Genomic DNA, 68,453 nt, shown 5'->3' on the forward strand with positions numbered 1-68,453 from the left:
TATCAGACATATTTTAAAATAAATTCTCACATAATCTAGTCTACTTACACTAATTTTGAGTCGTGCTTGTGGCGTGCAGGAGACGAAATTCTCGTTCCTTAAATTTTACTGAGGAGAGAAGAGCAGGAAATTTGAGATTAACAGAGAAATTGGAGAGAAGAAGAGAGGGAGGGAGAGACACCGCAGAGCAAGAGTTTTTTCCTGTTTTAACTTTTTTAAAAAAATATATATTAAATAATACCTCATTCTGGAAAGTATTTTCCAGAATTACCCTGACGTAATCTCGCTACTCCAAGTAGCGATATTTAACCAAATCTCGCTACTTGGAGAATTATTTGTCTACAAACAAATCTCGTTACTTGGAGTAGCAATATTTTACTCAATCTCGCTACTCCAAGTAGCGAGATTTTCCACGTGTCAATTTAAGAATTAGTTTTGTAAAAAAATATTATTTAATATCTATATTTTAATAAATGATAAATAAGGAAAAAACTCGGTTCCTTGTACTATGGTGTTTTTTGGTTCGTTGGATGGATCGTCTCGGGTGGACAGCCCCAAAATGTGCAGAGTTGGATGGCCCATGTCAGCCCAGATTTATCAGTATCTGATTGGACAATATCAAATAGTTGACAGAGAGCTTAGTCTCTTTGGACGGCAGCAAATCCCAAGATGGGATTTAAAATTTTTTATAGAAATAATTACTAAATATGTTTATATACATTATATTATTTTTATTGCTTATTAGTATTCGTAGTTGATGGATGCTAGCAAAAATAGGATGGTAGGAAATAATGGCTATATGCAGGCTACTGTGTATGCTCTGCAACAACTGTTCAGAATTCCGACATGTAGATCACATCCATTATACTGACATGCACAATAAAAATGTAATTCACCTTTTTAGTAATTCATTTCTTAAAATAAAAAAAAAAGTTTCTTTAATAGGGAGGCCTAAGGGTGGTTATCGCTTGAGAATAATTAAGAAAGAGGAAGAGGAGGTCATCTGTAACACAATTCCTTAGTCCTAATTTTAAGTTTTAGTTACTTTTAAAAATAAAAATAAAAAAATTAAATCTAATTTTGTTGATTTTAGCCTATTTTTTAAAAATATCTTTACTCCTATTAATATTTAAATTAGAAGGATCCGACAGTTTCATTTATTAAGTCAAATGACAAAAATACTTATCATAGATAGTGTTGGATCTTGGGGATAATAATAATAATAATAATAATAATAATAATAATAATAATAATAATAATAATTTTACAAAAAATTCATTAATATTGTATTGCTGCCCCCTTATGTTTTTGGATCCATTTAAATGTTTATTAAGATCAGGCAAGACAACAAAATTAAGAAGTGTATCCTCATTTCAAAATTGTTTCATATTCTATTCAAAATTTTGAATTTAATATTTTTCATATCAAATTTGTATGATATCCCCCCCATAGTACAAGCATCAAGTTATCTTTTACTTTACAAGCATGAAGTTAGACTTGAGTTCATGGACATATTAAACTATATAGAATGTTGAATTCAAGACCATTCAGTGTCAACCTGAAATCTTTAAGAGTTCAGACTTTAGACTAGACCAATGACATAATAAAAAGGATAAATGGCATGAAGTCTTGCATGCATGCCTTTCAGAGATAGCCCCATCACATATCATTATAAAATCAAGAATAAGCCTGCAACCTATAATCCCCAAGACTTCCAGCTTCTAAGCACCAGTCCCATGCATGATGATTAATGGCGCTAAATTATTGAGATTGATCTGCTCTTACCTTCCACATTTAAATTTACCAACAAATGTTCTAAACTTCAATTATAATTTCAGAATGGAGGAAATTTCCCCAACAAATGAGAACCAAGAAGCTCCTCAAACCCCCAGTGAAAAGATAATATATCCATTGTTAGATTACCACTTATAGGAAATACAATAGTTTTAAAAACCACACAATAAATGCAAGCAACAAGACTAGACCCCAAGACCTCCTGGTAACCAGCTTCAATACCATGTTACATTATCACTTTACCTAAAAGTTTAAGCTATTATGTTTTGGGACAACAATGTATATCAAGCTTTAACATCCATATCCCTCAATATAAAGGAGACATAAATGAATATAACATTCCATATGTAACTTATGGTTGTATGCCTGTAAATATTTGTGGATGACTAATTGAGAGGCTTCAAAATACCATGAGATGAAAACACGAAGAGAAGTTGTAAAATAAAACATGAATGATCTAAAAGCAAGAGGTGAGTGGGGAAAAGGATGTCTCTAAGGCACCATGTATTTTACAAGAACTTGGCTCTTACTCGGTTTAAGATAGTACTTATACATTCCTCAAAAAGCTGAAACAATGCATCCAGGTGGTTCGCACATCTTCACATAATCAGATTCTTAATTCTATTGAGCTTTTTGTATAGTGAGAATTCATCATTTGATATCCTGGCCTCCTACAGACTTGAACCTTTCAGGTAGATTTGATTGACGCATTTGGAGCAGACAAAGCCTTTTTAGAGTGGATATTGCAGAGTGTTTTTGTGAGCAAGGAAAGATACCAAGCTTTCACATCCAGCACACCCAGACCACCTATCATTTCACATTCCCTCTCCTTTCCCATCTATAATTTCACAGTCCCTCTCCTTTCATTTAGTAGTAGTTGCAGGTCACCATCTGAGGGAATGTCGTGCAGTTTTTGTTGGGAGAAGTGGGATGCATTAAGAGCCTTGACAGGTTTTTTTAGGCCCTCAGATCCCCCAGAATTCATCTCTGAATAGCAATCGCCCTGGCCAATTTGCTCCAAACCGTACCATTTGTCCAACTAGGGGAACACCGTAATTACTCCTCCAATGACTACTACAATTATACTTATGGAGTCTTTTGCTCATTTCAAAACTTATTGTTCTTGATATTGGGAATTAACATGAAATTCCCTAAGTGTCTGCGTGGAAGAAAGTATCAAAGGCTGCAGCACAGAAAAATCGTTAACTGTTACAGAGATATCTGATGGGGAAGATGAAAACGATGATTTCAGCGATAAAGATTTTAAGGTGGATGTGGTAGCTGGTCGCCCAGAATATGGAAAGAAAGGGGGTAGATGAAAACAAGTAGCAACAAATGCTAAATCGACAGCAACAGCTGCATGAAAGAAAAGAGGACAAGATAATAAGCAACAGCCTCAGCTAGTAGGCCAGAAGCTGCTGACAGACGTTTTGATGCCTGCAGAGAATCCATGTATTTCACCAGAGAAGAAGAGAAGTTCATTGTCCTGCAGGGTAGGTGGTAATGAAGAGAAGGCAGCGAGGAGCTGAGAGAAGGTGAATTCTAATTCTGCTTCTCCTTCAGACGACAATCCCCCTTCGGATTGTCTTCACATTTCCGAATGTTAAACGGTTTCACCCTTCAAGAATCATACAAAATGAGCTAAAATTTGTAAATTATTTCCTTCTTCTATGTTATTAACATGTTTTAGCATATGGAGTTGGGACAACACTGTCCTACATTTAATGTTTTTTAACTTTTACTTCTTCATCATATATGTATCCATTATCGATAGGAGTTAATAGAACTTCCTCCTTTACAGATCATAGGTTATTATTTTCGTCTGGCTTATGTTTAACTTTCTACATTTTGGATTGTCATTACATTTCTGATTTAATGATTGGTTCTATTGTGCCTTTGCTTAGCATTTAGTTTGTGCATTCAATGATTCCAAAGTATTCCAATGTTTTCCCTCGTTTAGTTCGAATTCCATTTCATCGAAGCTGTTCATTCATATCTAAATTCGCAACTTGGTATTAATTAACAAAAAATCTTACTTTATATGTAAAATAAGAAGACATACCCTCCTTTCCATATCAATCTTATTATGAACAAAAGATTAATGCTCCATGTGAAGGAATCTATTAGCAATATGTTTGTGGTCAAAACATTAAAATTCTTATGTTCATGAAAATTTTGTATCTTTAGTAACACAATTCTGAAGCATCTGAAAGTCGAAGGATACAATGATGCCACGAACCAACTGTTGTAGAAATACAAATGGCTCGATATACACTTTTTAGGATTATATTTTTTTTGGTAGTTCTAAAGATAAATCATCATATCATACAGCTCTTTTACTGAGTATACATTTCAACCCTATTCAAGTTGAATTGCACCTAATTGAATTCTTTCCTTTTTCCTCGGGGGCCCGTTTGGTGTTACTTTTAATATTGTGAAATTAAAAGTAGAAATAAAACCTAAGAAACATACATAGAGAGACTAAATTATATTTCACAACGTTACATTCACGAGATTTGTATACATTGAACCTATCAAAATACTATACTAATTTCGGCAGAGTCCTGTTTAAAAATTGAGCATATCCATCCATGCACCTGTGCAAATAAAACATTATTCAAATACAGTTGATACCAGTATGTTCACAACGTTACATTCACGAGAATCGTATACATTGAACCTATCAAAATAGTATACTACTTTCGGCAGAGTCCTTTTAAAAATTGAGCATATCCATCCACGCACCTGTGCAAATAAAACATTCTTCAAATACAGTTGATACCAGTATGTTCACAACGTTACATTCACGAGAATCGTATACATTCAACCTATCAAAATACTATACTAATTTCGGCAGAGTCCTGTTTAAAAATTGAGCATATCCATCCACACACCTGTGTAAATAAAACATTATTCAAATACAGTTGATACCAGTATGTTCACAACGTTACATTCACGAGAATCGTATACATTCAACCTATCAAAATACTATACTAATTTCGGCAGAGTCCTGTTTAAAAATTGAGCATATCCATCCACGCACCTGTGCAAATAAAACATTATTCAAATACAGTTGATACCAGTATGTTCATAACGTTACATTCACGAGAATCGTATACATTCAACCTATCAAAATACTATACTAATTTCGACAGAGTCCTATTTAAAAATTGAGCATATCCATCCACGCACCTGTGCAAATAAAACATTATTCAAATACAGTTGATACCAGTATGTTCACAACGTTACATTCACGAGAATCGTATACATTGAACCTATCAAAATACTATACTAATTTCGGCAGAGTCCTATTTACAAATTGAGCATATCCATCCACGCACCTGTGCAAAGAAAACATTCTTCAAATACAGTTGATACCAGTATGTTCACAACGTTACATTCATCATATTCGTATACATTCAACATATCAAATTAGTACACTAAATGATACCTGCTTGTCACTTTACCTATTACTGCTCTATAAATTCAGAATTAAGAAAATTACATTATGTACAAATGATACTCCAAATAATTACATTATGTACAAATGATACTCCAAATAAGTAGAAATAGAGGACAAAAGATATATTCTATACAAATAGATGCTATACAAATGAAGTCATTAATAAATACATTATGCTCAAATGAATAATGAATAAATACATTATGTACAAATGAAGCTGTAAACATATATCTGATGTACAAATGAAAGTATGAACTAATTAACAAATACATATATCTACTACTCGGTACCACATGGAGGTCATCTCCGGTGTCGGGGTGGCTGCCGTCTGGTCTGCCCTCACCTGGCTGCTCCTCTGCGTCTGGCGTCTAGTCACGTCGAGGGGCTACATGTCTGTCATCTCCGCCCATACGTACTGGATAATCCCACTCTAGGTGAAGCGAACGGGGAGCTATGTCGTATATAGTCTCTAGACGAGTCCGAGCTAGCAAGCCAGGTGCATCCACCTCCTCCACATCGAGAGGGTCGTCTAGGAAGTACGACATCGACGGCGTCGTGGTAGAGTTAGATCGATAATTCGCCGGTCTACTGGAGGGTCCCGCAAAATCAGCGGCTGTCGATGGGGCATACGATGCGGACGGCCCAAACACATACTCCTCATGTACAATGGGCGATAAGAAGGCCGGACTCGATGGACGGCTGGAGGTAGCTGCTCGATCCCCTCGTACTGGAGCTGCTCGACCACCTCGTGGGGCCGGGGTCCGGCGTGGGGTAAGGATCTGTCGCCCATCCTCATACACAATGTCCAAACCAACTCTCGCTAAATCGCTCACAGCGGGGTCTAATGATAGCGAGTCGACCTGGTGTAATACGTCAACCTACAATATACGAAAATAGTGGTTAAAACATTGAACTACTAATGTAAATGGTAAAAAATTAGGTATACGTTTGAGTAAGCGTACGAGGCTCATGTAGACCGCCGCAGTCCTATCTACGAAGCGACGTGTGATCGACCTATACCATGCGTAATACGGATCCTCCGGACTCATCAGGCCATCTGCCCGCACTCCCTCGACAATGTAGTCGCGCCTATGAACCCACATACTCACGTACATGGCGTGCTCCGCAGCCCAATCTGTGTTCCCCCGACCGCGACCATCAATCTCGTGCAAGTCCTCCGTACGTACATCGACCCCCGAAGTACAGAAGCGACCGGGAATGCCCTGTTGAAAGCCAAACTGGCACATCACTCAGTCTGGGAGATGCCACTCGACAATATGAAAACATATGAGTGGCACTCGGGTAACCCAGAGGTCCGACCCAACTGCATAACCAGGTGGTAGGTTGGCAACAATGTCATCAGTGTAGGGCGCCCATACGAACTGCGCGTAGACATATAGTAAATGTCAGAGGTGGGACGGGAATATATGCAAATGTTGAAAAATACTATCAATACACATAACCGACACTACCTCGTGCTCCCGGTGCATGTTCAGCTCGAATCTGTACCAGGGCAGCGTGTGTTGCGCAACATTAGGCACCAACAACTAATCCCTCCACCTGTACACAATAAAACGTAAGTTAGCAAGGTGTAACCACTACAACGTACTACAACTGAAGGAAATGATTTTCAGTTGAGTTACTAACCTTCACGCGAGTGGAGCTGGGTCAATCGGTCGTCCGTCCTCATCCCTCTGAATAAGACGTCGGACACCGCGGCGCGTAGGAGCTAACGACATGAATCTCTCCCACGCCCAAACCTGCAATAAGTGTAGTGCTCCTCCGATCTGTGAGTGCGACACGTCAGTGGCGCGGCACATCTCCCGGTACAGCTAGGCTAACGTCGCAACACCCCAACTATAATGGCGTATCTCTCCTCGTTCCGCGAGCAGTGAAAGGAACATCAAGTTTGCGTAACTCCCCGATAGGTCGCAGAACAGCGTCCCACATATCAATCGCAGCATGTGGGCACGTGTGTGACACGCTATAGTCTGATCATCAACATCATCCAGAAGCTAGCAAAACATCTCCCCCTCTAGAAACCGCATGCGAATGCGGGCACCAACAAGCTCACCATCTGGAGGCACCACTCCTAACAATCTCTCGCACATGCGGCGAAGTCCTCCCCCCTGACCGACGCCTCTATCCTGTACTGGTCCAGCTGTACAACCAGTGAAGGGCAACCCATCAATCGGTAGCCTGAACAACACCGCAACATCCTGTAATGTGATAGTCGCCTCCCTGTGCGGCAAGTGGAAGTGTGTGTCTCTGGCCTCCATCGCTCGACCAACGCAGTCACAAGATGCCAATCCAACTGGATATGGCCAATCTGATATATCCCATAAAAACCCGCGTCACATATCCAATCAATAATGCGAGAGTCTACACCTATCCTATCTTGTACGCTCTGACTGCCCCCTCGGCAATATAACACGTCAGCATGCGAATCGGTCCACGCCCGACTGGACCGGTGCCGATCGCCCATACTCAATACACTAGTATCGGACGGCCCTGGATCGATCCTACAAACAAGCCAGAATATTGAAAGCATTAACATAGAAATCATAAGAATTGAGTATTTGTCCCCGGTGCTTTGTATGGTGGAACCAAACAAAAATCTCAAGGTTTATCCTATATGTGTACAAATGAATATGTCTCACCAAGTTTTCATCTGAACATACACTATTCTCGATTGATGGACACAGTGACTCAATTGCTCAGAGACAAATTGAGCATGGAGCATTCGCGTGTTCACCGAAAAATGAAAACGGTCTAGGGATTTAACATTTCGAAACAAATTTTTCCAAAGGAATGAGTAGAATGGCAGCTGAAAACTTGTCGTGACGTGAGGAGTAAGAGTACGCAAATCCTGGATAACCTATAAGTTATAGATCAGTGCGAAGGTCCAGCTGCATCCCTAGGTTGGGTCCTTCTTGGACATCTTGTGCGGTTATGTCCTTCTTGACGGCATATGCTACACGTGATATGTTTCCGACCTTCTCGAGCATCCATCTCGTTATGTATACGTGAGCTCCTAGGCCGACCTTTATGTCGAGCGTATGCAGGATTTGCCTGCAAGTTTGGCAACGAGCAAGTTGGCCAATATGCCTCATGCATGATTGGATAAAATTCTGCAGCATATGTTGCATAGTGCTCGGCAGTGCTCCAATATGGCTCAACAAACTGGCTCGCATTTAGCCGTGTCTCGGCACAGGCTGCAATAAGGTGCGAGCAGGGATAGTGTAAAGATTGCCACTTCCCGTAGGAGCATTCGCGCCTCTGGATGCTCAAAGTTTGGACATTGTTTCCTTTATGGGGTCCCCGCTGCGCGGTCATGATGCTAAAAGTACCCCTAGACCAGTTGAACGTCGTGACTCGTTGTCTGGTCGCCTTCAGCTTCCTTCTTTCCATCGCTAGCAATATATGCGGAGTTAACGTATTTCCTCTAGATATTGCGTTATGAGTAGACTCCCGTCGGCTATTAAAGTAATGTGCAACGCGATAAAATGTTAGTTGCACGAAAGCCGTTATGGGAAGGCTACGTGCACCTTTTAGGACAACGTTGAAACATTCGACCAGGTTGGTGGTCATGTTTCCATACCTCTTTCCACCGTTGTGGCACTGAGTCCACGTATGAGGAGGGATCTGATCGAAGAACGACTTGGCTGGCTCTCCACCCTCGTCGAATATCCTCTCCATCCAGGTATCAAATTTTCTCACCTGATGCTCCCTTCTGGCTCGTTCAGCCATTCGCTTCATATTGACACTCCGCACTTTCGTATTAAAGTTGCTGACGACATGTCGAAGGCAAAATCGGTGGTGTGCACGTGGTGGTTGCCAATCAGGATTGTGCTGCACCGCAGCGATAATCCCTAGATGTCGATCTGATATGAGGCAAATGTCGTCCCTGTCGGTAATCAAACGCAGAGAACACAGAAACCAATTCCATGTGTCAAGGCTTTCCTTTTGCATAATAGCGAATGCAAGGGGAAATATTTACCTATTTGCATCGGGGCACATCGCAATAAGGAGTTTGCCCTTACCGTACAAGTGTGTCCCATCCACATATATAACGGGAGGGCAGTGACGAAAACCCTGAATAGATGCTGCAAATGACCAAAATACAGATACGAAGGTTCGCTGTTAGTGCTCCCTGGAACCGGAGTTGACCTCCACCTGACTGTAGTCCCAGGATTGTACGCGCGCATCACTTCCATCCACTTCGGCAACGTTTCATACGATTTCTCCCAATCACCGAAGACTTGGGCTATTGCCTTCTGTTTGCCCAACCAAACCTTCTTATAAGATATTGAATACCCGAATCAACGATCAATGAACTCCTTCAATGTAGCGATCAACATCGACGCATATCCCCTGATCATATTCACTATCTCCCCAGCAATGAGGGACGACGTGATTTGGTTATGGTCCTGCGATATAAGTTCATTCAAACATGTATGCGGACCACTATATTGGGTGATTTCAAAAAAATGGTGTATCATCCGATACATGGCACGCAATCTCCACGCGTAATCGTGGTCCTTACACCTAGCAACCCACAACTCAGGAGTAGATTGCACCACATGGAAGTCATGGTGGGTGCAAGCGTGATATATTCGCACTGCAGCGATCAGCTGATCCTTCGAACCGAAGAGCATCCCCTTACTCAACTCAGAGGATTCTTCCCAACGAGTGACGCGTATGGGAAGCTCATTGACCGCAGTTAAATCTGCAGCAGCTAGGTCAATATGACCGTACATCGGAAGCTTACCGATGAATTGCGCGTCAAACGTTGCATCGTCCATGTCATGGTGAGGTAAGTTCACATCATCGGGGACATCATTTAACCCTTCACCCATTTCCTGCTCGTGCATGTGTTCGTCTTCAATATGAACATCATTCATAATGTTCATGCCCTCGTCCAATGCGTCGTTCGCAATGGCAAACAACGATGTTGGTACCACACTCAGGACGTCTTCACAACCTCCCTGCGGAAACTTGTAAGGAACAGGTGCTTCGTACTCCGACGGCTGGAATGACGATCCCGAATATTCGTTAAAATCGACCGTGGACATAGCACGAACCTCCCCACCAACATCGACCTAATGTGTTTGTTCGGTGTCTTCACCGACTTCACCCAATTGCTCCGCGGGCTCATCTGGTTGCCTAACTGCAATTACACCCACTTGAGGAATAGTCTCGACATACAATTGCATCGTTAAATATGTCTCACCGACACAGTGTGCGTCCAATACAATGCACAACCCATAATCATCTGATATCGGAACAGCCTCGTAGAACGCTGTATTATTTAACTCTCGCGCAGGGTATCTTGCGGTCACCTGCAATGCATATTGATCTGGATCAATATGCAAATATTTATATATCTTCGTATATAATTTACTTAATTTACACCTACGGCCAATTCGAATAAGTCGAACTAGCCGACTACTATACCTAACACCATCTAATGCGGTTATAATGTTCCCCCTATATATAAAAATACTGTGACTGGATCACTGCTTAAGCTTCCTGCCATTTAGATCGGCGATCGGGAAATAAAACAAACCTACGCAAGACAAAATTGTATATATAAGTGATGTGTAAATGAGATGAAATAACTAATAACTATAAACTAAATAGATGTATACAAATTCTAATGAATGAATGAACTTAGAGTTTGGACCTAACTTTCCCACCAAAAAAATAAATAGATGAATTCAGCGTCTATGAATAAACAACATGAATATGTATTGATTTTCCCCATATGACATATACTTCGGATTTTCCCAAAATTGTAATTCAACTCTTAAGAGTAATTTTTCCAAAATGGTACTTCGTACTCTGCCTCATTATGGGTTGGGTTGCCACTTAATTTGAAGTTCAATTTTGTTAAGTAGCCTTTTGAGGATTCATTGCTAATCCAAACAGCCATACTCAAAGGAGTTGAAGGGATATTTTGGAAAAATGTTACTTAGGACGCATAACATCCCGATTCATGAAATGAGAATGGGATTGTCTTATGGCAAGTGCTTTAAAATGTGAACACTACATTTATATCGATATATTGGTGAAAAATACATAAATTCGGGGAGGAAAAAACTCATTACTACTCTCCTCTAATAATGTGACCTTTTAGCTATCATCTCTACAGTGTTCCCAGTCAGCGTCATCAACAGTGACTAGTCGAGGCCGGCTTCGCCCTCGTACCGTTGGATCTTTAATGGTGCTCTGTCGACTGTGGCTTCCTCAGGCACCCCCCACCCTAGGATCTTATACATATGGGGCTTGTCTCATGATGAATTCCCCACCTTATCTGCTCTTACTTCCTTTGGATATTATTATTTATTTATTTTTATTTTAAATATAATTTTTGCAAGTTTCAGTTTTTTAGTGTGATTGGTGAACTAAATTATTAGGTAATTTTAATAAAGTATATTAACTTAGACAAAGACACTAATCTTCCCAAAAATTTGATAAAAAGACAATCACATATCCTAAGGTTTCAAGAATTTTAAATATTATACCAAGAGTTTTAAGAATTTGTACAACGTTTGCTGACATTTCAAGAATTTCAATGATCTCTCTTGAGATTTGTTAAAAATGCACAAATCTCACTTTACAATTTGCAAACAGACAAGTTTTTTTTTTAAGATAAATTTTATTTTCTTTTGACAAACATCAAATGAGGTTTTTAACATTTTTGATACTTTAGGAGATGTTCGTGACATTTTTGAAATTTTAGCAAAGATATTTGTCTTTTAAGCAAACTTAAAAAAAATGAATATCTTTTATCCTATTAATTATTGTATTCTAGTAATCATAAGAGAGGGAGAGGGGACTTAATTCCGTCACTAGGACCTCTTATCTGACAATAAAAAATTCACAAATGATACTCCTTATATTATAATTATAAAGTTCTATTCTAATCTATTCCAAATGTTTCAAACATGCGGCTCAACTTGAACTTTATTATGTGGTTGGTTCAAAGTATGAGTTTGATTCATTAGGAATTCAAACTAAATTTCAAGGAAAACTAAAGCTTGAAATTAAATATAAGAAACATCAAAGGCATGTGTATATATATACTCTATGCGTTATCTATGAAATATATCATAGGCATTACATTCTTAAATGAGCTAAAATTATTAAAGTTTGTGTAGGAAATAAAATAAGTCAAAATTTAAATTCTAAATTTCGTTAACTCATAGAAAAGTATATGCACTTAATACGATAAATGACAATACAATTTATAATTACAATGTGCACTCACATTAACTCAAAGCATCAATTAAAACCATACAATTTACATGTTATTGAAAAATTTTAGTGGATGTGCCCAATTATATTAAAAACAATACAAGAAAATTCAAGAATTGAATAACAAAATTTCCCATTTTGAAAGTAAACCATATGATCTAATTATAATTGCACAATTATATTCAAAAGAGTAGAAGGAAATTCAACAAATTTAGTGAGTGGAGGAAACTTCAACAAATTCTAAGGTAGGAAAGATAATGCATTTTACAATGAAACAACAATCCAAAAAAAATAAATAAATATTGAACAACAGTTTGAATGGAAAAAATAAAATATTATCAGCAAAAAATTAAATTCAAATACCCAAACAATGAAATACAAATAAAATATTATCAGCAAAAAATTAAATTTAAATACCAAAACAATGAAATACAAACCTTAAGAGTAATGTTTGTCTACGAATCTTTTAACACAAATCACAAACTCTCTCTCGGATTATCAAAGCTTTGGATGAAATAAAAATAATGTAAAAATCTAAGCACTGAACATGGAAAACATAACTTACCCCATCTCCTTATATAACTTTCGATTTGATGAAGCCTGCAACGGTCACCTGCTCCAGAGTCTTCCTTCAACGATAACCTACTCGGCTCTGCAACAGGTACTCTGTTCGCGCAAGAAAGGAGGAAGAACGGGCGAGGTTATTCTGAAGCAAATCTCGCTACTCCAAGTAGCGAGATTTGCCACGCCTCAAAAGCCGGGTGGAGGTAATTCAAAAGGCGGTTGGCAGAGCATTAATTATCCCAATTAAATCTCGTTACTTGGAGTAGCGAGATTTGCCATGCGTTAGCGCGAGCCCTTCAGCAAAGGTAAATCTCGCTACTCCAAGTAGCGAGATTTGCTTAAATATCGCTACTTGGAGTAGCGAGATTACGTCAGAGTCATTCTGGGAAATATTTCCCATAATGAGGTATTATTTAATATATTCTTTTAAATAAAAGTTAAAACGGGAAAAAACTCGTAGAGCAACCTCTATATTATTATTTTTTTTTTTTTTTTTTTTTCAATTACTACATGCTCCGTTCATAATAAATAATAGTAAAATAATGTGTAATGTGAGTTCAACATTTTATACATTTAAGAAAGATTTACTAATATTTTAGATTTAGTTAAGATGATCAAAATAATTGCATGAAATTAATAACTACAAATCTTTAGTTGTACTAATTAAAAGTAGGAAAGACTAAAATAAATTTCCCTTTAATAGTATACCAGCCAACTTGTGATTCTACACATTCAAATAAATAATTATCACGTGAAAGTTGTCCAAAATCAAGGACTCGATGCAGTCCTAACCCAATAATTTTATTCATTGTAACGACTGCCGCCCTGCATAGCCAAGAGCTAACTGATTCTCGCGCGCAATTCAGAGGTCCATTCCTCTTTCTTTCACCGAAGCGGAGAGAAACAGAATCTCTCAAATGCCAATGGCGGATCTCTGCAAATCCTCCTCGTTTTTCTCAGATCAGCATCTCTGCTACGCCGATATTCTCCTGCCTTTAGAGGTACTCTTCATCTTCATTTGCAAGTCCACGCTGAAAAGCGCTCCAAGCATGCTTAATTTCGTCGTCTTCGCTCACGAAATGAATGTTTCTTGTGTGTGTTACTTGATCAGGTACGAGCGAGGATTGAAGTAGCAGTTCTTAATTTTCTCAAGATCTTGAACTCTGCTTCTCCAGCAATCTCTGATCTTCCTCTGGTAGGACAAACTCGCTATTTCATTTAGTTCCCTCTAGTTGCAGTCGCGACAAAGTGGATTTGCAAGTAGTTGCTCGAGATTTATGTGCTTCATTTTTTTTAATTTCGAGAATTGTTTTGAGTTTTCGAATGAACAGATCGCTAGGAGGTCGAGTAACAGCCGAGTCGGTCAGGGACTTTTGAGCGACGTTTCTTGGATTTTTCTATCTCATTCGTTTTGCACTAGGTCGTTGATGAGACCAAATGCTGCTAAAGCCTTTATTCGAGGTCTCACAAACCTAATTGTTATGCTTAATCTTTCGCAAATTTCCTTCATCGATTATTTGGTTTGATCTTGCCTAATTTCATAATGAAAACCGGCATCTTTATTTTATTTTAAACCTGCATCTTTATTTTATTATCTTACTTGAATTTAAATTACAGTGTGGAAGGTAATGGAAATGTGCCTACGAATTCTGGTTCAGGAAAAGCGGGTGACGCAGAGAGAGCTCTTCTACAAGCTGCTTTGTGGCTCACCAGAATATTTCACTTCTCAACTGCAAGTCAATAGGACAATCCAAGGTCTGTCTCTTCTCCAATAAGCTGAAATTTCCTCTTCCCCAAGGCTTACAAGTTACAACTATATTTTTAATCTATGCACAAAGCATGACTAACAAATTTTATGCCAAACTAAACAGATGTAGTGGCCTTGCTTCGGTGCAGCAGATACAGTCTTGGAATCATAGCCTCCAGCAGAGGAGCTGTTGCTGGCCGCCTGTGGCTGCAAGTATATATCTTATCTCTCAACCTCTGATGCGACAATTGCGATTTTTTTTTTCGAAAAAAAAATATATATATTACAGAATGGTGGCCGAGTCAAATGCAAAGCTAGTTTTTAAAATTTCTCGTGTGGGTGCAGTTTAAGTACAACTCTGGTGTGATTATTCTATTGAAATTGCATCATTTTAATATGCACATTAATCATATGTGTAACACATTCGAATGTAGAGTTTCTACATTATCAAAAAAAAAAAAAAAAAGATCCTACTGTGATCGAGCAATATAAAATATTTTTTGAAATTTAAGCTTGCGGATTAATGAGGGTTTGTGCTTCATTACCACTTTAGAGACAATGCTAATGGCTTGGACAAGCAATGGTGTTCAAATTTCAAGTTTGATTCTGAATTTTTGTAGGTGGAGAGAGGATACTACGTTTTTCATTCAAAAGCTGCATCTATCACCATGTTTTGTTTCTTACTAGGCACTGTTTAGTGTTATTGGTTTTATTTTTCAACCAAATAATGCAAACCTTGGTTTATTTCTACTCTTCATCTTGTTGGAACATGGAAAAGGAGCCAAACCAAGAGGTTGTGGACTGTTCTACATGTGGCTCTTCCGGGCACGCTATTTCTGGCGATTTGAACTTGTTAGAGAAGATGGCCATGAGAACAGATGCACGGTATATCATCGTGGTGGAAAAGGTATGTTTTGCTCATTTAGTTTCTGTATGAGCTTAAAAAAGCTTTTCAATTTGCTCTGCAACAATACTTTCTGACTCTGGGTTTGTTTAGCATGCGATATTCCACAGGCTGGCTGAGGATTGTATATTCAATACAATTCCAAGCATTCTTATCACTGCCAGAGGCTATCCTGATATTGCCACAAGGTCACACATCAAAGCACTGGATGACTATCTGATTAGAAAAAAAGAAAAAATTAAGCCCTGTGGGAGGACCAAGGTGATCTTTCAGATTATCTCATCAAATGAAAATACACCAAATAATAAAAATACGTGGATCATATCATGTGATATTCACTATTTGATGTGTTTTTGTTGGATGAGGGAGTGTGATGGGAGGACCGCCTTGATCACCCGGAGGACCTAATTTTTTTTTCCTATTTGATACCTTAATGCTTCAAAACACAAACTTCCCATCTTCCATTCACATTTTTCAGCCCTGCTAGTTGTTGTAAACAGGTTTCTTCTTCACCGAATGAGCCGAGCTTTTCCAGACCTGCCAATTTTAGCACTGGTTGACTGGTACAGCTAAATTTCCTAATTGCATGTTCAGTAAATGGGAATGAAGATCGAGAGGAATGAAATTGAATTTACCATTTGATTTTTTTCATTCATTCTCTCTATTCAAATTTTCATGTCATTCCATTTCTACCCCGTTCCACTTCTCAAACCAAACGTGATTTAATTGCAATGATGAAAAAAAATTTATACTTCAGCAGTACTCAGATTCGTTCAACTGAGGGTGACCTCTGTCTGCAAATTGCTTCAGATGTAATTTTTGTACACATTCTAACTTTTGGAAGACTAAATATTTTTAAGGAATCCAGCAGGATTGGCCATCCTATGCACCTTCAAGTTTGGAAGCATTGGCATGGGGCTAGAGGCATACAGATATGGTGCTTTATTGCATCCTTGAAATATCATTTCAAATCAAACCGAACCTAACCCATGAAAACCAATTGATTTAGTTTCAGTCTTTTTCAGCTTGCAATGTCAAATGGCTGGGACTGCGAGCTGATGATCTGCAGCTTATACCTGATGAATCATTGGTTCCATTGAAGCCACGAGACCTGCAAATAGCCAAAAGCTTGATGCGCTCAGAGACTTTGCAGGTAAAATTAACGAGGCAGAAAAGGAGGTTGGCTCAGTTTTCAATTGAGAAAGGCCAAGTATTGTTTACTTCATGTTTAGTCAATCAGAATGTATCTTGAACACAAGTGCTCTTCGACAGGAAAATTACAGAGAAGAGTTGGAAGTAATGGTTCAGAGCGGTCGTAGGGCAGAAATTGAAGCTCTGTATTTCCATGGGTATGATTTCTTAAGGAAATACATATCAAAGAAAATAGTACAAGTCAGTTACATCTAAAAAGATTGACTGTCTTTTTTCAAGTGTCCCAACCAAACTGCTTTCTATTCTTGGACATTTACTTTGGCCTCGCGACTCCAGGGGAATGAGAGGATGTAACAGAAAAAACAGTTAAGACTGCCACCAGGCAAATCTTAGACTTTGACAGCTGATCAAAATGAGATTGTTCAACCCTGTCTTGGTTTTTTTGAGAATTCTACCACATCATCAATCTTATTCCATGCATTGCAGGACTTAAAAACGCATACAAACAGTACTGTCTTTAACAATACAAGCCTCGACTTAGAAGGAAAATAAATTTCCTAACTCTGTTTTCAGTCAAAACAAATGAATCTTACGGTAAATACTCCCAATAATACATTGAACAATACAATGAATGGATATCAAAATTTTGTTAAGAAGAAGAAGAATAAGAAGACGGGATTCAATCCCAGCTCAGCTGCAATGTACATGCCGCTAGCAAGTGCAAATGCCTAACAAACAATTTCAGACCCTCTTCAATGGGAGTGCAACTCTCTTTCCCTCAACAGAGAACTTCCGACTGCCTTGAAGCTGCAACCAGGAAAAAAAATTGCTGCATTTTCCTTCATATGGACAAAACATCTCCTTTAAAAAAGCAAAAAATGCAAAAATACATAACTTCAAAATGCATCCCCATGTTGCAATGGGCGAGATAGAAAGATCCACTAAATTGGCAGTGGTGCAGTGCAAGACCTTGGTTCACAGGTATGGAGGGCCAAGTGCCCCCACAGAAAAAATAATATTATGCCCCAACACTAAGACGACCAAAATAAAGCAAATGAAGGATTTTATGTACATGCTTATAAACTAATGATGAATCTTTTATCGCATCCCAAAGTCCAAAGCCTTCAAATATTATTCCCAATATCCCCAACTTTTATTTTCATTTTTTTTTTAATAAGCATCAATCATAAATTTGCAAGTATGTATCTTGCCCTCAATAAATTTCTGGATATCCCACTGCTAATTCATAGTAACTCGTCAGAATAAGGATACATCCTTCAATCACCAATTGATTTGTCCACAAATCACACCCTTAAATTCACCTATCTGAAACTACAGTTAAACAGCATACGAAAAAATTTTCAATAGAGCAGCAGAAAGAGATGCCCTCTCTCTCAGTTATCAAAATTAATTTACTACAAAGCACAGACTGAGTAAATAGGTCTACAGTAGGTAGGCACTTGTACCTTTTGTTTCAAGTAAGCAAGAGCATCTCTCTTTGAAGAGAAGTTGGAAAAAAAGGAAGACGAGTGTTCATCTATGTGTACTTTAAGCTCTTTCAACTTTAGTGAACCTCCAGGCACCTGCAATAATCTGGTGGTGAGAGAAAAAGTGAAATTTTTAAAAAGGTTGCAATTTTGTCAGCCTCACCTGACGAAGAATCCGCTTACACAGCCTTTTCAAGTTCACCTTTGGCTCATCATCATTTTCCACCTCATCACGTTTTCTTTTTGCTGAGGAACCAAAATCAGCAGAATCTTCATCATCACTATCATTGAATGATGTCTTTTTTCCCTGAAAGTGGCAACCAGCAATTTTTCGCGGTCTATCCTTCATGCCAAGTCCCTGTTTTCCGGTGGTGGATTTATCCTGCAGATAAAAGCCTCACTTCAAAATTCCAAACCATATATGAACAGTACCTTTTGCAAATAGGAAAAGAACCACTCTTACTGAACAATCTAAAATTCATTAGACAACAGCTTTTTAGAAAAAGAGCCACTGTTCTTATTTATCAATATTGATAAACCCTCAATTTGAATGCATACATAAACTAAAGACTTGCAATATTCCCATTCCCACTCCATGGATTTTATCATAGGAACTAAACTATCTACGATTTAAAGCAGCCCTCCCTGCATCAATGAATTTTGGCATAGTTTTCTTTCAACATAAATGAGTGGGCAAATGCATGCATTCCGAGAAAGAGAGAGAGAGAGAATCATACAAGCAAAAACCATGAAACTTGGTCAAGGAGAGAGAGAGTATCATATAAGAATTAACAATAATCATAAAACATGGGCAAGTTTGTAGAGACTAAAGAGTAGGTTTGAACAAGAATGCATACTTGAACAAGTTTGTAAAGATTCTCTTGATCTTCTTCATAAAATGCAGTCCTCTTTTTATTATTTTCAGCATTTTCACTTAGGACTGATTTCTTTCTAGTAGATTTTTCTCCAAGAAGCCCTCCTGAGACAAATCCATATTTGTAGCCCCACCATTGTGGTGGTGGTGAAAAATACTTGTTTCCTGCACAAAATGCAAGAGTTCCTTTCAAGATAAAATAAAAAGGGAGGAGAAAAAATGCCACCACAATTCCCTCCACCCAGCAGCTGAAAGAAAAAAAGTATTGTGAAACATAGTTACCAAAAAAAAATTAGAAACATCTACAAGGAACAACAGTAGCAGACTATTTATGTGCTTGTGGTTGGAGAGATCATCGATGCCCTCAGGCATATAGGCACAGAATATTGAAATGTGCATTGTGAATTCCTGTGATAGCTCCACGTGGAGAATGCTTTTAGATTCATAGAACATGGGGAAGTAAATGAAAGTGGGAGGAGAGGGGAAAACCTAGAATAATGTAGAATGAGAGCAAGTAGAAATCTGAAGCCCTCCAATTATCAGGGAATATTGCCCTAGACCAAGCAGAATGGTGGAAGAGGATTCATGTAGCTATGACCTCAACAACTAGAACTTAAGGATTGGTGGTGGTGGCAGTCATTTTTATTCCTAGAGCAACAATGTTACTACCTAGGAACATGAACAGTGACCTTTCAAGATGGGCATCCAAATTCCCAAAAAATTGGCTTTAATTGGAACGTGGATTCCAATGGAAATTTGATTTATACCATGTACAAAAATATGAACTTTTTAAGCGTTAACACATAAAACACCATACACCAACACAATAACAAGAAGCCTCAAGTCCCACTAAGTGGGGTCGGCAATATAAATCATTTTCCATCAATTCACACGATAGCACATAAAACTCTATGCCTGGCTAAAATATCCTTTCCTTCCGAGTAGTTTATGCAAAAATTACCCTTTTACAGCCTGCATTAAGTACAATGCTGTATTTGAGAAAAATATCCTCATATAGTATACTCTTAGTATACCAATATATTAAATATAACAGGAGCATTAACTTTTAAGTTTGTGTATACTTTATACATAAATATTCTTGTATGGTCTTCCTTGTAGCCAAAGACATTACTATTATATATTTCAATCTCTACAAGAAAATCAGAAATCATCAAACCTAAAGGCCTCAATTCCACTCATAAAACTTTTGATAAAAATGTGAGTAAAAACACTCGATACGAAATTTTGGTAATTTCGTCAAATTCCAGTAGAAATGTCAAATTTTGGGAGGGTGAAACAAAAATGCTAGTATTTTTTTTTTTTTAACAAATTACCAATACATCAGCCAAAATCTCAGTGTCAGATATTTAAATGAAAAATTGAACAATAACAAACAAAATTTGGGGCTTATCATTGTTGGTTCTAAGTTATTCAAAATCACCTATTTTAATATTTACTAAAGTTTCATGTATAGTATCCACAATTTAATAAAAGTTTGTTGTTTATTTAATTTTAAATTGAAATTGAAATTTCTATCGAATTAAAACTTTTGTACAAATTTCCATATATTGAGACCCTAAAATTTTCCATTGAAATTGAAATTTCTTCCTAGAAAGCACATCAAATAGTCTATCAAAGGATTTTATGCTAAAATTTCTGTGATTCAAAACCATCAATTCAAATAGAAAAAATTGAAAAATCTCAATTCTACTTATAAGTTCAACTAACTTGTGGGCAAATAATTTGAGGGCAAAACTAGGCAAAAATAAATAAATTCTTAAATATCTCTCTAAAGAATTTAGTACCACATGAAAAAAAAAAATGCAAATACAAAAAGATGAATATTGTTCCGATAAGAAATTAAAATTCTACAAAAAACAGTTGAACTTAATCTGACCCATATAAAATTAGTTACAAAACTTCATTTAACCAATTCCCATCACTCCAACCTATAAAATAATAAGAGTAATTCTATTCAAAGAACCTTTTTTTTTATAAACAAACAAGGTATCCTCAATAACTGAAGGATAAAATTACAAGACAACTCTTATCATCTTATAATCTTGTAACCTCACAACAAATCTTTAATTTTTTTCAGTCTTTCACGATCATAAGTAGAACCAGACCCATAATCATCTCCTCCATGGTGGTCCATAGATGCCCAGGGCCAAAAAACCCTGTATGCTAATTTGAAGCAGCTAATTTAATCACCGAAATGAATTAAAGGCTGTCCTTTGCATCAATATCAATTTAAACCACTTAGACTTTTATACAAAAAAAAATTCCTCTCCTGGGATTTTTACTTCACAAAACAACTGCAGAATCAAATGCAGGGTAATACAACATCACGAATTTCACTTTTTTTTCCCATTATCAATGATTGAGCTAAGGCAGCGTGTAACAAAGATAAACTCATGAGAGGACTGACGAAAGCTCCATCATTTCTCCCCAAGAAAAAAGACACCCACACATTATTAGTAGACCATTCTCACAACCCCATGCATGCACGCACTCAAAAGAACGCCCAAACAAAAGTGTGCTACATGCACAATGTCTCGGGCTTAGAGTTTCACTTCGGATTCCTTCAATCGCAAATATCCCCCACACCTAAGACATAAATTTTCTGATTTCATACGACTTGCACTGCCTCCACCTAATTTCCCTTCCAGTACCACCTTACTCCACAATATAGGATCTGAAGAGCTTGCTGCACCTGTTTCTTCAAGATCAAGACGAAACTCCTTCACAAACTCACAAAACTCATTTGCAAATCTTTGCCATCCATTACCATTTACACCTCCATTATATTTTCTCCCTTTACGTTCTACCACCTAGTTCTCTTAAATTGATATGTTGCATAGTTAAACTTTCATGTAGAATAACTATATAATTTTTACATGATAAACGATCTACCCTCCTACTTTGAAAAAATCTATTTGACTTTTATTTTCTCCGCTCTTGAAGGTTGTTAAGTGTCCTCATTTCTTAAAGCACATATTCTTTGTTTTAAAATCATGTCACATAGAAGGATAGAATTCTAAGACCGTATTACCGAACTCATTCTATGTCCACATCCATGCTCTCAATGTATTCTCTCATAACCTTTATTGTCCTTCAAATCCACTCCTACAAACAATTTTTCAATCTTAGATATCCCTCATATAATATTATCCATATCTTCCCAAAATAGCCACTCACCCTATGTTTGGAAGTTCGGATTTTAGGCCTTGGATTTGTATGTGTGGAATTGGACAAAACGCATCATAAAATTGTATTGAGTTTCATCCACACAAATCGAAATCCAAGGCCAGAAATTCATGTTTCCAAACACTACCATAAGGTTTTCCATTAAGCATATTTGAGGATCATAAGCACTAGTGGCATTTATTATCTCGTCCTAAGATCATATTGATTTTTATGACTATCTCATATTCTTTTGGCATCTATAATACTATCTTTCATGTATTATAATGTACCTAGAATGCAAAATGTTATGCTTGTGGAACAGGAATGGGATAGCGATATGAAACATGCTCTAAAATGTAGAACATTAGATATACTGGCAAAAGATATTTAGTGACACCTGTATATTTCAGAGAGGATGCTGAGGTGTTTCTAAATCTAAATGAAATTTCCTTTTCTAAAATAGATAATAAATGGGCTGAAATAGAATTAAAATTTTCCCCACTTAAAATTATTAATATATATATATATATATGCTATGAGAAATACATTAAGTTAAAAACTTTGGATTGCTGGATTTAGCATTAGGAACAAAAATGTACCATGTTTCAGGACATTGGTACAATTCATGGTTCAATAGAGTGGTGGCATTTCTAGTAATTATGGTATTTATCTACAATGATGCCTATCATTCTTAATTTTTTTTCTTTCCTAGTGCACCAAACTTTAAATGATTGTTCAACTTCTCTACCTTTTTCCGCTAACCACTTAGTTTGCTGAAGGCAAATTTGTTAATTTCTCTTCTAATCATTGTGCAAACCACCTTCATGCTTCTACTAATAAGTTCCTTAATCCCTATGTTCCAAGTTGCTAATCTAACCCTAGTCCCCTGAACTAGCTTCTTACTTGCATGTGTCCAAAATGATGCGGGAACCTTAATATATTTGGCATCATATTCGGACAAGAAGACAACATGTAGCTTTATAGTGTGTGATAAAGTATATTGCAAGATAAAGTGCAATACTACACCATTTGTCAATATAACTGAAAGTATATTCATTATAATATAATATTTTATAATATACTTAATATTGTATTATCATTAACAATACTGTTGCTGCCAAAAAATTTTCGAGAGAATTTGGATCAATCACAACTTCGATCACCTGCTAAGAATGAAAGAAAAAACAGCTTGGAGGACCAAAGAGATACTCTGGGGGACCACTTCAATGCCTGAATTGAGGTTGGAAGGATTATATAAATGCATGAGTAAAAAGGTGAGTGAGAATGAGATAAGATGTCTCACCTTCCATAGACGGTCCTTTTTATAGGCATTCAAGATAACTCCCTATTGATTTCCCTACTAATGGATTGCACGATTTACATTTCGGATATGTTACTTGGAAGTAAAATTGGTGTGCTAACCCCTTGCTTTAATTAATGGATATTACCTCCTTCCAATGATCCATCGATATTTTTTTCATTTTTTGGTCTTATGTAAGTTAATGTCGAGCTTAATATCAGGGTCTCTTTTAGGTTATGTCAATTGTCCCCCTACTCTCGAGTCTCAGAGTTACCTTTTTGGCTCAAGAGTATATTGCATTTACTATACGTCCTTTTATTATCACGAGATTCGAATTAAGTCATTAGATAGGCATCTTTGGGCCTCATGGGATAGAGATTGGGAAGCTCGGACCCAATCAAATGCTCGTGTATTCAGGACGGTGCTCATCAGATGGGTCAATATTTTGCCAAGCAATGCCCGTTTCTTGTTGCTCATGAGCAGTGCTCATCAAATGGGAATTTTTGGGCCTTATGGGTGGTACTTATCAGGTGGGTCAATACTTTGTCGAACAATGCCCCTTTCTTGTTACCTCATGAGCGATACTCACCGAATGGGATTTTTTGTCGAGTAGTACCCGTCTATTGTTGCCTCATGAGCAGTGCTCATTGGATGGGCATTTTAGGATCCATTGAGCAATACTCATCAAATGGTCTAATTTTTTGTCGAGTAGTTGCCCGCCTTTTGTTGCCTCATAAGTGGTGGACATCAAATGGGCATTTCTAGCTTCATGAGCTACATAGTAGTCAAAAGCGCAAGGCGCACCGAGGCACAAAGGGTACTTGAGCCAAGGTGAAGGCGCGCACCTCATGAAGGTGAGGCGCACAATTATAAAATTGGTGTACAATGCCTATTTGGTGGGTAATTGTCATATGAACACATCAATATTAATATTAGAATTTAAAATGCCAAAATATTCAATACCAAAATTGGAAATTTAATGAAATTGCCAGGCTAAAGGCCTAAAAGCATCAACATAGTTCAACATCAAAAGAAAAGAGTACAACAAAAGATTTCAAAGTCTAAAATATAAAAATCCTCCTCAATCATTAGTCATCACTCATCATCAACTAAGTCTGCCAAGATATCATCATCTTCATCTTCATCATCAAAATTTTCTTCTCCAACATTTTTTCCTCTTCTATCTCCTCTGCACTATCTACTTGGATCTCATCCTCATCTACAAGTTCCAACACTGCAGTCCAACCCCTAGCACTACTAGATGAAGCTCTTCCTCTAGAAGATGATGACATATTTGCACTTATTCTTGATATATTGCGATGCAGGGGGTTATTTACTCCACCAACTCTAGCAACAAAACCCCAAGTCAAAGGATCATCATTAAATACAAGTTCATTATCATCATCAGAATCACCATCCAACCTACCAATCAACCACTCATTACTATCATCAATGTCCTTTAGAAGGATGGGATCAATGGTGTCACGCTTGTTGTATCAAGGCCTCAAAATTCGATTATATTTCACCAAATCATTCAAGCATTACTAGGCTAGCATATTTCTCCCTTTTTCTATGAAGCTGCAAGAAGTTTAAAGTAATATAGTAAATAATGATTCTAAAGAGAAATAGAATGGTAGTTCATGTTCTTTAATCCACACTATCCTAATGGCTCACATGTTGGAATATGCTCCAATTTCTTTCACAGCCAATAGCACTACATGTGAGACTAAGGATTTTCACAACAAACTTTTGCAAGTTTGGAGCTGATGATCCAAATGATATCCACCATTGCACTGTTATAAAATAAATTTTAAATGAATATCTACTAGCTAAATAGAAAAAATAATTTTAGATAGAAAGAGGTAGTAAAAATGCCACTTTACCTAGTGCTTTTATCTTCCTTTATCTCACTGCTAAAATCAATTCCAAAGAGGCCATTAGCGCTAGTGTAATTTTCCAACTCATGTATAAATTTATCTTGCACTTCAAGGGTTGACACCAACCTTGCAATACATTTGTTCAAACCCGCCATGATTTCTTCATCTTGCAAATGTGGGGGTCTAAATAGAAATATTCCAAATTCAAGGAGTATGCAACTGCATGCAAAGGTTGATGGAGTTGGCATCCCCACCTCGTATCAATAATTTCAAATGTCTCCTTGACTTTATCCTCTCTCTCACCGGAATCCTTAACTATGGCTTCCTTAGCCCTATCTATTGCTTCATAAATATATCCCATTGCAAGCTTCTTTTCCCCATCAACCAAACAGAGTACAGGGACAAGTGGGTCTGTCAATTTAAGAGCATAGACAATGGTACTCCAAAGGGTAGACATCAAAACAATACTAGCTACTCTTTTGCAAGCTACCTCCTTCGCCCATTTAGTAGTATTCCAATCTTCAAAAGTAAATATCTTCCTCAAGTTGTTCTTTCGAAGGTGGATCAAACGAAGAGTGATAGAGGCAGTTGCAAATCTTGTAACTGCGGGCCTTAGTAACTCCTTTCCTTCAGTGAACTGTCTCATTCAGTTCAACACACCAATACAGTTATAAATATAACCATTCAAAAATATTGCCATTTCCAAAGTTGCATGAATCGAAGGCATCTTCCCAATGTCCTCCAATATTAAATCGAGGCAATGGGCAGCACATGGTGTCCAATATAAATGTGGCCTCTTTGCTTCCAACAATTTCCTTACTCAAAAATCAAGCAGTGAAACCATTAAAATATTAAAATAAACACTATATACACTATAGAATGCAGTTCTAGAAATAATTTCTTACCTACTACAACATAGTTTGAAGCATTATCAGTTATTCCTTGAATCACGTTTGATTCTCCAATTTCCTCCACCATCTCATCAAGTAATTTGTACATTCTATCTGCATTCTTGACAATATTAGAAGCATCAATAAACTTGATGAACACTGATCCCCATGGAGAGTTCACTAAGAAGTTTATTATGTCCTTATTAGCAACTGAATCTCTCAAACCGTTAGACATAATCGATCATCCATATTTTTCCCATTCCTCTTTATGGACCTTCATCAACTCTTTCGTTCAACTAACTTCCTGCTTTAGGAAAGGAACTCTCACTTCATGATAGTTAAGCGGTTTTATTCCAAGACCATATTTCCCAATCGATTCAAGTGTCACTACAAAAATGTCCAAACATACAACATTAAATGGGATTCCAGCATCATACATCCACTTAGCAAAATCTGTCATTGCCTTTTGTCTTAATTCTTTCTTACACGCCTCATTTATTGATGTTTGATTCATCTTCTCTTCTTTCCTAACTTGAACCGCTTTCTTTGAATCGGGGGTAAAAAACAAGTCTATAGGCCCTTTCTATTTTGGTTTCTAAGGTGAATTGGTATAAACTTTGACTTCCACTTCCACTACTAAGCACTCTCTTGCCATGAGAGTCAATTTCCTGAACTTCAACCTCTTCATCTTCACCATAACGATCTATGTCCTCAAAGTCGGACAATAACTCATTTTCATCCTCTATATCTTTCTTCAACATATACACCCTAATCTCCTCAAGTACATAAGCAGGGCACTTACAGCATTCTTTTACATTTCGAAATCCTCTGACAATATATTGTTTTGCCCGAAATATTCCTCCCTTTGTGACTTTGCCACAAAATTTGCAAGTCAAATTATTTCTATTTTTTTGATTATCCAAATATGCATGCTCCATGCAAGATCTTTCTTAATAGAGCTAGAGTTTCCACTTCCAGAAATCCATTTAAGATTTAAGACTGGTTATCCTAAATGCAAAAGTAATGTATATACAATATGTAAACTGCATTTCCAAACAAATTAAAAAACAGCAGTTAAATTCAGTAAAAATGTTATATATTACTTATAAATTTGCATTAAACTACATAATTAATTACATATAATAATATAAGAAGATCTCCTTCAAGTTTCCACAAATGCTTAGCACACAATGGCATCAAGTGCACCTTACAATTGCATCAATATTTTGAAGGTGTCAAGGTGGTCTAAGAGATCTGATGACACATCATATCCTTCTACCTTGGGCATCTTGAATTTATTAGAGAAAGGGATCTCCATTATTTTCTTGGTAAAGGGGAGATCAGAAGATCTAGCTGAGGTCTACCCTTTTAAGAGTTAGCTGCGAACTTATTTTACTAGTTTTTCCAGTTGATAATTTTTCTTGAGTTTTTCTTCAAATTCCTGGGACTGTTGCTCATTAATCTAAACATTGTTGGCTCCTTTTAATTTCTTTGTCGAATCTAAAATTTTCAAGGCAACTTTATATGGTATCATCGCCTTAACTTTAGGTGTCGTTTTTGCTTGAACATTCCCTAGGTCATGTTCTATAGGATTTTTTCCTAGTGTAAGATCATGTTAAACATGATTTCCACCCTCCTTTGGAAGGCTAAAAATTGATCTAAAGGCACAATTTGCGGTGAATTGTCTAGTGGTGGGGAGTGAATTGACTGGGGCAATTGATCCCAGCAACGAGTTCGGACTTGGAATTGTGTGATGCATCCATGATTAAGTTTTAGAAAGAAAACCTTCCAATTTTTCCACAGACGACGTCAATTGTTGATGTCAAAATTTGTCTAGGAGATTTTGGATCAATTATGACTTCAATCACCTACCAAGATTGAAAGAGAAAATGGCTTGGAGGACCCGAGCTGTACTCCGGGGGACCACTCTAATGCTTAAGTCAAGGAATTTGGAAGAATTATATGATTGTAACAATAAAAGAGTGAATGAGAATGAGATGAGATGTCTTACCTTCCTTAGAGGTCCTTTTTATAGGCATTTGGAATACTTCCCTATTGTTTTCCCTACTAATGGATTGCAAAGGTTACATTTTGGATATGTTATTGGGGAGTAAAGATTGGTGTGCTCTTTAATTAATGGACGTTACCTCCTTTCCATTGATCCCTTGATGTCTTTTCATTTTTTGGTCTAACGTAAGTTAATACCGAGTTTAATGTCATGGTCTCTTTTAGGTTATGTCAAATACTATTTTGAATTATTATGACTTTCTAATATAATATTATAATATTTTAAGACAAAAGGCACCAATTTCCTCAAAAATTTGGCAAAAAGACAAGAACCTCTCCTGAAATTTGGCAAAAAACACAGACCTCCCTTAAGGTCTTAAAAAATCCACAAACCTCCCTAGGGTTTTAAAAATCCCACATACCACCCCTACCATTTGATTTTTAGGACACTTATACCCTTCCCTAGGCTTGTCTTTTTGCCACATATAAGGGGGATTCTACGTCTTTTAGGTAAGCCTCTAGGGAGGTTTGTGGAATTTTCGAAACCCCAACGGAGGTCCATGAGAGTTTTGAAACCCCAAGGAGGTCCAAGTCTTTTTGCCAAACCATAGGGAAGGTCAGTATCTTTTACCCAATAATTTGTTATCATAAATAAGAGCAAGTGATAATATAATATAGGATAGAAAGACTAAAATAATAGGGGCAATTTAGTCCTAACAAATAAGACGCTCATGGAAATGTTAGATATAGATAGGTGAATATAAGAATAGGATTCTCATTTCTATAGGAAACTTTTATTCCTTGGGAATGTGAGACTTGCCACGTCACTTTCCCACCCCAAAACTAATGTGGGAATAGGCATCACATTCTTGGAAACCTTAAAAGATAAAGCAAACCAAACGATCCCTAAAGGGAAGAAGTCAAAAAAAAAAAAGGCATGCCCAATATAAGACGATATTATCAAGTGGTGAGGTTGCCACCCTGCCTACACGCCCAAGGGGGTATGTACTAAAGCTCAAGACATATAATGTGCAAGAAGTACTCAAGACATGAATAGCTTCTTGTGGAGTTTAGAGCAATACTTCGACATGATGGACATTTTGAATTACGCCACCATAGTACGTACAACCTCTATTTACCTTAAGCATAAAGCACTATTATGATGGCAACATAGGTAAGAGGACATCAAACGAGCTACACAGCCAAGAGTATTGGTTTACATTATGCCCAGAAAGCAAAGTTCATGAAGGTGGTGAACTCCAAGGAGTTGTCTATCCATGTATACCATAGACAATGCAATTGCTCAATACCTCTTCATGAAGGATAGCAACCCGTGTTTAAAAAGGGGAAAAGGTGTTGCCAAGACCTCAACCATAATGTAATTGTCCAAAGGGTTACGATGCAAGGAACCAACATTTCCTAGCCACTTTGAAGATGGATGAGGGATCCAAGCCTAGCATGGAAGAGGTACCTATGGCAATACAAGGTGTTTTAGAGGAGCTCCAAGATGCAAAGCTACCCAAACTATTACCATACGGGAGGGAGATGGTTCATAACATCAAGTTGAAGCCCAATAGTAATCCCCTAACTTTTGCTCCTTGCCATAGGCACCACCAAAATTAAAAGGGGTAAGGAGGAAATTGACGGGGTTGCTTGATGCTGGCCACGTCCAATCATCCAAGTCTACTTATTGTGCACCAACACTATTTCAAAAGAAGCATGATGTGATGCTTCTACTTTGCATCAACTACAAGCCACTCAATAAGATCGTGGAAAAGAACAAATACCAAGTTCCTTTTATTGCTAACTTGTTTGATCAATTTTGAGGTTCTCATAACTTTACCCACTTGAGGTTGGGGTATTGTCATGTTCACATAGCCAATGAATATAAAGGCAAGATGGCATATATGACAAAGTATGTTTCCTACAAGTTTTTAGTCATGTTGTTTGGCCTTAGTGGGAAGCACAGACACACCAAGAACACACAAGCATCAATATCCAACACGTCTTAGACATTGACACTAGTCCAACACATACTAGACACTAACACTTGTCCCACACAGCCCAACCTTTGTAAGACCGCTGTAAAAATTTAAATTAATTAATCTAATTTCTCATCACAGCCTTGCAACATCTCTTTTGGAAAAGAGAAAATTTCATTAGAAGACCAAAATAAGGAAGAATAATAAGGACAAGGTGTCCATCAAGAAACAAAGAGCGACAACCAAATAAATTACAGAAGAGTTGCCTTCTGACACTGCCCCTAAATTTCTCCTTTCTTCAGATGCTCTTTAATATGACCATCTTTTGAGTTGCTCTAGGTCCTCCTAGCTTTGAGCCCAAATCTAACTGGGTTTAACTAAGTTGGGCAGAACTGGAAACAAAATTAAAAATTTTGAATTATATCCCAAATCAAAAGCAAATCTCCCTTTTCAATCCCCTATGAAAATCCTGGTCATACTTTCCATTTGAAGGACTTCGCCTTTCTTAGTGAGCTGTCATATGTCCTCCATTGCTGGAAAAAATGGAGCTTTGATTCTTAAAAACACCGCTATTTATCAAGCTTGAAGTCTTTGCCTACATTTGAGGAACAGTAATCGAGGCACGGCAGCTCCTAGTGATTCTTTATTACGTTAGTCTCGCTCTCCCCTTTGAAGCTTCCCAAAATTTCTTCCAACCCAATGCCTCCTCTCTATCTAGTACGGCACGCAAGCCAAATGAATAGCCCTCTTATGTGGCATCTTCTCCATCGAAATGAATCATCGAAAGGTATTTGCTCTCAATCAAAGCATAACAAAGTGACTGGGGTGGCCCCAAAATTCTTCACCCAAGGATTCAATGTTTTCAAGAAGAGGAAAAGATTTAGTCTTTTTTTTCCCCTGATATCCTTGAAAACCAGGGTGGTCGGGGCCCTTCAATATCAAACTTGAGACCTTTCAGCCTTTGTCCACCCTTAACACCGAGCCTAGCTTGGTAGGGTTCAGCTGATAGTCATCACCGTTTCTCCTTTGAGAAGGAAATGAAAATGCGACATTAGCTGGTTCTTTGTGTAACACACCATGACCTTCCTTTCTCATCGAAGGAAAACTATTTCTTGATTATCAAGATAGTAATTTCCCACTTGACACCCACGGGTTGCTCAAAATTCAGAAGAAGGTGAAAAGATATCAGGTTTTCAAGGAAAACTGCAAAAAATGGAGGTAGCTAGAAGAGATAAAGGGCGAAGAAATTAAGTACAATAGAGAGGTATAATGAAGGAAAATAAAGGGAAAAAAACTCAGTCAAAAGGTGGGAATATATAACTAGGAAAAGAAGGGTAATGGTTTTGGAAGTTGAGAATTACGAGCGGGTTGAAGGTGTCGAAGGGGGTTTACCAAAGTTCATAGAATAGCTAAGAAAGCTGCTCAACACCTTTTTGGACATGGTCCTAAAACTTCCCAGATGATCCAATACGCCTTATGTTTTTCTAATACATTTTTGCTAGATTACTACTTGTTCTTGGATCAATGTTTTCCATGCTTCTTATTACCGGTTGCTTTTTGTCTTTGGGTGATTTTCACTATTGATGATGCTTCTATGATTACATACCAACGACATTTTGCACCCTCAAGAACAAGTTGCTTGCATGGTTGCACCATGGATTAGGTGCAACCAACACCTCCAAGCATTAAGTCCCACTAGGTGGGGTTGATTACATGAATCCTCTTCCACCACTTTGGACGATATAGGACAATATCCTCAAAAAAGTTAGACAATGTAATCAACTCACTACATTCGAGTAGTGAAAGTGCAACATCTTGCTCATATTGGACATTCCAACAAATCATTGGTAAGAATTCACTTGTTGAGGATGATTACCATTGACCAAGCAAGCAAGATAATGCAAAGGCCCATGTCACAAAATGTTTTATGTGCCAACAAGAGAAAGTGGACTAGCATACCACATAGGACTCTTGGAATCACCACCCATTCCCAAGTGCCCAAGGCAAAGTGTCTCAATGGATTTCATCATTGGCTTGTCCAAGTTTGAGGGATGCGGGTCAATCACAGTGGTAGTGAAAATAGGTCTTCTAAATATGGGATCCTTCATCCCAATCTCAAAGAATTGCTCAATAAAGGAAGCTACAAGGTTATTCTTAAGCATGTAATTAATATTGGGCTTACTTGAGCCCATCATTAATGAGGAGCCACCTTTCATAAAGCCTTTCTAAATCAAGTTGTTCAAGTTGATGGGTTCAAACTTCACCACTACTTTGCATCCCAAAATCAGCGGCTGAATAAAGAGGGCGAGTGCATTACCAAGGTTATACTTCAAGTACAACAAGAACGCCAACTAGTGCAACTGGGACAAGTTGCTTGATGTTGCCCGATACTCTCATGACTTGTAAGGGAGCAGGTCTACCAGCAAAAGCTCATTTGAGTTGGTGATGGACCAACTATTCCCAACACCCAACACAATTAGCACAAGTTTCCAAGAAGATGCCTATCAAACTACAGGTTTGCCAAAGAATGAGGGAAACAATTGGATAAGGTGTATGCCTGCTTAGCATTATGAAGGGGGGTGATAAGAAGAGGTGGCTAAGGGAATTCCAAGCAGGGAACATGGTGTTTGTCAAGCTTTATATGCATCAGAAGACACAAAAGTCAGCATCAATGCTGAGGAAGCGCTACGAAGGTCCCTTTGTCATGGTGAAAAGGGCTAGTATGCAAGCCTACAAGGTCTAACTTCCAAACCTACTAAGCTACATCGGGTCTTCCATGTGATCTTACTCAAGCCAATGAGGAGGTCCAAGCCATCCTGTCGATATAAAGGTTCAACAAGACAACCGTCCCTTAAGAGAAGCTATTACTTAAATGAAAAGGGAAACCAAATATTGAGCTGCTGGGAACCACTTCAAGACTTGATGCAGTATAAGAAAAAAATTAAAGCATAAAAACACTTCAAAGGCAACAAGGGCACCGCTTAGCCAAGTGGGGAGAGTGTCAAAAAATGTACTTATAAACTCAACCCATTGAGGAGCTCCTTCATTTCTTCAAAAATTTTCTAGAGGCTTAAGGACATTCAGGAGAACTTTAAGTGTGCATAAGAGAGATATGGAAGCTTTGTGGAGCTATACAAGTATAGATGTTTCAAAGAGCACCCTAGAACATTGCAGATAATTATTCAAGTCGTAGATATTTGTATGGATTTATCTAGAAATTCTCTGTACATCCATTGGTTCAAATTTATATAAATTTATATCCGCCATTGATTGAGGAGGTGTAGTAGTCCAAAGGGAGGCCAAGGTCCTTATTTGAAATCATCAAGCATTGAATGCAGTACAAAGCACCCCTCCAGAATATTAAATTGTAAATTCTTCCACTCTTGCTTCTTAGCTACTTGCTTGCTTGTGCGAACTTCCTTTGTGCTGGAAGGCATAAATTTGAGTGATCAAACAGGCCTTTACCTATGTCATTAACTAAAGATAGTCTCTGTTAAATTTCAACACATGTTTTTTTCATTGACAAGAAAAAAGTACGGCTCCGTACCTGTATTTGGGACATCAGCTTCACTTTCAGATTCCAGCACTGACTCCAGCTCACTTTCATTCATTTGTGGATGGTCTTCAACCTTTTTTACCTATCAAAAACAAATTTTGTGAAATAACTAAGCAATGACAAATTTTTAAACCAGAAACGAATTTAGGAGCCAAAAATTCAAAATAATGATTTTTTTAATATGAAAAAAAATTATATCAAAATTGATCCAAAGAGTACAATAAGGGGAGAACAAGATGTCTTGAACAAAAAGAAACAACCAGAAAAATTATAGAAGTGCTGCCTGTCAATCTCTAACAAGATCGAACAGCGGTAAACCACTAAAAATCTCAAAGAATGGGCCTTGAGAGAGGCCAATAACACTGTTCTATCCAACAACAAACATGGAGAGGTTTTGCGGTTATTGAAAGTTCTCACATTCCTTTCAATCCATAAGATCCACAAAATAGGAAAAAATGGTGCTATGCCAAAATACTTCTGCCTTTGCTCTAGCCAAAAGCCAATATCTCACAAGCAAAAACTTGCCCACCACTTGAGGTGGCACCCAAGCTTCACCAAAGCAAGAAAAGAGATCACTTTGGAGATGGGTAAAGGTAGTGAGCATTTGTTTCATTGGACTCACCATGCATCACACATGTTGGGATTTAGAGCCTTGTAGGGCCTTCACATTTGAAGCAAATTGTGCCTGTTAATCCTATTCAAAGACAATCCAAATCAAAGTAAGTATCTTGAAATGAATACTTGCCTTTCAAATGATGTGGCTACAAGGGAAAAACTTGGGTGTAGGAGATTTGAAGATGTGAAAAAAGAAAGATTTGGTGGAAAGAAATACCTAATGAATCCTCATCCCACACCCTCTCATCTCCCCTATTGGATGGTACAAATGATTCATGATATCAAGTAAAGTGGTGAGCTCATCAACCTCTCCTTTATTGAGATTCTTAAAAAAGTTAAAATCCTAAGAAAAAAAGCCTCTCACAAGAAAAAAATAAAAACATTGATAGGTGCATTGTGAAAGGCAGAAAGTTTAAATAAGTGTCGCACCATCAACACCAACGAGCCCTCACACACCCAAGCACCCTCCCAAAATCGAACCTTGTTGCCACTTCCAGGGGCCAACATGAGAAACATAGCCACTTCCCCTAGAGTCGCACCCATTCCAATGAGAACCCATGCTTACTTTTAGTTGCCTTGTGCCATTAGGAGTTCAACCAATTCCAATTAGGGAGATGCTTTTGGAAACCACATTCCCAAGTCCCAAGCCCTCTTCCAATCTAGTAATGACTTCCCATCTAACAAGGTGATCTCTCTTATTCTACCCAAAATCAAACCAAAGAAAGTAACATATCATCCTCTGAAGAATCCTAGAACACTCTTGGGCATTCTAAAAAAAAGATAGAAAGTAAACAGAGGCATTAGAGAGAGCAACACTAATGAGGGTCCTATGACCCTTTAAACAAAAGTACTCCCTTTTCCACCCCTCCAGCCTCCTAACAACCCTCAATCACAGGATCCTAAAAAGGCATGGCTTAGGATTTCCTAAAAGAGGGCATCCAAGGTAAGACAACAGCCATTCCACAATAGCACAACCAAAACAGCCTTAAACTCCTCTTAGTCCCGACCTCCAACACTAGTGCCTGCCACCCCACTCTTAAACAAGTTGATCCTTAATCCCAAATACTTTTAAACATTTTAAGAAAAGTAATTGCCTTTCGGAGTTTCTCAACATTGTCCATGAGAACAACATAGTATCATCAAGAAGCTAGAGATGAAACATCTCCACCTCCTCCTGCCACAGCTAAGTCCCTAATCACCCGTAACCCATGAGCATATGAGAGTATCCTACTTGAGATATTTTCCAATTGAAAAAACAAAGACTACAAATGACATAAGCCCTTAAGAATCTCTAAGCCACTCTCTAGGCTACACATTAACAATAACTTAAATATTGGTTGAGCTAAAGCACCCTCTAATCCACTTCCTCCACACAACCACAAAGCCTTTCCTACACATCAAGTTACCAAAAATCCCCAATTCACCCCTATCATAAACCTTCCAAAACTCCAACTTAAAGATTAGCCCTTGTTTGCCCAAAAGATAACCCAAGAAGAAGGGGGGGTGCGAATTAGGTTTAACTTCGACAAGTGCGTGGCGATCTGGTTTTAAAACCCAAAAAATTGCATCTTTTCTCCCATTTTCTCCCTCACTCCAACATCGAAATCCTTCTCCCTCTTCGTCTCCCTTCAATCTGGGCCTCCAAACCCTTGTTTTTGCTCTAAATCTGACCATCCAAGAGACTCCCCATCTCATTTCCTTCATATTAACTGGAGAATCTTCATGAAAAATGGCTTCAACAAGCAAATCTTCACAAGGACGTCGTCATAAGACTCCCGCAAGGAAGAATGTACAGCCTCCTCATTGAGCTCCCTCTCCTCCCCAACCCCCCCACCCCCAACTCCTCTTTAGAATCCCTCACCTTTGGACTCGCACTCTCTTGTTCATGGTAAGCCTTTGATTCTCCCTCGACTTATAACTCTTGGGATTGCAGCTCTGTTTCATGAAATGGATTGGAGTAATTTTTTTGCTTCTATCCAAGCATGTCAACTTTAGTTCGGTTCTAGAGTTTTACAAGAATATCACTATTACTAGAGACCGTCTCACTCTTACATCTAGAGTCCAAAACCATTCTATTTCTGTTGGTCGGTCGCTTATTTGTAATACTCTTGGCATTGAAAATTCCAACCACCTTTATTATCATTCATCCCAGTGTTTTAAAAGGCTCAATCAAGGCGAACCTGGCAAGGCACGCTTAAAAAGCCTTGAGGCTCAATCTAAAATACCAAATTCCAAAAAGCTAACACATTACATGCTGAGGCTTACGCATTTTTGCAAAAAAAAAAACACGCCTTTCGTGCCTTTATAGTTGAGGCTTACGCATTTTGGGTGTGAGATTCTCAAGTGAGAATTGGTTAGAAAATTTTAACTACATGTTTGTACAAAAGGAATGTCATAATATGAGTTTATTTCTAAAAATCTTGAACCTCAACCTTTCCAAAATAACTGGACTTGTATCTTAAGTCATGAAAATAGTTTGAACTTTGTAAAGGTATCGCTATCTCTAGTCATGATTTATGTCATGTATTCAAGTTAACAATTTTTGAATGGCCAACAAGTATTTTGTGGAGTACATCTAGTTTTTCTTTTTTACATTATATTTGTGATTTTCTAAATTTTTACTTTATTTTAAATGTGTATAATTTTTTAACAAATTTTTATCTTAAAGCAAATTCTCAAAAGGCTTACGCCCCAACGCCTCAAGGCTTACACCTCACCTTTTGAGGATTAAAACGCCTCGCCTTACGCCTACGCCTTTTAAAACATTGATTCATCCCATGGTGGTTTCACCAACCCACTCCCTACTCGTGACCATTTGTGTTGAATTCCATCATACGACCACCCAATTACCTCCAAAATAACGAGTGACTGCCAAAATCCTTGCCCATAATGTCATACCTCAGTGGGGTCACTTTGATGCTTTGACCGACTCCCAAGCTGAAATCCTTTATGCCCCTGTCCATAATATTTGGCTGAATTTAGAGCACATCATCCTTGGACATATGATGGAGTGTTTCGAGCCCTCCTCAATGCTTGCCTTATGGCATGCTTCTCACGTGCATCTTTCGTTCTTGTGGGGTGCATGAGATTGGGTACTCTAGCTCTATACACACTAGACTAGATTGTTCTACACTTGCAAGTATGCACCTAGACTGTCAGGTGCCCTAGTCCAACTCTAAGAATGATGAAGGAGAGGAAGATGACTCTGATGGTGATGATGGTTAGGAGGTCACCTGAGTTGATTTAGGAGATCTTAGAAATAGGATTAAGGAGCTTACTTTGGGACAGCAATCTAAGAAAGCAGAACTCGACTCATTTCAAGAGGATATGACCTCTCAAATGGACCAAATGATGCAGTACCCAATGCATCACCACCAGTATCCTCCGCCTCCTCCGATATGATTTGACTGCTTGTGTTGTGTGTTGGATTAGGGTCATCTAAACACTTTTTTTGCTGTATGGATTTGACTTTGTGGACATGATTTATGTTTTGGCTAGGGGCCGTGTGATGCAAGGAAGCATCAAGGTTCTGCAGCCATGGAGAGAGGGGAAGGAAGGAGAGAGGAGATACTAGGCGGCAAACTCACGTTCAATCCCATTCAAAATTCATCAACTGCTGCCTACGACATGGCTTTCACACGCTATTTATGAAAGCTTCTTTACAGAATTACACATAAGCCCCTAAAACTACAGTACATTACAAACATACCCCTACTTTACGCAAATATTACAATCACCCCTAAATACACATAATTCATTTCTAATTAATAGTAAACATGAATAATAAACTACTAACTTAACCAAACAATTCCTTAACCCTACTCTTCTTAATTATTCTTCAGCAAGGATCTACCCAAGGGTTTGCTTCTTGTCCTAGATCAACTCTCGCCTTGTTAGAAAAAATCTAGCCTCAAATTTTGAAATGTTGGATGATCAAAAGGAAGAAGTAAACTTGGACTCTTCGAAAGCAAGCACTTCAATGAGACAAGAAACCACGTTCCATTGGCAAAACCATAGACTTGACTTGAGAATTAGAATCAATAAACTCATCGAGGATGACAAACTCTACAATATGAATGTTTGAAAGACTTCAGACGTCTTCAAACACATTCATTGCCTTACTAGTAGTGTCTTCAAGTTAAGTAACTTTGACATGATCAATAATCTCATATTCTTTGTCCTAGTTGGTTGATAGAGCAGGCTTCAAAATGATTTTTTCCCTTATAATGGAATACATATATGTTTGCATGTCCTTGAGTCACACCCAAACCATCCAACCAAGGAGCCAAATATTCACTCATTTGAATAGGAACCAAACACCTCTAGCAAACATGTAAAGTTATAAACCCAAGATATCACATAAGGCTCTAGGTGAGGTTCCAGATGAAGCTACATTCAAGTGACTGCATTTATGGAAACCACTAAACATCTTCCATCAATGATGATTTTGCAAACCTTTTCTCCACACTTGAGAAAGGTGTGGAAAAGCTTAAAATTGTGCCCAAGGTATGATAAATGGCATACCTTTGTCCAATAATTTGTCACCAAATTGTTGGACTTATATACACTGCAACTATGCATCACCAAAAGTTATTAACACACCCACAATTCTCAATTTAATCATGCAAAACCATAAACTTAACTCCTAATTTTCAAGAAATATCTTCAGTTTCACTTTAGATCTTGAGTATCTTGCTGAAATGAAACAAAATCACTTACAAAACTCTTAAATTGCAACAATAAAACCTGATTTTTGATGCTGGCAATGACAATTTCTAGGGTTTCATGCCAAATAATTGTGCTTGCTTACAATATATTGTGTCTGCAATCAAAATATCAAGATGTAGATCAAATTATCATGGAGAAACTCAAAATATCGTGGCTGCAGGCAATTTCTCGCGAAACTGGCAGTTAGAGGGACTCCGGAAACTTCTCTCACGAGCATCATCAGCGCATGAGGCGCGTGAGTCACCATCGGCAATTTTCCAGCAATGAGTTTTGGGCTTATGGTAGATCAAGGGATGGGGAGTATAGTGGTGTTGGTGTTGTGATAAGAAAAGCACAAGAACCTAGGGTTTTCGAAATGCCAATAGCTGGAGATGTTTTGGCCGGCATGTGGGGTGTCCTCTGGTGGTCAAACGGCGATGAAATTATAGGAGAAGAAGCGTTGAGGTGTTCTGTCTTTGATGGTGTGTGTGGTGTAGCATGATCGTTGCTGAAAAGTGTGTTTGAACAAATGGGGATACGGATGGAATTTCAGAAAAAGTTCAGAAACTGCCTTTCAGTGTTTTTTTTTAATACTGAAATTTGAGGGCAGAGAAGAATCACAGAGAGAATGATGGAAGAGAAACAGAGGGAAGAGAAGCCACAGCAGCAGCAGAGGGATATAAAATTTGCAGAACAATGGGAAAAGAACGGAATAAGAAGGAAGAAGAAGAAAAGAGAAGCATGATAGGAAAATGGGGGACAGAAATGGTAAGATAGAGATCAATATTGGGCTCTGATACCAAACGATGCAGGGGCAGTATCAAGGTTCTGCAGCCATGGAGAAATTAGAAGAGAGGAAGGAAGGGGAAGAGAGGAGAGGAGATAGTAAAGGGGAAACGTTCAATTCCATTCAAAATTCATCAACAACTGCCTACAACATGGCTTTCACACACTACTTATAAGAAAGCCTATTTACATGAAATTACACATAAACCCCTAAAACTACATTACATTACAAACATACCCCTACTTTACACAAATATTACAAACATATACACATAATCCTATTCTAACTAATACTAAACATGCATAATAAACACACATAATGATGCAGGGGCAGCATCAAGGTTCTGCAGCCATGGGAGAATTAGAAGAGAAAAAGGAAAGGGAAGGAAGGAGAGAGGAGACACCAGGGGGGAACTCTCGTTCAATTCACATTCATCAGTAACTGCCAACATGGCTTCACACACTCTTTATAAGAAAGCCACTTCACATGAAATTATGCATATCCCGAAAACTACATTACATTACAAACATACCCCTACAAACAAATATTACAAACAACCCCTAAATACACATAATCCTATTTTAATTAATACTAAACACACATGATAAACTACTAACTTAACCCGAAAATTCCTTAACCCTACTCTTCTTAATTATTCTCTAGCAAGGATTTACCCAAGGCCTTGCTTCTTGTCCTACATCACTGTGTGTGCATATTTTGACTTTGGTTTATTTTGGACTTGGTTATGTATCCATGGGTTGTGTATGTTTTGGTAAACACCTCTGAATTTTGCTAGCTTTTTGGATCGTTGTTCTTGGATATTATGATTGTGAACTTGATGATTATGATGGAAATTTTGTGTTTGTGACATAAGGATGATTGTGATTTGTGCTAAAAATGGCAATTATGAAATTTGATGGATGGATGTTTTATGGAAATAATTTTAGAACTTTATTGTGGACTAAGATTGGGAGCAATGCTGAAATGATAAGTATATGTTGATTACTGAATACTGGTTAAGAATGAAATATACTTGAAAACTCTATAATGAAGATATTGATATGGACTTGTGTTTGGGAAATGGATTAATATTTCGTGCAAATCCATTCATGATTGTTTATGGATATGACTGTGGACTGGTTTGTGTGTACGGAAATATAATCGGATGCAAAGCTGAAATGAAGATGTTTTGATATAGACATGTGTGCACAGTTTGATGAATGTAAATTGATTATTGAGATTTTTTTTAAAGCTAAAACTCTGACAAAATTTCTACAAGTTGTACATGCATTTGTTTAGGAGGAGCATTCTCACTTGAAAACCATGTCCTTGAACCTTTTGATCATGTTAATTTGAGCATTCTCATACCATTATCATTGAAATTTTTCATTTTGAGAACTTGCTTGAACATTTACAATATCTCAATATTGTGAAGGATGTTGTGCTTATTTTTTAGCATAATAAATATCTTGCGGAAAAGCATACTGTGTTGGTAATATTAAATTTATTGAGGAAAATGAATATCTTGCAAAAAATTAAGCATTTTGAGCAGGTGATTTTGAATATCTTTATGGATGAACCTTGAGCATAATGAATATGTGTGTGTGTGTGTGTGTGTGTGTGTGTGTGTGTTTGTGTGTGTGTGTGTGTGTGAACATCATATATCTAGTGAAAGATACTTGTCTGAGCATAATTGTGAAAAATGTTAATGTGAATGTGCACCAAAATTTGAACAGTTTTGACCATGGAAAAAATGGACACTAGTAAAAATATTGGTCTTTGTTAAATATTTTAAAGAACTCTGGTTTTTTGAACTTGTTTTGAGATTTTATACTTGAGATTTATCTTTACAAAACTCAAACCCCCACCCTTTGTTTTTTATATTGACAAAGGGAGAGCTATATTTCAAAGCATGACAAGTTTTCTAAATTGAAAATATTTCTTGAACATATTTATGACCATGCAACAACTGGAGTGTGCAAAATTTTTTGAACTTATTTTGAATACTGGAGCTTATTGGCAAAATTCTATTGAGGATATATTTAACCTTTCCTAAATAAATTTTCCAATAAAAAGGGGGAGCAATTTGAAAAATCCTTACAATCGATATCTTCAACCCTCATTTTTCGGTTTTGATGATGTCGAAGGGCAAGAAATATGAAAAATAGGAACTTGTATGTGTGAGCAAATTGAAAGATACGCATTACTTGTATGTATGCGTGTGCAAATTGAAAGATATACATTACTTGATTGAGCTTCATTTACTTTACAATTTTATTCCAATTTAAAAAAAAAAAATTGTCATCATAAAAAAAAGCGAGATTGTTAGCCCCATGGTTTCATTAACTTGGTTTTGAAGATAACAAACTAATTTGGACTAATGGCTTTGTTTGTAAAGTTGTGATTATACAAGTTAAGCCATTACGTGTTACGATTTGAGAGAAGATTTGAAGACTTCATTTCTTATTTATTTTTTTGTGTTAGATTATCACTTTTACCTAAATGTATATTAGGTTGTGGGCCTACAATGTATATCAAGTTTTAACACTCCCCCACACGTGCAGCCCAACAACACGTGGAGAGATAAACACATGATAGATAACACCCATTAGGCCATTACAGGGACTACAATAAATTTTTTAAACACTGCACAATAAACGCGGCCTACAAGACTCGAACTCAAGACCTCCTAGTAACCAGCTTTGATAACATGTTAAATTACCACTTTAACTAAAAGCTTAAGCTATTGGGTTGTGGGCCAACTATATATATCAAGCTTTAACAATTCGTATAATTTTCTCTCGAGTGTAATGTGTTTTAAGTTGCATATCACTTACAATATTCAGGTCATGGCAAACTGAAAAATATTGCAACAAAAGGAGACCGTTTCAAGCTACTGTCAAGGGCGGTCGACCAAACTAAGGAGTAGGCTTGGAGCAATTTACCAGCCCAAGTTGGCGGTCGACCAGTTTAGCTTTTCAAGGACTCCAATGGTTAGTTTTGCAGTCTAGCGAAAGTGCTCAATGGATCGGCCTATAAGACAGGTCAACCAGTATGAGTTAAAAATAGATTCTAACTAGTAGAAAACAGCTAGTTTTACTTCAAACTCTATGCATATGCCCATCTAAGCCAATGGAGCATTAGCCAAGCTATCTATCTTGAATTATAAAAAGCTCAATCACTCTTCTCTCTCTCAAACTCCATTTGTGCTTAAACTAACTTACTCTTGAGAGAGATCTTGAAAAACCTTGTGCCATAACTTCGATTATTCTTTTAGAGTTTTAAGTCCCTTAGTGTCACGACCTGAATATTCTAAGAGATATACAACTTAAAGCACATGACACTTAAGAGAAAATTATACAAATAAATAAATAAATAAGAAATGAAGTCATTAAATCTTCTCTCAAACCGTACAAATAATGGCTTAACATGTATAATCACAACTTTAAAAGTAAATTCATTAGTCCAAATTAGTTTGTTATCATCAAAACCACCTCAAGGCTAACAACCCCCTCCAGCTCCTCTTTCTCACATCTTCTACCACCTCATTGGCCACCAATATAGCATTAAAGATTTGTCTATCTTTAATGAAGACATATCAAGTCATGGTCATCCTATCCCCCCCAAAATCTCTCTCAACCTCTTATGTAAAACTTTAGATAGAATCTTGTAAGGCTTAGAGACCAAGCTAACCATCCAATCCAAGGCATTTTCCCTACAAATTCAAACACTATATTTTAGCTTCTTCAACTTTAAAAAGGTCCCCCCCCCCCCCCCCCAGCCCACAAATCCTTCACACACTCCCTAAATGAAGGGTGCACCAGCCACATGTTCTCATATCTAAACAGGGTGAAAACCTCACTGCATCTGGTTGGAATCTAAGAGCACGATCTGAGACAGGCCTCAGAAGGGTCCCTTACCTTACATAGGGAAAGATGTCTTCCCACAAGTTGGAGAAATGGAACCTATCAATATGTGACAAAGCATGTTTGTCTCCCCGGATGCTATCCAAGTGAAATGGCTAGTTTGCCAAAAAGAATATCCCTGAGCCCACATTCCTATATAAAGAAATCAAACCTCCTCGTACCATCCCTAGAATTGCGTATAAGTGCATAAAATTGTTAACTCTTCGAAAAAAGCGTCTCACAAAGAGGAAGATTTGGACCATAAGTAGATGTAAATCACCACTCCTCGAAACCTCCAATATTGAGCAAAATCAATAGAGAAAAACTCCCCACTAGACAATCCCTCATCAATTGGATAGCCAACTTTCAGTAACAAGAACCAGCAACATGCTTTACCCACAATCCAACATTCATAGAGCCACAGTCTAGGCATCACAACTGCTAATGTGGGTTGGATAGATTTCTCTCCTTAGCTATCCTGAGTGCTGCTTCCCAAAAATTTTTTCTAGCCTAGCACCCCAACTACATTAGGTATGCAATCCTCTGTATGTCTCCCTTGACTAATGCTCTTTCCATCAATATGGGATATTTGAGAATAGGAACCATTGCATCTCCTTCGACAAACAATGTCCTCATTTGTGAACATTATGGAGAAGAGCCATCTCTTGGTTTTCTTTATAAACCTCCAAGTACTCCCTTTTCCTTCAAACACAAACAGTTTTCTAAATAACGCTCTCAGTATTCTTGCTATCTCAATTGTCGTTCAATACAATACCAACTGCAAGAGTTCAGGTTTGAAGAGGGTTAGGGTGAGGAAAGCAGTTTTTTTTGTGTAATAGGGCAAAAAATATACAATTAAAGGTTTTGATGTGAAGATCTATGGTGAAAGGTTTAGGGATCAGTGTTGTAGTAAACATGATCACAAGGACGGTGGAAGTGGGAAAGGGGTTCTCATGGAGAGTTTCGGAAAAGGGGTTCTCATCATTGTTCCAAACAACTTTAATGATTCCCCAGGCAAAACAATACTTGCTTTAAGAAGAGAGAAGAACACTTAATAACCTTTAAAAGTGAACAAAATAGAAGTCAAATAGATTTTTTTTTAACTAGGAGTGTAGATCGTGTATCATGCAAGGATTGTAAAGTTATTCCAGGTGAAAGTCTAACCACACAACATAGAGTCTTAGTGTTAGATATATGCATTAAAAAATGGAAGAAAAAGGATAAAATAACCAGTGTAGGAGAACTAGATGGTGGAACCTAAAAGGAGAAAATATAATAAAATTTAAAGATAAAATGATCAAAGATGGGGATTGGACCTTAGAGGATGGGATAGATTCAAATACTTTTTGGAATAGATTAGCTAGCTCTATTAAAAAGATAGCAAAAGAGAATTTAGGCGAATCAAGGGGAAGATTCTCAAATAGCAAAGAAAGTTGGTGGTGGGATAAGGATGTACAAAAAATCATAAAGACAAAGAAATTGGTATAAAACGTGGCAAAAATGTAGAAACAGCGATAACTTTGAAAAATATAAGCAGGCAAGAAAAGATGCAAAAAGGGCCGTTAGTGAAGCTAAATATAGATCATTTAATAGTTTGTATGATAGATTAGGTACAAAAGAAGGGGAAAGAGATATATTTAAACTTGCTAAAGCTAGAGAAAGGAAGAACAAGGACTTGGGAAATGTAAAATGTATGAAAAGGTGAGGATGATATTGTCTTGGTTAAGGATGAAGATATTAAAGAAAGATGGCGAAGTTACTTTAGTAAGTTGCTTAACGAAAACCAAATAGAAGGCTTAAATTTAGAATTGTCAAATGAGGAAAAGACTAAAAATATAAGATTTATTCGAAAAATTAGAGTTAACAAAGTTAAGTTTGCACTAAAAAAGATGAAAAATGGGAAAGCTATGGGACCAGATAACATCCCAATTGAAGTTTGGAAATGCTTGGGTGATAACAGAATTATATGGTTAACTAATTTATTTAATACAATTGTAAAAACTAAGAAAATGCCAGATGAATGGAGGAAAAGCACTTTAATAACTATATACAAAAATAAAGGAGATATTCAAAATTGTAATAACTATCGTGGAATTAAACTTATGAGTCATACGATGAAACTATGGAAAAGAGTAGTTGAACAAAGATTAAGGTTAGAAACGAAGATCTCAGAAAATCAATTTGGTTTTATGCCTGGGAGATCTACCACAGAAGCTATTTATCTTTTAAGAAGATTAATGGAAAAGTTTAGGGAAAAGAAGAGGGACTTGGACTTGCATATGATATTTATTGACCTTGAGAAAGCATATGATAAGATACCCAGGGAAGTTCTATGGTGGGTTTTAGAAAAAAAGGGTGTATGTTGTAGGTATACCGATGTCATTAAGGATATGTACGAAGGAGTAATGACTAGTGTAAAGACTATAGATGGAGAAACTAGAGAATTTCCAATTACCATAGGTATACATCAAGGATCTGCTTTGAGTCCTTATCTTTTTGCTTTAGTGATGGACCAATTGACTAGGAGTATTCAAAAGGAGGTTCCATGGTGTATGTTGTTTGCAAATGATATTGTATTAATTGACGAAACTAGGGATGGAGTAGAGGCTGAGTTAGAATTATGGAGAGAAGCTTTGGAATCTAGAGGCTTTAAGATAAGTAGAAATAAAACAGAATATATGAAATGTAATTTTAGTAATGATAGGAGGAATATTGGAGACAAAGTTAAACTTGATGATGAAGAAATAAATAGCACTTGTAGATTTCGATACCTTGGATCTATTATGCAAGCTGAAGGAGAAATTGAAGATGATGTAATGCATAGAGTTGAAGCAGGTTAGGTAAAATGGAGAAGTTCTTCAAGTGTTCTATTTGATCGTAGAATATCCTTAAAATTGAAAGGGAAGTTTTATAGGACAGCTATAAGACCAGCTATGCTATATGGATCAGAATGTTGGGCGACGAAGAAACATAATATCCAAAAAGTAAAAGTTGCCAAGATGAGGATGCTTAGATGGATGAGTGATATAACATTAAAAGATAAATTAAGGAATGAACATATTCGTGATAAGTTAGGTGTAACTCCTATAGAAGATAAGATAAGGGAAGGACGACTCAGATGGTATGGACACTTGCAACGTAGGCCTTATAGTGCACCTGTGAGGAAGAGTGACTTAGTTACTGTAGGGGGCAGTAGAAGAGGTAGGGGTAGACCTAAAATAACTTGGGAGAAGATAGTGAGTAAGGATTTAATGTCTTTGAATCTATCAAAAGAAATTGTCCATGATCGCATAAATTGACGGAAAAGGATTCATATAGCCGACCCCACTTAGTGGGACTAAGGCTTGGTTTTGTTGTTTTGTTGTATGAAGCTAATGGTTGGCTTTTCATCACCATCAACTAATTTAAGAACTTTCACTAAAGGTTCTTGCACTTTAATTATATCAGAGGCCTTTTGCCAAAACTCTTTGCCTAAGATAATTTTCTTCAAATCATATGCTGGACCTGATTTTGCCATCCCAAACCTTGAGTTTTTCCAAGCATCAGATGTAAACATTTCCCTTAATGCTTGTTTATGCATGACAATAGTCTCCAAAGCAATGAAGTTTGTGACAAATCAAGTGATGGCAGGCCAAAGTAACTCTCTATTATTTGTGAATTTCTTCATGAAATTCACTGTCCATGTGTGGTTGTAAATAAATGAGGTTATTGTTCTTGCATCTTCTAAGACCTTCTTCACGTTACTTTTCTTACCAATATCTTCAAGAATAAGGTCTATCCAATGAGCTACACATGCTGTCCAATAGAGATTGGGTCTCTTCTACATTAATAATTTTCCTCCTGCCTTCATTGCAGCTTCATTATAGTCACTACTTGGATAACATTCTCCTCTCCAATTTCTTCAACCACCTCGTCCATTAATCTGAAATGAAATTATAAATTCAATAATTACTACTATTTAATTAAAAATATGCAAATCCATAATACTATTTGCATATACAATTAAAATTAGAAAATTACCTGAAATAATATTCAGTGGTTCTGCTTGGCACATCAGAGGCATCAACTAATTTATGAAACACGGTACCTCTATCGCAATAAACTAAAAAGTTTATAATGTGTTTTCTAATTGGTCCTAACCAACCATCACACATAAGGGTTACACCTCTCTCTTTCCAAATTCCAGCAAAAGAAGCTATATAATTTTTCATTTCTTGATACTCTAACTCCAAATAAATTTCAGATATCTCATAGGGTGATGGACCCTTCACCCCCTTTCCAACCTCTGCAGCAATATCAAACATAGGCTGCATAAATGGAGAGTCAGTTACATTCACTGGAATCCAATTATAAATTAGGAATTTTCCAACTACTTTTCCTAATTTACTTCTTAAACCTTTCAGTAACTTAGTGTTGATTTTTGATTGTTTCGCACTTTTGCTTCTTTCCAAAATAAGATCCATTGCCTTTAGTCTAGCTTCAGGGGCATCAGGATTGATCCATTGTCGTCCACTACCTCCAGCTTCTCGACCACTAAAAGATCGAGCTCCTGCTCTATTGAAACCACTAGTAGCACCACTACCAAAGCCACCTCCCCCTTCATAAATATTACCCCCTCCAGTTGTTCTTACTCGAAATCTTTGTCTCTCTTCCCATTGTTGCTGTGATCGTATGCTTTCTTGTCGAGCAAATCTCATACTTTCTTCTTCCAAGTCTTCTTCATCGCTCAAATTCTCAAAATCTCCTCTAATTTGGGCTTCTGCTTCTTCTTACCTTTTTTGTTTATCTCTTTTCTTCTCAACATACTGTTGTAGATGTTTCATCATTTGTTCTCTTACTTGTGTGGTCACATTTGAGCATCCAGCTACTTGACCCTTTTTATGTGCCAAGTGTTATTTCAAGTGCGTGATGCCCCCTTTAATAATTTTCCCACATAACTTACACATAATAACATGTCTATTACCGTCCACCGCAATACCAAAATGCCATCCAATATCCTCACTAGGTAAGTTCTCATTTCCTCTATCACATGACATATTGATAGACTTAATTTAATGATCTCTACACAAAACATAGAGAAAATACAAAGTTAAAACCTTTCTAAAAAAAATGACAGGAATAATATAATTAGTAATTTAGTAAATATTAATAATAAGTACTAAATAGTCCTTCTAATTTTAAATGCTTATTACGTAAAAATAAAATATAATATTTGATTAAAAATAATACGTAATGTTTATTATTTTTATATCTAAATAAACAAAATTATAAAATATTAGATATTTTATTACAAAAAAATATATTCCTTTATCTTTAAAAAGATATTTTCATTATTTTTTATAACTTGATTTTATTTTCATTTATAACTATAAGAAATTAACATTGTAATTTTAAAGGTGAAAAAGACTTTTGCTCTACTTTCATATGCATCACAGCATCACTAATAGAGATCCATACAGTACAAATTGACTATTTAACTTTTTAAGCATTTTCTCAATATATGGATTAAAATAAAATTTTTCAACAAATTCCAGTAATAATTAGTAAAAATCAGAATTATTAATGTATTAACTATTAGGTTAAAAAAATTTTTATTAAGTAATCAATTTTTACTTTATTTGATAACTAAAGACAAAAAATAGATCATGTAAAGATTTATTTTACCTAATTTTACATTATGTCAAAATGATGTTTTAAAACTTAAAAAATATTAATAAACAGGAAATATGTGATGGAACTAGATTTTCATAATTACCTTTTAAAATATATAAGACGATTAAAATATTTATAAATTAAGAAAATTTTAATTTACATAATTATTATTGTTTTCTAATTTTTTACTCTATTAAATTACTCTTTTTTTTAATTCAATTTAACAAACATAATTTACAACAAAATATAATTGAAAAAAAAAAAAACATAATGAGAAGTTTAAGACTTAAGTGTTGTGGGTGTTGAGTGTTGACTGAATTTTTAAAGCTTATCTCATACGCTGAGATGAGCAGAGAGTCTGAGTGAGACCGAGAGAGGGGAGGGGACTCGAAGGAGCCTCAAAGCCTTGAAGGAGTGAAGCACGAACGGCCGATGAGCGATGACTCCAAGCTCCGAAGCCAAAATCGAAGGGCTGGCTGGTGGCGAATGCGACAACTGGCGGAGGAAGTTGCCAAAGGGCTATCGGCGACTCGCAGAGGCGGCGGAGCTGCTGCAAACCTGTCACCGGTGACTCGCCAAGCTGCTGCAACTACAAGTCTACAATTCCTGAGTCCTGGAAAGCTACGAAGATGAGTAGATCTTCTCACTCTCAGGCTTCGAAGAAGTGAAGCCTTCTTATTGCTTCGGCCAACAAAATTTCCAAGTAAGTTTTTTACTTTTCAGTTTGCTCTTTGAATGTTAGATTTAGATGGTTAGATTGAATGACAGATGGGTGGTTGGGAGGGGGGGAAAGCAGCGCTGCAGCAGAAAGCATTTAGGGATTCAGATTTCTGCAAGCCGTCGGCTATGTAACGGACCGTTACGAAGTGTAACGTTGGGGTCACGGCCGTTACAGAGACGTAACGGCCATTACGGCTGTGAATTTTTTCCAAACCGCATTATCAGCCCATATTGGTTTCGAAGCCTTCGATTTCCGTTACGTATCGGTCGTTACGCTACGTAACGGCCATTATTTAAAACCATGTAACTTACACATGTTTCAAAAATAAAGAAAATATTAAGAAATACAAATAAAATATTGCAAAAAAAATAAAAATAAAATACTAACTTGAATTCATTAAGTAAATCATGCAAAGAGATATCTATAACATTACAAAGTTCAAATTATTTCAAGATCTAAGATGCAACTCTTTATTATTTAGACACAAAAGGCATGCCTCTTGTACAAATGTGTGAGCCTCTGTGTGTAACACAATGGCCTTTGCAAGATTTGGTATTTTAGATTGACCCTTGAAGCATTTTAGGCATGCCTTTTGTCTCGAGGCAAGCCTTGATTAAGCCTTCTAAAACATTAGCGCATTGTGTTCTTGAAGATACCAATAACTCAACGAGAAAGCAAAGCCCACAAGTATGATCCTATAAATAGCGTTACAACATCCATATGTGGGGGGGGGGCGGGGGGGGCGAATCAAAAAAAGCACCAACTTGTCTAGTAAATCTCATAGAAACCAATGCTACAAGGAAAAAAGAATAAGTAATTAAATAAATAGACAGCCAACTAAACAACAATGTAATGGTTCAATATTACAATAATATGGAACAATGTTTTGCAGGAAAATCCAAAACTGTTTATTCGTAAGGTTGGAAACTCACAAGGATCCCTTCTAGATCTTTAGAAGAATAAGCCTGGACAAGCTTCCCTCTCTCCCTCTTCTTATATCTAATCATTGAGTTGCAAACAAATTAATAATATTAATAATAAATCAAAATTTTAAATAAATTATATAAATAGACTGTTAGTGAAACAATCTTTATTAGATATTTTAAAAAAATAAATACAACTATTTAAGCAAATTGTACGGACCTCCCTTGAGGTCGAGTAGGCTTGACAATTGGATCTTGAATATCCTTGGATTCTTTGGTCTCTAACCCTACATGGTTATCGTCCTTTTTAACTGCTATTAAATTACAAAGATAACACTCATTGCTTGATAACACTGTATTAACTGCAATATCAAACATAATTCATTAATCGTACCTTTTTCACTGTTTTCCACTGCTTGCTGCCAATTACCCAATAAATAAAAACATAGCAAAACAAAACAAGAACAACAAAATTCAGGCAAAATACTAACAATGTCAAATGTATGATAAGCTATTTAGATTCCACCAACATTGAATTTACCACTTTCAATCTTTTGAGGAGATTGTCAAATTGTGTAGTATCAAATGCCCAATTGTTTGGTTGTTCCGTACCAATACCTAATGAATTTTTTAAAAGCAGAAGAAAAATAAATAAATTCATTAATCATACCAAACATAATATTTGAACAGTTGAAATTCATTATTCCATTTGGCCACTGAGAGAACAGAGGATAAGAATGGAAACGGGAGTGGAGGAAACTGCCTTTCTTTTCCTCCCAATTTTTGGTGGAGTGAACGAAAAAATGGAAGGAAAGAAAATTATCACACTCTTTTTCCATCCATTTTCTTCCCACCTTTGGAGGGATGCATTTTCAGAAGGAAAGGAAAAATCCTTTTCTCTACCACAGTTATCAGATTCTCAGATTACCGTACCAATGGAAAGAAATTTGACTTTCCACTCACTTTTCCTTCCTCTTCTTTCCCTCCTACCAAACAAAGCTAGATTCTAAATTATTTGATTTCCAGAAAAAAAAAATCAAAAATTGACATCAAAACTGGGCTGCATACCATGACTAGGGGTAATGTTTGTTTTGTTGGACCTCAATGAATTTGAGTTTCTTTTTCTTAAGCCGTGTTCACCCGGCAACCAAACGTATAATGAATTATTATTATCATACAAAAAAAGAGCACAGAGAAGAGGCAAAAAAAACAAAAAACAAAAAACAAAACAAACCTAGAGTGTCCTGTTTGTTTTTCACTCGAACGTGTCCTTTAATTCCTTGGTTATCCTTCCCAAGCCCTTCGCCTTCTTCCCACCCCTAAACAACGTCTCCACACCATCAAACATCAAAGACGAAAAAAATATTACAGAAATCAATCACTAAACAAATTAAAGTAACAATAATTTTCTGTCAAGAACTCTTCTCCGAACAAACATGTGCGCGCGCGCGCGCGCGCGTGTGAGAGAGAGAGAGAGAGAGAGACCATTTGCTTCATCAGGCGGAAAGCAGCGGACTGTCTGGCGACGCCGACATAGCAGAGAGGAGCTTCAGGGGCGGCCATGGCTGCTGCTTTGTTCAGGAGCCCTCTCTTCCTGATCGAGGAGGAAGAGAGAGAGAGCGGGGGAGTTCAGGAAGTCGAGGCAGGAGACCTAAAGAGAAAGTGAGCAAGACTACGCTGCTACTCGGGTGCAGAGGCCTATTGATCAGACGGCTATCTGCGGCTCAGGGAATAGCGATACACCAAGTTTTTACATTGACGTCGTTTTAGTTGAATATCAAAGTGTCGTCGTTTTAAGTTATGCCATCATTTTAATTCTTATTTTTAGGATACAAACAAGAAAAAAAAACTTATGTAATATGTATGAGCAAAATCCAACCAAAATCAGGCTAAAAACTATATAATTAGAAAAAAGTTAGTGAAAAATATTTGTAAGATTAAATTAATTTTCAAAATCAAAATTTAGTGCATAAATGATATTTAAAAGCTCTTTGCACCCATATGTGAAGGATTAGAGGACACTTTTATGAATATGAAAAAAATAATACAAATGCTATAGGGAAAAAAGAAAGATTAGATAAGTTACGAGAAAACAATTATTGTTTAAGAGATGATTACAAATTATGAGTTTTTTAGTTTATAATTAATAAAGATAAGTAGACTTATAAAAGGATACATAGTCTAATGTAAAACATTCTCACATTTTCAACATAAAAATATGGTTTAACTTGCAAATATGCTCAAACTCAATCCCCATAACATCGATTACTTACCTAAGTTAATTCACAAAATATCACCACAAATAAGTTACGACCTATTAATAGTAATAACTCTTATTTGAGTAAGTAATCAACTCTTTCATTATCATTATCTTATGCATTGTAGCGTCAAAGAGTGTTTTGCAAGCTTGCCTTAGGTCACTTGAACTGCTAATATTTTTCTAACATCAACACTAAAGGCAATGCCACCTTGATAAGCCTCAAACCAAAATAGTATATCAACAAATTTGAATTTTCAGGTCATACAATATTTAAATAAAAAAAATATGAATGAACCTTAATCCATCTGGTTTCTAAAACACTACCTGACTACCATCAAAATGTATTGACATCAAAATATTTGTTTAAGGCAAATCTTATGTTATTGGCTAAAAGTTTGTATATTCTCAAGAATAAGACAGAAATAACACATAAACGTATGATTTTTTTGTGCAACATGTTCAATTAAGAAAAGGAAAAGCAATATAACTTACAAAAGGAAAATACAAAATAATCTATTAACATCTTAATCACGCTTAATACACAGTTATTTTTTCTTCCTACTAGCTAAGCTTTGAAAGCCAATTTAGTTAGAAGTGAAATTACTTATTTGATATTTGTTTATTGAAAAAGTTGTTCATTAAATAAAACAAAGTCATATTTAAGGATTTTCAATGAAAAGTTAACCACTGAAAAATGAGAAAAATAATAATTTAAATGTAATTTTTCTTTTCGATTAGTGTTTGTACTCCTCAATTATTTATTTAATACATTTACCAAAACAGTTATATAATAATAAGGGAAATGAATAGGAGTGACGAAACGGGTCGACAAGTTAGGCAGATCGGGTTTTTAATAGGAATGTCTAAAGTAAGTTAAGTTTGATTTGATTTGTCTTTATAAAGGGATGAATAAAACAACCTAAAAAATTAACGGGTTATAAATGGATATGTATTAATAAATACATCATCAACTTAATTTATATTTATTCTTTAATATTTCAATATATGAGGGTTAAATTTTTCTTTGAAGAAAAAAAATTAGCAAAAACCGTTTTACAAAAAGGCACATGTAGTAGTGACACCACCAAGAGGAGATACACTTTTCATTTGCCAATCACTATAAAATATATTAAAACTCAATCAAACAAATTTGTGTAATAATAATTAAGTGGTCATAGTTTGAGCAAAACATGAAACATGGTTTAAAAAGATGGATCAACACTTTGAGCATTTAACTATCATATAATCAAATTTTTATTTTAAAACTAAATAACTAACTCGATGGTATTCGGTTTAAACTCATCTATCTTTATGTTAGCGAATTGAGTTTGAGTTGACCCCAATATAAATAGACTATTACTCTTCCTTACACTCAATGCAGTTAAAATGGGTGAATCACAGGTTAAAACATGACCAGTTTTGTGACACATGTTAGTTTAGTTTAATATTATTATTTTATTTATTATTTTGGAAAAGGGCATGTAGCTTGGATTGGGTTATGTATCCATATTTAATTAGGTCGTTCATTCATGTATTTCATAAATGCATAAGGTTATTTATATGAATGTACCTTGAATCTAGGTTTGTATCTATTTAGTATATGCACATCTTATTTATTAAGTACATGGAAAATGAAAGGTCATTTTATGCCTATAAATAGACCCTTGAGGCATTAGCACAATATACCAATATTTTTTCTTCATTCTCATCATATCATCATTATTTTGAGTTTAGAGAGTTTAACAAGGGAAAAAATGTATTTTTTGTGAAGTTTCGGACTTTTCCGTTTATGCAGAATTAGAGAGGGTCATATGATTCGAATCGAGCTGTTGTATCTTGGGGTGGACAAGTCTTAAGGAGTTCTACTGCACCGGTTCGTGGGCTAAGCCAAACAACCGTAGAGGGCTTGAATCTCCTTAAAGAAAGTGAGATATTCGTGTATCAGCTTATTTGTGAATCATTGTTATATTTGTATTTTATTTTATTAGATTTTCTAACAATTTTAAGGAGATTCAATATATGGAGCCTACAGTTGAGAAACCGAGTGAAAATGTTGGAAATCTCAACAAGCCTTTTCGGTTTAAAGGAGCCCACTTTAAGAGATAGAAAGGCAAGGTCTTCTTTTACCTTAGTTTCCTCAAAGTTGCTTATGTTCTCACCGAAAAGGATTCAAAAAAAACTGATACCAAAAAAAATGAATGAAAATGAGTTGGTCGATCACCATGAAAAATTGGAACAATACGAAAAAGATGAATATAAATGTCGGTACTACATTTTAAATTGTTTAGCCGATCATTTTTATGATTATTATGATATTACTTACTCCTACACAAAGAAAATCTAGAAGGCTTTATAGAATAAGAATAATACTGAAGAGGCAGGAGCGAAAAAATATGTAGCTAGCCTATTTTTTCGCTATTAGATGATGGACAAAAAATTAGTTATGGAACAAGCACATGACTTTCAAATGATAATGGCAAAGGTTACATTGGAAGGAATCAATATTGGAGATAATCTCATTGTGGTTGTAATTGTTGACAAGTTACCCCTATCTTGGAAAGAGTTCCAGAAGAGCATGAACCATAAATAGAAAGATATGTCTCTTGAAATCTTTATCACTCGAATTCGCGTAGAGGAGGAGGCAAGAGGGCAAGATGCAATTACGCAAGAAAGTGGTAATACCAATAATGGTAATATCATAAAGGTAAATTTAATTGCTTCTGAATATAATACTTTGCCTAAAGGTCTTTTACCTAAAAACCCTCAATTAAAGTCTAAGAGGAAAAATATGAAAAATAATAATAGACCTCACAAAATGAATAGGGACAACCCTAATCAAAAGAGTTTGAACCAAGGACCCTCTTACAAGTAAAACAAAAATGTTTGTTCTGTTTGTAGAAAAAGTGGACACATTGCTTGAATTTGCGAATTTCGAAAACAAGGACATATTCCTCAATCTAATATAGTTGAGGAACCATTTGTGGCGATGCTTACTAATATAAATATGGTCCACAGTATTGAGGGGTGGTGACTCAGGTGCTAATAGACATGCCTGTTCTGATAAATTTTGGTTCAAGGTGTACACTCCTTTTAAAGAATCCAAAACTATTATACTTGGTTTTTCATGTTGACTTTTAGAGTTTGATCCCTATATTGATGATGACAGAGCACAGGTGTCTTATGTGTGCATTTAGTATGTGAATAGGTGACTCACTCGAAAATGGGCAGCTCAGAAGTTATCCCAAGTATAGAAGTTTTGTCATATAATATTCAGCCCAAAGGCTAGATCGTCTCTTCAGGGAATGCGGTTTAATCTCAAATTTTATGTTTTTCCAATCGAAAATAAAAAGTTACTGAACTCAGTTCAGACTCAAGGTTTTCAGGATTGGTTGATATTTTTTTTTTGACAAATTAAACGAACACACAAATTAAACCCTAATCTTAAAATGCACTGAATTAAATAGAAAGAACGGAAACCCTACGTCTAATCAGGCAGACATTGAAACATACATTAACTTTCGGAATAGAAACTAAAGATGGTAACTTTAACACGTAATTAAAACACGCAATAATGAAACTCACTCAAACACAAACGCGAGCGATAAAAACTGAACCTTTAAATAAATCAACAACTTGAACCAAAATCAAAATTTAAAGGCAACCAAGAACTCGAACAAAAAAAATAAATAAATCTTTAACGACTTGAACAATAACTAGACACGATAAAAATATGAACTTCAATAAGACTTAACACTAAACTAAATCGAGCTTTGACAAAAATTAAATTTTAAAAAGGACAACTAATTTAATTTCTAAAAACAAAAACAATTTTTTTTTTCTTTTTGTATTTTATTCCTTTTTTTTTAGAATCAAACCGGGCTTTACTAAATTAATTAAATAATTTGAAACATTAATTAAATCTAAGGCAGAATTTAACTAAGAAGAAATAAATAAACAATTAAACTTCAATAATAATAAAACACCCTAAATAATATTCAAAATCTAAAATTTCCAATAAAAATTTAACAACATTCAACTAATAATTAACAATGATAAAAGAAAGAGAAAAGATGAGAGAGAGAGAGAGAGAGAGAGAGAGAGAGAGAGTCGTGGGTGGTTATGCAGCAGCCTGGAGCAGTAGTTATCTGGTAGGAGTCTCGGGTGGTTGGTGTTGCAACTTCTACAACAGGTTGGTAGCGGCCGGAGCTGTATAGTGGCCGGATTGCTAGTTGTGGCTGTTGCTGAGGTTGGCCGAAAGTAGAGGTGGCTGGAAGGGTGGAGTTCTTCGGCTGTGGGTGTAGAAGGAGGTCTGGAGCAATGCTTCGATGGCTGGCTGGAGTAGCTTGAGAAAACAGCAAGGGAAGGGCTTGCTGGCAACAGCTTCTCGGGTCTATGACAGCAAGGGGGTTGTGTTGCTTATGCGTGGCTGCAGATGATAGATTAGCTCACAGCAGCTTCTAGCTGGGAGTCTAGTGTCTGAAGGAAAGCTCATGGCAACAGGAGAGGAGAGAGAGCCAAGGGAGGGAAGGAGGGAGAGTAAGAGAGGGAGAGAGTTGAGAGAGAAGGGTTGAGTGTTGCAGGAAAGCTTCTAGCAAAGGTAGCAGGAGCTTGGATCGGGGTGGCTGAAAGAAAGAAAATAGGAAGGAGAAAGGCGGGAGAGAGGAGGGAGAAAGAGAGAGAGCAGAGAAGAGAGAGGGAGAGAAGGGAAGAAGGGGTGTCGAGAGAGTTAGGGAGAGAGAGAGCCCCGGGGGCTGTGTGTAAAGAGGGAGAGAAAGACAGGATTTATAGGAGAGGGGGGAGCCTTCAACCTACCCAGCGAGAAACCCAGAGTGAGAGGCCCCAACCTAACCCAACTACATGGATGGGTCACATCAAGCTCTTTTTTTATTTTTTTATTATTTTTTTTCCTTTCTTTCTTTTTTTTATTTCTTGGCAAACAGTGGTTTTGACCCTTCTGGAGCCTGTTTCTCTCAAAGTTCAAAACATGAAAGTTGTAGATAATTTTCTTGTATTTCTTTATAATTTTGAATCATCTTAATCGAAACTCGGACGAAAAAATTATGTGCGAATTACGAATTGATGCCGGTTTTATCTCCCCGATAATTTTCCTGCGATAAAAAAAAATGCCGAAAATTCATACATTGCTCAATAAAATCCAAGGATTATAAATAGGATACCTTGTTAAAATATTGAGAGTAATTAGGCATTTAATTAAAAATATAAGCCCTAATTCTCAAATTAAAACGCATAATTACGCAGTTTAAGCACGTAATTACACCCCCCAACTAACGCTTTACTAGTCTCTAACAAATAACGTGAATGAATTTCAGGGGCAATATCCACAAATACTAACTCTTGTGAACATGAAATTAATGCACATGCTACACAATCATACCGTTTCACATACAATAATATAACTGAATTTCACACAAGTTTGTTCATATTCAGCGCACACAACTCCGAAGCACGTCACTCATGCAAGTTTCATCATTATATAGCATTTAAGAACAATATACTCACATAAAGTTAACCAGTGACATAATTCAGAGTTAATGCGATCATATAAGTTTGAGTATAATCAGGTAAAATCTCGAGGTGTGTATGATGTGTGTAACTCATTACACCTAGGACACCGGTGGATACCTACAGAACGGTCGTTTTGACTCAGTCTAATTGGTATACCCTCAAGAATACTCAAAATGAATGGGTTCACTCATCATATGTGAGGAGGAGTGTCGCAACCAAACATCCCACATATTGAAAGGAAACGCTAACTATATGGAGTGGACTAGTCTGAGAAGGATCTAGCCTATCTATGAGGTGTCGGGTTTTTCACCCTATCATCTTCTCACCTACTCACCATGTCCAACTGAGACCACCCTAAATCAACTTATTCACAAACTTGGTGTGAATACATTTGAGGCATTAACCGGTTAAAGAATCTTCATATGTGGAGAACATATGTTGTGTCCTTGACCTTTTTGTGGTATTTCTGTGGAGTAGGCATTAGCACTTCATTTCACGTGCATTTCTATTTCTTATTCTTTCTTATGTTCATTCTTCATTTTTTGTCTTTTCTTGATCAATTAGGACAATCATTACACTTCTTTTGTTGTCTTTATACCATCAATGGGAATTAAGCTCGAACAGTGGTCCATGAACTAAGTCTATTTCAAGGGGTGGCTCAGCCTTCACATCTTGAGTAGGCTACAAGACCTAGGTTTCTATCTCTCCACTAGATGTCACTTCTAGGTTAGCAAATCAAAAACAGAGACTAGTGTACAAAGAATCGTCCAGAAGAAAAGAGAATCAAGTTTCGTGAACTCTGATTTGATGTTAACACTCAAAAGGACGATAAATAACTCAAGGATATTTCACAAGGTGTCATAATCGCCACGGGTGTTCTCTTAGAGCTCACAGGGAACCCGAAGTGCAACGAGTCACGTGAATGTGTCCATTCAGCCTCGTGAGATGTCGTATAAATACAAGAGATTATATAGCCAGATTAACACGAGTGTACTACCAATCAATTTTTCATGGAGTTACAAAGTCATATAAAGAGAAACTACACATAAATGACTCAAATGTGTAATTCTTAGGTTATATGCAAGTATGTGAAGGATATAAGTTAGTGTTCATCATGACATAGTCGTGTAATTCCTCACTACTCTTTTTATTTTTTTTTTATTTTCTTTTTTCAGATTAATATATAAAACCCAACAAGTATACGTGCACAATGTTACATGCAAATGCTCATCCCCCCCCCCCAACTAAAGTGAAACATTGTCCTCCATGTGAAAGCATAGGGGAAATAGAAAAACTATGCACGAGAGAAGTAGGGCGTACTTGGGTGGAGAAGTAATGGAAAAGGAAAAGTGAACTACAAGAAAATGTACCTGAAAATTAACTAAAAATGAAATAAGGTAAAATAAAATGACAAGAAGGGAAAGAAAAAACATCACAGTTGTCTAGCGGAAGCTTTGGAGGAATTTCATCTGGTGGGTGCAGGTCTATAAATTGAACTAGTGGGTCTCCAAATTTGAGCCACCACAATGAATCAGTCTTTATACCTGCACGAAAGTCAGCCTCAAATGAATTAATACTCTTCAAATACCAGATAATACGTGTGCAGATTGACTTTCTTGTTTTAATAAGAAATGGTATTTATTCAGTATATTTTCTAAAAAATTTACTTATTTACGAACTGGTGTTTGAGGAAAAGTTGTTGGAACAATTACCTTTAGTTCTTTAGAAGCATTGACATTAAAAGTTTTACCTGATTCCTTGAAAGTTAAACATTCACCATTCTACTCACCCTCTTTATCGGGTGTACCAATCATCTTACCACTGCAGGGATTTACTTCAACATTGGATTTCTTGACATTTAATCTAGTCGAGAGTGACGGTTCCACGGTTGCCAAGCTCTGAGGATAAGGTGCCACAGGTTGGTATTCCTTATTAGTATCAGCCTCCTCATTAACTGACTATTCCACTTCTAGGCCCGCTTCCTCTGGTTTTTCTTTGAATTCGTCTGTTTCAGTCGTAACTTTCGGTGCTAGGACAACTGGTTGTCTGGTGATGAGCATCTTAGGTTGAGAAACTTCTTTCCCGCTTCTCGAAGTGATGACGACCTCCGTTGTCTCAAGAGAAACATTATGTATTTGTTATTGTTGCTACCGGTATTCTTGAGAATGAGATTGAGGTTCCACGGGAAATTTCTCTTTTTCTAAGATATCCAACTGCGTGCTCATCGCATTAATGGTGTCCCGAAATTTATTATACTTACTTGAATCTACATGAACTGCTGGAGCATATTCGCCATCTGTGTCATGCTATCATTAAGAAATCCTAACGGCGCAAGCCTCTAAGGGATCTATTGTGGCTGATATTGAGGCGGAAGAGTGTCTGGGTAGTATGTTGGCTTATATGTATCTCCACCACTGATTGTGCTTATAAGGTGTACTGTCATGGGTGCCTGATTATATCGTGTACTCCACTGTGGGACACTTTAAGCTAGGTAATCAAAGAATGATAGTACCTGATCTGGATCCTCGCTCTAAGGTTCTCCATTGCACATGGTCTGAACAAAGTGCTTGTAATCAGGGATAAGAGCACTATAAAAATAATTAACTAACCTCCATGATTCAAACCCATGATGTGGACAAGTACTTAGCAGATCCTTGAATCTCTTCTAGTAAGCTCGAAAAGTCTTGTCACCCTTCTGTATAAACTGAATAATTTGTTCCTGCAAAAATTGATTTCTCTGTAAGGGACAAAACATATACAGAAATTCACGCTCCATATCAGCCCAATTAGTGATAGAGTGAGATCTCAAGGAATTAAACCACATTTGCGCTTTATCCTTCAAAGAGGCAAGAAATAAATGCAATCTAGTAGATTCATTAGTTCTAGCACAAGAGAAAAAAAATATTGCAAGTTAACTCGAACTCTGACAGGTGCCAATAAGGGCGCTCAGATTTCGTCCCGTAGAACTGAGGTAGTAATGACGCCTTCCCGCGCTGCATCATGAAATCAAGTTCTTCAGTAGGTAAAATAGTGGAAGATGGTGCAGTGGTGTATTAAAGCTACAAAAAGTCCATAAGTATGCGTGGTGCAGGTGCAACCATATTTATTTGTTTATTTTTTCAAAACTCAATTTTTTTTCTTTTTTTTTTCTTTTTTTTCCCCTTTTTCATAAGACTAATTAAAATGATGGAAAAAACGCTTATTTGAGACTAAGACCGACATTCTCCGGCAACAGCGCCAAAAACTTGACTCACTCAAAAATGAGCAGCTCGAAAGTTATCCCAAGTATAGGAGTTCTGTCATGTAATATTCAGCCCAAAGGTTAGATCATCTCTTCAGGAAATGCGGTTTAATCTCAAATTTTACGTTTTTCCAATCGAAAATAAAAAGTTACTAAACTCAATTCAAATTCGGGATTTTCAGGATTGGTTGAGATTTCTTTTGACAAATTAAACAAACACGCATATTAAACTCTAATCCTAGCATGCACTGAATTAAATAGTAAGAACGGAAACCCTACGTCTAATCAGGCAGACATCAAAACACGTGTTAACCTTCGAAATAGAAACTAAAGAAAGTAACTTTAACACGTAATTAAAACACGCAATAATGAAACTCACTCAAACACAAACGCTAGTGATTAAAACAAAACCTTTAACAAAATCAAGAACTTGAACCAAAATCAAAATTTAAAGGCAACTAAGAACTCGAACAAAAAAATAAATAAATCTTTAACGACTTGAACAATAACTAGACACGATAAAGATACGAACTTCAATAAGACTTAACCCTAAACTAAATCGAGTTTCGACAAAAATTAAATTTTAAAAAGGACAACTAATTTAATTTCTAAAAATAAAACAATTTTTTTCTTTTTGTATTTTATTCCTTAGGGAACCAACGTTTTCATGAAAAAAACTTTCACATGATTTGCTAAACACTTCCAAATTTTTTAAATATTTTCAAAGTAAAATGAGGGGTTAAATTCAAGATGCTAAGGTGTCTAGTCGACCGACCTCTTGCAAGCTTAAAATGCCCAGCCGACTGACCTTTGTATTTGGCCAGTTCTAAAGGCCAGCCGACTGGCCATTTTAGTTAAAGAGAAGCCCAGCCAACCGACCATTCAAGGCCCAGCCAATCGGAGCAGCCCCCAGTCGACCGAGCCTCTTGGGTTTGACTAATTTTCAACGTGAAATGGTCATTAATTTTTTAATCAAATATTTTAAAAATGACCTCCATGTCCCTTAACGGTCATATTTTTAAGAGCTCTATATATAGTTCATTCATAAACTTGATTAGCACCTCTTGATCATATTGAAAATCCTCTAAAATATTTTTTGGGCTTTATTTAAAAAAAAAAAAAAGCATTGTTACTCTCTTTCTATTAATCATTTGAAAAACCTTTTTGAAAGAGAGATTTTATTTTTTCTATTTTTACTTCTTTCATTTGCATATTAATTGCATTTGAGAGTTGTTGAAAGGAGCATTTATTTGGGGCATTCATTATTCAAAAGCGTTTATCCTCACTCAAGTTTTTATTTTCAAAAATCAATTTTTGAGAGTAAGCTTAAAGTTTCTCTCATATTATTTCGTTGATAAATATTTTTTTGGGAAACTCTTGTTGCTTATGAATCTTTGCACATCCATTGCAAGATTCTAAAGCTCACTAGTTTTTATTGTAAAAATACTTTTGTGCAAAAAAAAAAAAAATGCCCTAGCTTCTCCTAATTTCATTTTTGAAAATCTTTTTGAGAAGATCTTTTGGTTTTTGAAGAATACCTTGAGCATATATTTATTATATATATCTTTGATTGTAAGGTCTCTTAATCTTGAGAAAATCATTTTCACACTCTCTCATTTTCATTAGGAAAATCATTTTTGAGAGAAAAATATATCTACTCTATTGAGCATTATTTCATATTGTACGAGAGTGCATCTAGAGTTTTAACTTGTACATCTTTACTTAGTTTGAGAAACACTTATTTGTACAAAAATTCTTATTGAATTTGTAATCGATTTGGCTCCGCTTGGTTAATTGAGCTAGGAGGGCACCATCTTGTAAGGTGTAAACGGTTTGGCTTAACCCGGTTAGTAAGTTAGGAAGACTCTACCCTGTAAGAAGAAACAGTTTGGCTTAGCTCGGTAAGTAAGTTAGGGAGACTCCGCCTTGTAAAGAGAAATGGTTTGGCTTCACCTGGTAAGTGAGCTAGGGAGACTCACCCCGTAAAGAGATTTGTAAACAATGTCGCTCTGCCCGGTTAAGTGAGCAAAGTAGTGGAATCCTTCAGTGGTTGGCCTAAGGTGGGGATGTAGGCAAGATTTGCCAAACTTCGATAAAAGTATTGTGTCGTTCTCTCTTTCCCTACGCTATTTATTTTCCACACTTGTATGCTAATATTTGACTTGTTGTGAATGTTATATTTGTTTTAAATACTCGCATACTTAATTATTTTGGAAATTTGAGATTGCTTAGAAAGACCCTAGGTTACGATATACTGAATATGGTTTAGAAATTAGAAAAAAAAAAAAAGGAGACCTAGATTTTTTAAATACCTATTTCACCCCCCTCTTAGGAATACACCATTTCTGTCAATTCACATACCACTCAGGTACTTGGAAGTGGGGAGGTTGAATTGAAGTTTACTTCTGGAAGAGTATTAGTATTAAAAGATGTAAACTTTACTCCTTCCAATAGAAAGAATTTGGCGTCAGGTTTTCTCCTTAACAAGGTTGGGTTTAAACAAACCATGAAATCTATCCAATATGTAATTACTAAGAATGAGATATTTGTGGGCAAATGTTATGCTTATGATGGGATGTTTAGATTAAGCATTAAGAATAACAATATAGCATATTCAAGTTTGTTTATATGCTCTCTTCGTTAAATTTTTGGCATGCTCGTTTATGTCATATTAATAGTAGATATGTTGGAATCATGAGTGGTCTGAGATTAATTCCAAATGTTGATAAGGATTTTGATAAATGTGAATCATGTAGTAAAGCTAAAATAACAAGAGGGCTTCGTAAAAATATTGAAAGAAATATTGAATTATTAGACTTAATTCATACAAATTTGTGTGAATTTAAAAGAATTTTAACTCGTGGAGGAAATAGATATTTTAGCACTTTTATTGATGATTTTTCAAAATTTTCAAAATTTACGCATGTATATTTGTTGAAAAATAAAAGTGATGCTTTTGTAAAATTTAAAAATTTCCTCCTTTAAGTTAGAAATGAGTTTGGTAGAAAAATTAAGAGAATTAGAACTGATAGAGGTTGTGAGTTTGAATCTTTTGAATTCAACTCATTTGTAGAATCCTTTGGAATTTTATCCATGAAGTTAGTACATCTTATTCGCCTGAATCAAATGGCGTAGCTATGAAGAAGAATATAACTTTAATAGGTTTTACTAATGTCATGCTAATATAATAAGGTGCACCTCCTAATCTTTGAGGATAAGCAAATTTAATTTCTTGTCATGTATTGAATAAAGTGCCACACAAAAAGACTAAAGTTACTCTATTTGAACTTTGGAGAGGGCATAAGTCTATTTTGGATTATCTTAGAGTTTGGGGTTGTTTAGCTTTTGTAAGGCTCGCAGACCCTGAGAGACCTAAATTAGGTGCTAGAGCTTGTACTTGTGTTTTTCTTTGATACTCTATTAATAGTACAACCTAAAGTTTTTTAGACATTGAGAATAATGTTATCTTTGAATCAGGGGATGCAATATTTCATGAAGAGAAATTTCCTTTTAAGACTAGAGATAGTGGGAGTAAAAACGTTGGTGATAATGTTGTTTCAGAATCTAGCTCATTTTCTCCTAATTAAAAAAAAAAAAATTGAGATTGAGCCTAGAAGGAGTAAAAGAGCTAGAGTTGAGAAGGATTTTGGTCATGATTATTATGTCAATAATTTAGTGAAAAGTCAAATTACCTCACAAGATGCATTAACATCACTTGATGCGATTTTTTTGAAAGAGACTATGAATGATGAGATGAAATCTCTAATTTCCAATAAAACATGGAAATTAGTAGAATTACCATTGGGTTATAAAACCATCGGGTGTAAATGGACCCTTAAAAAGAAACTCAAACCGGATGGGTCAATAGACAAGTATAAGGCTCGTCTTGTAGCCAAAGGCCATAAACAAAAAAAAATATCTTGATTTTTTTGATACTTTTTCTTCGGTTTCTAAAAGTACATCCATTAGATTGTTAATTGCAATTGTTGCAATTTATAATCTACAAATTCATCAAATTGATATGAAAACTGCTTTTTTACATGAGAACCTAGATGAAAAAATTTATATGGATCAACCCGAAGGATTTATAGAGCTTGGCCAAGAAAATAAAGTATGCAAGTTAAATAAGTCACTTTATGGCTTAAAACAAGCACCAAAACAATGGCATGAAAAGTTTGATTCCTGCATGATTGAGAATGAATATAAAATAAATGAGTCTGACAAGTGTGTCTACTATAAATCTTCGGAAGATTCACATGTTATTATTAGTCTTTATGTGGATAACTTGCTAATTTTTAGTTCAAACTTGCATGTCATAAATAAAACAAAAAATATGTTCAAAAAACATTTTGAGATGAAAGATTTAAGTGAGACTAATGTTATTTTAGGTATGAAAATTACAAGATTGTGCGATGATATATTTTTTGATCAGTCACATTACATTGAATTTTTTTTGAATAAATATGGCTATAATAATTGCAAGCATGTTACTACTTTTGATTCAGGTAATCTCTTATTTCCTGTTAAAAATGAAAATGGAGTGGTTAATCAAAAGGCATATAATAGCATTATTGGTAGCCTAAGATATGCAACTGATTTAACTAGACCTGACATTGCATATGCAATAGAAATACGTAGTAGATTTTTTAGCAAGTCGGGTAGAGAACATTGGAATGTTCTTGAACGTGTAATGAAATATTTAGTCGGTACAAAAAATTTTGGTTTATTTTTTTACTAACTATCCTGCTGTACTTGAAGGTTTTTGTGATATTGATTGGAATACTTTGTGAGGTGATTCTCTCTCTACCACTGTGTTGGAATTGGTGTATTCCCAATAGGGGGTGAATTGGGAATTTTAAAATTTTCTTCCTAAGTCAACTAACCAATAGCAGTATAACACAAGCTAGGGTTGTCTAAGCATTCCCAATAACACAGATAAACTACTAAGCAAATATTTAACCTAGCTAATCTCAGTATTATCAATCATTCAATGCATTTATGTAAAACTGTTAGAGCAATAAATAATAACATGCAGGTGCGGAAAATAAATTACGGAAAAATAAAAGCTGCACCAGATATGTTATCGGGGTTCAGCCAATATTGCCTACATCCTCGCCTCAAGTTCACAAGTAAGATGATTCCACTAAGTAGCTCACTTGTGGGTGGAGCGATACCGTTTATAGTACCTTACTAGGATGATGCACCTAGTTCTCCTAACCGGATCTGAACCAATCCGGTGCTCTCCTAATTGAGTCTGATTAAGTCTGGGACTATTCACAGGGTTAGTCTCCTTTTTCCTACGACCCGTCGGGAATACAACAGATAATCGAATAAAATATTTTTCGTACAACAAAGAATGCTTCTATACTAAACAGATGTGTTCAACAATAAACTCAATGCCCTCACATATGATATGAATGTAAGCTCTGTGTGAGAATGTGTATTTTTCACTCAAAAATATTTCTTAATAACTACCAGGCCTGAAAAACAATTTTCTTACTAACAAAGAGTAAGAGACCTTCCAAGCAAAGATATTAAAATAAGAATATGCTCAAGGTACTCTTTTCAATATGCCAAGAGTTTCCCAAAACTAGTTTTTCAAATAAAGTTTAGGGGAACTAGGATTCTTGCTCAAAAATAATTTTGCAATGAAAAATATATGAGCCTTTGAAGTCTTGCAATATGAGTGCAAGATTCACAAGCAAATAGACAATTTTTCTCCAAAGATATATATCAATGAATATATATGGAGAAAACATTGATTTACTCTCAAAAATAAGATATGAAACTTGAATAAGATATAAGAGTAAAAATAATTTTTATTTGTAAAACAAATGCCCAAAGGATGTTTAAAAACAAAGCTCTCTTGAAAAATTTTTCAAAGTAATAGTAAATAGATGATAAAAAAATTAGTTTAGGAAGATGAAAATATGATATAGATATTCGAGAGGATTTTTTAACTAATCATCTTACTAATTTTGAGTTATGAGGGGATATATATAGACTTGGGTGAAAATATGACCGTTGGGGATATAAGGGGTATTTTTGAAAATATTTAATTATGTTTAATGAA

At 36.3% G+C, this 68,453-nt stretch overlaps 2 protein-coding genes across 10 annotated transcripts; one reads left to right on the forward strand and one right to left on the reverse strand.

Annotated features, from left to right (window-relative positions):
• Positions 1-14,004: 14,004 nt before the first annotated feature.
• LOC131157980 (meiotic recombination protein SPO11-2) lies at positions 14,005-17,561 on the forward strand. 2 transcript variants are annotated; one of them, XM_058112475.1, is made up of 11 exons: positions 14,005-14,082; positions 14,193-14,276; positions 14,413-14,542; positions 14,699-14,836; positions 14,953-15,041; positions 15,607-15,735; positions 15,826-15,920; positions 16,233-16,295; positions 16,593-16,669; positions 16,758-16,899; positions 16,992-17,561. In XM_058112475.1, the coding sequence occupies exons 1-11, from the start codon at positions 14,005-14,007 to the stop codon at positions 17,137-17,139; spliced, it is 1,173 nt and encodes a 390-aa protein (XP_057968458.1). In that variant the 3' UTR covers positions 17,140-17,561. The 2 variants fall into 2 exon arrangements, with proteins under 2 accessions (XP_057968458.1, XP_057968460.1); XM_058112477.1 differs by having other exon boundaries at positions 16,758-16,885; positions 17,005-17,561.
• Positions 16,363-53,072, reverse strand: LOC131157979 (G-patch domain-containing protein 1). 8 transcript variants are annotated; one of them, XM_058112473.1, is made up of 11 exons: positions 52,839-53,046; positions 52,588-52,672; positions 51,895-51,971; positions 51,748-51,772; positions 51,574-51,667; positions 51,363-51,429; positions 34,035-34,125; positions 19,229-19,410; positions 18,535-18,753; positions 18,351-18,467; positions 16,363-16,843 (listed from the first exon to the last, which is right to left on the reverse strand). In XM_058112473.1, the coding sequence occupies exons 1-11, from the start codon at positions 52,914-52,916 to the stop codon at positions 16,817-16,819; spliced, it is 1,062 nt and encodes a 353-aa protein (XP_057968456.1). In that variant the 5' UTR covers positions 52,917-53,046; the 3' UTR covers positions 16,363-16,816. The 8 variants fall into 8 exon arrangements, with proteins under 8 accessions (XP_057968456.1, XP_057968457.1, XP_057968452.1 ...); XM_058112474.1 differs by having other exon boundaries at positions 51,574-51,640; positions 52,839-53,045; XM_058112469.1 differs by lacking the exon at positions 16,363-16,843 and adding an exon at positions 17,397-17,691 and having other exon boundaries at positions 52,839-53,072.
• Between the last annotated feature and the right edge of the window lie 15,381 nt (positions 53,073-68,453).

Source organism: Malania oleifera, chromosome 6 (assembly GCF_029873635.1).
Source record: "Malania oleifera isolate guangnan ecotype guangnan chromosome 6, ASM2987363v1, whole genome shotgun sequence".
NCBI lineage: Eukaryota > Viridiplantae > Streptophyta > Magnoliopsida > Santalales > Ximeniaceae > Malania > Malania oleifera.

Bases quoted from the DNA above. Each gene is read 5' to 3' on its own strand.
- LOC131157979 (XM_058112467.1), bottom strand. From the start codon at position 52,916: ATGGCCGCCCCTGAAGCTCCTCTCTGCTATGTCGGCGTCGCCAGACAG. The intron at 52,673-52,838 runs GTCTCTCTCTCT...GACGTTGTTTAG, and splicing joins TCCGCCTGATGAAGCAAATG to GGGTGGGAAGAAGGCGAAGG. The intron at 51,430-51,573 runs GTCCGTACAATT...CTCAATGATTAG, and splicing joins CCTACTCGACCTCAAGGGAG to ATATAAGAAGAGGGAGAGAG.
- LOC131157980 (XM_058112475.1), top strand. From the start codon at position 14,005: ATGGCGGATCTCTGCAAATCCTCCTCGTTTTTCTCAGATCAGCATCTC. The intron at 15,736-15,825 runs GTATGTTTTGCT...GGGTTTGTTTAG, and splicing joins ATATCATCGTGGTGGAAAAG to CATGCGATATTCCACAGGCT. The intron at 16,296-16,592 runs GTACAGCTAAAT...AATATTTTTAAG, and splicing joins ATTTTAGCACTGGTTGACTG to GAATCCAGCAGGATTGGCCA.